The following is a 71,270-nucleotide window of genomic DNA, read 5'->3' as shown; positions in this document are numbered from 1 at the left end:
CCCCCACAAAGACCCTATCCTCTCCCCAGGAAATGCAGCCTCTAGAGCAAATCCCGACCCACCCTTCATCCTCAAGCTGACAAACAACAGCAACCTCTAGCTTGTGGGCCTGGAGCCCCAAAGTTGGCTCAGAGCCAAAGTATTGCCCCAGAGCTGGGGGAAAGGCAAACAGGCTTTTGTATGGGGCCTCCTCTTCTATTCCAGGCACTCTGGGGACAAAAGCTGGGGGCTGAGGAGCCTCACAGTCTTGACAACCTAGCCCCACCTGGAGGCAGGGGTGAGGGCACCTGGGCTGAGGCAGAAGCAGTCTGTGAAGGAGCGTGGGTGTTCCTGAGACTACTGGGTCCCTGGTTGAAGGCAGGGAGGGCAAGGATTCCAGCAAGTTCTGTGCAACCCCAGCCAGTGCTCTGAGCTTCTCTAGACCTCAGCAATCCTAAGAAGAACTGCCCAAAGGCTGGAGGAAGGACAGCTGAGGCCAAGCTCAGTTTTGTTGCCCATCTTCCTGAAGTGAGAGCCCCTGGGCCCTGATTGGACACCATGGTCAGTGCAGGGATGGATGGGCTGGGCTCTGGATAATGTTCTTGTCTTCTTCTCTGCCTCCTCTTCCTCCATCCCTGCTACTATCACCATGAAGTCACTGTGTGTGACTGCAAGTCCTCCGGTCTTAGGGGTTCATGTCCAAAAACTTCACCCATTGTTTTCCAGGCCCCTCTACCACCCCCTGGCATATTATATAAACACCTCTTCATTTATTCAGGCTTATGGTTCTTGCCCGGGGAATATAAAATGATGGAAAATGAGTGCTTCTCACGATGTTCTTGGGCAGATTTTCAGTTGTCACTGGTTCTGTCCTCTGCTGTGGTGCCTGAGATTCTCTGTCAGCAGGAGAGAGGCCCAGTGAGCCCACAGTGGACATACCAGGAAACCTGAGCACCCTTTGGTCCTTTAAACCACAGGCTTTGAGACCAAACTAAATGATGATTTATGGGGCCTGTCAGGTGACCTGAAGACCCTAGGGAGAGCTACAGAGGCTAAGGAGGCCATGTTGATACAAGCAACACACGCACACACACACACACACATGTGTGTGGCGGGACCCATGAAAAAGGTCCAGAGAGAAAAACACATTATAAAGTAGAGTAAGGCAGGTGGGGGCCATGGAGGGCTCCCTGTAAACAGGGAGGGAGAGGGTGGAGAGATGGTGGGAGGTCCCTTCAGGGCTGAGGAGTGGCTCACTAGAGATGGATGCATCTGCCACTCACAGGCACAGATTTAGACAGCATAGAAAGGACCCTATGTTAAAGACTGGGGCGTGGAGAGAGGGGACAGTATCAGAGGGGATCCAAACCAGTAGAAGGAAGTAGATGGAGTGTGAACACTTGACCAGTATAGTATCTGCTCTCCTGGTTGTTGTAGTAAAAAGGAAGGACTGTTTTTGGCTCATGTTTTCAGAGGGGTTCTGTTCTGTCTATGGTCACTTGGACTCTACACATCCTGATGGCAGAAGTGTGTTGTAGAGGAAGTTCTTGCTCTTGTGGCTGACAGGAAGCAGAGAGGGGAGGCGTCGCTTTCAAAGAGTGGGAGGTGAGGGTTTCATATTCAGACCAAGGCAGCTGCCTCCCCTGTAGGAGCTGCTCCAGTTTTCAGGGCGAGGACGAGAGCTCTAGCTGAGTGCCTAAAAACAGTGGGGCCAGCTGCTTACCATGTGCTTACCATATGAGTCTGCAGGGGGGCGGGGCACTGGGCAGTGTATGGCTTCTCATTCAAACTGTGGTGTTTCTATCCACAGTCTGCCAGTTCACGACAGGGAGAGCTCAAGATGAAGGCAGCAGCTGGCTAGACAGTGCAGACTGAGGCTCAGGCACAATGCTGCCAGACCCTGACCTAGGAATCTGGGGACACCACAGAAAGGAGCCGAGGAGCAAGTCTACAGAGTCTGGTCTATTCGTGCAACTTAAAAATCTCCCTTTCATCTACTGAAGTGCAAAGCCAGTTGAGATCCTAAATGTACCACAGTTTTTTTTATCCATTCTTCAGCTGAGGAACATCTAGGTTATTTCCAGATTCTGGCTGTTATGAATAAAGCTGCTATGAGCATAGTTGAGCAAATGTCCTTGTTGTGTGGTGGAACATCTTTTAAGTATATGCTGGGTCTTGAGGTAGAATTTTTCCCAATTTTCTGAGAAAGTACCAGATTGATTTCCAAAATGGTTGTACTAGTTTGCATTCCCACCAGCAATGGAGGAGAGTCCCCTTTCCCTACATCCTCACCAGCATGTGGTGTCACTTGAGTTTTTGATCTTAGCCATTCTGACAGGTGTAAGATGGAATCTCAGGGTCATTTTGATTTGCATTTCCCTGATGACTAGGGATGTTGAGCATTTCTTTGAGTGTTTCTCAGCCATTTGATATTCCTCTGTTGAAAATTCTTCGTTTAGTTCTATACCCCATTTTAATTGCCTTATTTGGTTTGGTGGTGTTTAATTTCTTTATATATTTTGGATATAAATCAATAAAGTAGAAACAAAGAGAACGATTCAAAGAATCAACGAAACCAAGAGCTGATTCTTTGAGAAAAATAACAAGATAGTCAAACTCTTAGCCAAACTAACTAAAAGGCAGAGTGAGAATACTCTAATCAACAAAATCAGAAATGAAAAGGGAGGCATAACCACAGACACCGAGGAAATCCAAACAATTGTTAGGTCTTACTTCAAAAGCCTATGTGCCACAAAATTTGAATATCTATATGAAATGGACACTTTTCTTGATAGCTACCAATTACTAAAATTGAGTGAAGGCAACTCTTATAAAGGAAAACATTTAACTGGTGCTGGCTTACAGCTCCAGAGACCTGGATCATTATCATCATGGTGGAAAGCATGGTAGTGAGCAGGCAGACATGGTACTGGAGAGGAGCTGAGAGTTCTACATTTGGATTTACTAGCAGCAGAAAAAGAATGTGAGCCACTAGGCCTGGCTTGAGCTTCTGATATTTCAAAGCCCACTCCCTAGTAATGTCTTCCTCTAATAGTGTCATTCCCTAAGGATCTATGTGGTGGTGGTGGTGGGGGGGCCATTTTTATTCAAACCACCACACTGGGAACATGCTGATGAAGGGGCTATTGAGATACTAGCCTTTCTCTTTTTCTTTTATTTGTTTCTCACGCTTGAGGCTAGAGGTTTTGGTTCACCACACACTGCTGTTGTGATGTGTGTGATGTGTGCAATGTGTGGCCTTGTCACAGGTCCATGCATGAGCCCAACAACCATGGTCTAGAACCTCCAAAACATGAGCCCCCAAGCCCCAAACCAACCCCATCACTGTCCACTCTTATCCTGAAATGACTAGCTCAGGTACTTGTGTTTGGCCATAGTAACCAAAGCTGACTCACAAAGCTGTGGGAATCCTGGAAGAACAGGCAGAAGGTATGGTAGAAAAAAGGTGCTGGAAAAAGGGTGTGTGTGTGAAAATCTCCTGAGTAGGGTTAGAAAGGTGGCCTAGCACTTTCTGCTCTTACAGAGGACCGGAGTTGGGTTTCCAAGGCCCATACTGAAGCTCCCAATGGTCTGTAACTTTAAATCCAGAGCATCTGACTCCCTCTTCTGGCCCCCACAGGTACCTGACCTTACACGTACAGACACAGATGGTCACACACACAACTGAAAATAAAAATAACTTAAAAAAAAAAGGTAAACTCTCCTGAGTTTGGCAAAAACACTAAAAGGCACAAGAATCCAAGTGAACCTCAAACGGAGTCAAGCCACATGGAGACATCAGCGCCAAAGGTCTGAAAACCCAAGAGAACAAGTTTTGAGAACAGTAGGAAGGAAATGCACTCTCTACAGGAAGCACTAACTCCGCTGACAGCAGATTCCTCATCAGAAACCATGAAGCTCAAAGGTGGCAGGGCATCCTCCAAGTGTGGGAAGAGCTGTTCCCCAGCCTAGAAGGATACTCCAGGGAGGGCAACCCTGAGAAACAAAGGGGTCAGGACCTTCTTAGAGGAAGAGACTAAAAGCTGAAAAGCTGATGTCCCGAAGCTGATAGGAACAAAAGGAGAAACACAAATTTACAGTTATAGTTAGAGACGCCGACACCCCTCTCTAAACAATTGTTAGAACAATGAGACCGAAGACCAACAAGGATGTAGCAGAGCTTAATGCTATCAGCTAACAGGACCTAGCCTTCATCTGAGGGCACCCCACCCTGGGGCACACACCCTCCTCTCAAATGCCCAGGGACCATTGTCAAGTTGCGGCTTCCTCCAGCTTATGTGAGCAGCATTGTCTGGAAGCAGGGCTACTGTAGTGACGTACAAAGAGCCTTTGCCTGCAGTTGTGACAATGACCCGAGCAGAAGAATAGAGCTGATACTGTGGTCTGGAGCAATGGGGCTGATAACGTGGAGGGAGAGTCACAGGTGCTGGGGTTCCGTTTGATGTTCTTTTCTGCCTCAGCTGAGCCTGTGAGGGGCCTTGGACCCAGCTCTATGTGGTCTTGAGGGGCACTGGAGTATACAAGAGGTGGAGGGTTGGTTGGGGTGGAGGATTTATGGTGATGCAGCTGCCTGAGAGTCACCCAGACACCTGCCAGTAACACCAATAAACTCACTGTTGGTTTACTGTTGGAGTTTGAAAGTGGGATGCAAACACAGGCAAGCTCCTGTGTTTGAATTTGGTCACCAGCCAGAGGTGTTATTTTTGGGGGGTTGTGGAGCATTTCAGAGGTGGGTTCTGGTAGGAGGAAGTGGGGCATTGGTGACGGTCCCTGAGATTTACAGTCTAGCTGTGCTTCCTGACACAGGTGGACATGAGCAAGCGCCCACTACCAGAGCCTTGAGCTGCTCCCCTGTCTCCCTGCTCCCCTGGACTGTACTCTCTTAAACTGCAAGCCAAACTAAACCCATCATCCCTTGAGGTGCTTCTTGTCATATATGAAAATCATAGCTCCTGTACTCACCAGGCTGGACTCGGGCAGGCTCTTCTTTGGTCTGCTGGTACCTTCCTTATGAGATGAATAAATGCTTCTTTATGTCTGCAGAAAAAGCCGTGCAAGGGGCACATGTGCTCCATGTCCTGGGATCTCAAACAAACCTGCACATACTGAGTCTGATGACAGTAGAACCAAATCAGAAATCAGGACAGAAAACAGCAAGAGACCCTCCAAACACTTGACAACCAGGAACAGTTGTCTGTGTAATCCATGGCCAGAGAAGAATGCACTTAGGAAGTTCAAACACCAGGGAAATAGGAACACAGAAAATCATCTCAAGGAAATGAAAAGCCTCTGTATAAACCCTGCTGTGGGAGTGAAGAGATGGCTCAGTTGCTATGGTCAGCCCCTGGTGGGGAAAACGTCTGGTGTGGTGATGTGTACTTGTCTTTTTTTGTTTTGTTTTTGAAACAGGGTCTCTCTGTGTAGCCTTGGCTGTCCTGGATTCGCTTTGTAGACCAGGCTGGCCTTGAACTCACAGCGATCTGCCTGCCTCTGCCTCCTGAGTGCTGGGATTAAAGGCGTGCGCCACGATGCCTGGCTATGACATGTACTTCTCATCACAGCACTGGGCAGACAAAGACAGGCAGATCCCTGGGGCTCCCTTGCCAGCCAGCCTGATCTACTTGGTAGGTTAGGCCAATGAGAGATATTTTCTCTCTCTCTCTCTCTCTCTCTCTCTCTCTCTCTCTCTCTCTCTCTCTTACACACACACACACACACACACACACACACACACACACACACACACACGCATACATGCACACACTTACATGAGCATACCTGTGCACACACATGGATACATATATGCACACATATGCACAAACACATGCAATGCACATATAATAACCTGTTAACTGTGCTTTAATGGTGAGAGGCCAAAGCTTTCTGCTTCCTCCCAAGAAGAAGCAGGGATGCCTATCACCACTAGCAAAACAGAAGGTTTCTGCTCTACCTCTCAGCGACTGTCTGATGACATCCTTAGCTTTGAAATTGGTAGAAGCTAGCCGTCTGCTAAGCCAGTACCTTCCAAGGGTTCTGCTTGACAGTTGAAAGGGCAGTAGATAGGTCTAGAGATGAGAAATGGCTGTTCCGGGACTAAAGACAGCTCAAGAGAACTTGGCTCTCTACCTGCAACTCTCCATCTCTCCACATCCACAAATGTCTTGCTGGTCAATGAATCTTCAACATAGAGAACTTGGCAACACTCACAGGCTTGGAGGCCCAAAGCAACACTGATGCACCACTACAGGCCAGGAGGCTGGAGGTCTACAGCGCCCCATTTCTCCCAGAGGCTCTTGGAAGGATCCATTTCTTTCATGTTCCATCATCCAGTGCCACTTGTGTCCCTTGGCTGTTGTCTCCTCCTTGTCCCTAGAGCCCTTCTTTACTTCTTCATCTGTCACTCTGTGAGAGTTACTAGGATCACCTTAGGGCCACCAGGAAACCCAGAACACTCACCCTAACCCAAGACCCTTTTTACAGTCGTCAGGGCAGGGACTGCACCCAAGCACGGGGAGTGGACACAGACATCCACGACAGTTAATAGTGACTGTCAACTTGGCAGGTCTAGAATCATGATGCCTGTGAGACAATTTCTGGATTGTGATCATTTAGGTGGGAAGATTCACCCTAAGTGTGGTCAGCACCGTCCCATGGATAGGGGTTCCAGACTGAATTAGAAAGAACAAAACCCGAGCCGAGCGCCAACACTCACCTCTGCTTCCCAGCTGAGGCTCCAGTGTGGCCAGATGCCTTGTGCTCCTGCCTCCAGGATGGCCTGTACTCTGAAGCTATGGACTAAAACGCTTCCTTCCTTTGATTGCTTTTACTGGGGATTTTTTGTCGTTACAGCAAAAATAGTAACTAATATAAACTCTGGGTTGGGGTGTTACTGAGACTAACACAGTTGGTGAACAACACTATGTTCACTAGCTCTTCACGTCTATAGACTGTCAGCAGCCTACATGGAAAGGCCAGTCCTCAGCTGACTCACAAAACCTAGGAGTAGATTTAACAAAATATGCCCAAGACCCCGCCCCCCCACGGAAACCTGGAGAAAGCAGAAGTTTAGAGATCACACAAGAGGAGAGGAGAAGATGACTCGTGACGGTTGAGATGTCACTTTCCTTGTGACCGATGAGCAGATTTCTTTCTAGACAGTGACGTGCTCAGTCATTCTGAAGGCTGTATGGGCCTGTGGTGCCTAGGACAGCCAGAGAAGTCTTGAGCTAAGCTAGAGGACACTGTTTTCAACACCTTTACTTAATCAAGGTGGAGTGCTCTTGATGTGACCACAGGTGCAACGAGTAAGGCGCCCAGACGCACACTATCATCCGGGCGGGCCCCTTGACTCGCTGTTGAGGCCGTTGTTGAAAAACAGCAGCACAGAGGCAAATTGCAAGCGGGAGGGAATAATAAGAAGTCTTGACTTAGATGTTATATTATTATCCCCCCCTCCCCCACCCCCTTCCCACACATACACACTCGAGAGGCTCATTGCCTTACAGCTGAAACCAGGCCAGTAATATCCTGGCATCCGTCCCCTTCGCTGAGAGGAAGAGGGGTGGGGGAGGGGCCGTGAGGGTGAGACTGGGAGGAGAGGAGGGCTGAGGCTGGGGTCAGGCTGTAAAGTGATTAAATAAACAAGTAAAGGAAAAATAAATTGCAGGATTAGAAAAAAATTAGACATAAGCAATAATATCCTGGGAGAAAACACGGCGGTGATTCTGCTTGACCTAAAATAGAGCAAGTCTTAGGCCAGGGCTTCTTGAATAGAATACTAAGACACTGGGTATAAGAGAGAGAACTGATAGGCTGGACTCCACCTAAATCAGGAATTTTATCAAAAGACAATTAAACGGTTCTCAGTGTATTTCCAAAGGGGATTTATATAATGCATACTTAAAGAACACTTATAAACCTATATGAAAAGGAGAAACACCTCAATTTTATTTCTTTTTTTTTTTACTTAAAGTTTAATCTAGTTCTTGCAGATAGGGCAATGGTAATGTTATCATTAATGGTCTCTATACTGCAGGTCATCAAAAAACAACAAACAAACAAGAACTCAAACAAAAAACAACCCAGTTTACTGGACTAAACTACTCAAAGTTCCAACTTTCAGAGCTGGGAGACTGTCTGGCCTGTAGACAGGTTTCCATTTAGCTGGTCACAAGTGCTCAGAGAAGACCTTGTGGCAAATATAATGACCTAAAAATCAATTAAGGCTAAGAATTATTACTTAAACAACATACCCTGAGAACTCACATGCAGGTAAGCAGTAGTGAAAAATATAATAACTTCATCAGTACTAAAGTGATCGATTTTATTTTATTTTTTCTTTCTTTCCATTTCTTTTTTCTTTTTCTTGGCTGTTTTGTAGACCAGGGATTAAAGATATGTACCACCACACCCGGCTTTATTTTATATTTTATTAAACTTTTTTATTTACTCACTTTACATCCTGATGCATCCCCCTGCTTTCCAGTCCCAGTCCCAGAATTCCAGCCCACGGTTCTACTCGACTCCATGAGGAAGCTACCAGGACACTAGGAACACATAGTTCCAGCCTCTGGCCTCCGGTCCTACCTGACTTACTAAGGAGGGCTGCTGGACCGGATCCCGGGGTCAACCAGGAGGGCTCCTGGGCCCCAGAATCATCCAGCCTCTGGCCCACAGCTCTGTAGCCTTATTTCATTTAAAAATTTTTATTATTTGTGTACGTGTGTGTGTGTATGTGTGTGTGTGTGTGTGTGTGTGTGTGTGTGCATGTGTGCATGTGTGACGGTGTGCATGTACAAGTGTGTGGAGGCCTGAAGTCAGTGTCAAATGTCTTTCTTCAATAATTTTCCACTTTATTATTTTAGACAGTCTTTCACTGAACCTGGCATTTGCCAGTTCAACCAGACTGGCTGATCAGGGAACCCCAAGGATCCTCCTGGCTCCACTTGCCAGCACTGGGGTAAAGCACTGGGCCAGCAGGGCTATGCTTTTTATGTGGGTGGTGGGGATCAAACTCAGGGCCTTACACTTGCCTGGTGAACACTTCCCTACTGAGATGTACATACCCTAATTTTTAAAAAAGACTTGACAAAAGGCTTGAATAAATACATCTTAGCTAGGTTTCCAGTGGCCATAAATAAACCGGACAGCTCTCCAACTCCTGAGTTCTAAGGGAATAGTTGCTGCTCGTACCTCAGGGAGGCCCCCATGTCTGTGCCTCTGGAGTATGCTGGGAAGGAGCTATAGCTTTCCTGAGGACCAGAGGCCCCTCCTGACCATGCTGCTGGAGGCTGATCCAGATGCACGGAGGTAGCCATGGTTCTGCCCAGCTGGTGTGGAGCTGTCTAGGCATCTGGCCACAGTCTGACCCTAGGGCTGAGCCTTGCTTTTCTTACTCATCTTCCTCTTTATAGTTCTATAATTTTGAGGACTGGGCTGGGCAGTGGTGGTGCACGCCTTTAATCCCAGCACTCAGGAGGCGGAGGCAGAGGCAGGCGGATCACTGTGAGTTTGAGGCCAGCCTGATGTACAAAGAGAGTCCAGGACTGTCAGGGCTACACAGAGAAACCCTGTCTCAGAAAAAAAATAATTCTGAAGGCTGTGTGTGAGAGTCTGCACTGCCCCTTACATGGTGCCATCTCCCAGGGCTACTGCCCGCTGCGGGGTCTGTCTTTTCTACTTTCCTGGTGCTTCTGGGTGGACTTAGCCACTCTTGTATGCACTAGGATGAGCACATCAGGCCTAGTTAAACAAGGCAGGTCAGGGGTGGTCTGTGTGGGTTCTAACTGAAGTGTTGACTGGCTGACAGGGAGGCAGAAGGGGTGGGAGGGCAAAGTCCAGCACCTGTGGGACAGTAGTGCTTGGCTGGCTTGCTGCGTCCCTGACCTGGCCTGGGGGCCATGATTCATAGCTGTGCACGCATGGGCACCTATGGATTGTTTACCTGCTTAGTATTCAGAGGCCAAAGTGTGGGAGTAAGCCTGTGTACTTTCAGAGCTGGGTGTTAGGGTGGCTCCCCTCACTCTAAAATATGAATATCCTTGACATGGCTACTCTTAAGCCAGGTTTTGGGGGTGATCTCAACCTTACTCTCAGTCTTTCCAGGGACAATAGCTGTAGTTCATATGAACTGGGAAAATTGACCCTGCAGTAGTGCCTCTGGGTGAGGAGGGATTGGGGCTCAGCTAAGCAGACAAAAAAGTGCAGCCTTGGACTAGAGAAATGGCTTAGAGGTTAAGACCACTGACTGCTCTTCCAAAGGCCCTGAGTTCAATTCTCAACAACCACATGATAGTTCACAACCATCTGTAATGAGATATGGTGCCCTCTTTTGGCATGCAGGCATGCATGCAGGCAGAACATTGTATACATAATAAATAAATAAACTTGAGAAAAAAAAAAGAGAGAGGACAGTCCTGTCAGGGTCAACAAGGCTTGGGAGAATACACACACAGTTCTCAACCCAGAGAAGCAAATGTGGCTGCCATGTTCCCTCTCATTAAAAAAAAAATTATAGTAAAATATACAGCACACAAGACCTGTCTTCTTCATCATCCTAAGTTCATTTCTGTTGCTGAAATAAAGCACCTTGACAAAAAGCGACTTAGGAGACAGAAGTGTTAGAATGTAGGGAAGAAAGGTTGCATTCTGTCACTGCAGAGAAGTCAAGGCGGCGGGAACCTGAATCTGCCAGTCATATTAGATGCACAGTCCAGATCAGAGAGAGCACGGCAGCACACATGCCCACACTCAGCTCACTATCTCTACTCTTACACACCAGGACCCAACTCGATGGAATGCTCCCACTCACTACCCACGGATGTGCTCATGTGTGCTGCAAACCAGTGCAGACATTTTTCACTAAGACTCTCTCTTCCAGGCAATTGCCTATCTGACAGAAAAACTAACTGTCCCAGTCATTTTAAGTGCTTCATTCTGTGTCATGGGGTTCAGCCGTCCCCATCATCCACTTCCAGAATATTCCACCTTCCTATACTGAAACTGCGTTAAACACTGACTGCACGCCCTTCCCACTTCTGGTCATCTCATTTTGCCTCCTCCCCCTCCCCCACCTCCTCCTCCTCTTCCTCCTCTTCCTCCTCCTTCCCCTCCCCCTCCCCCACCTCCTCCTCCTCTTCCCCCTCCTCCTCTTCCTCCTCCTTGCCCTCCTCCTCTTCCTCTTCCTCCTCCTGTTTTTCTCTCTTTCTTCCTCCTCCTTCTTTTTCTTTTCCTCTTTTGTTTTTTGTTTTTTGGAGACACGGTTTCTCTGTATAGCTCTGACTGTCCTGGAATTAGCTCTGTAGACCAGGCTGGCCTGGAACTCATAGAGACCAGCCTGCCTCTGCCTCCCTGAGTACCAGGATTGTAGGTGTGCACTGCCAGTGTCTGGCTTCATTTTGCTTTCTGTTTCTGTGGACCTGACAATTCTAGGGACCTTCTGTGAGTGGAATTCTGCAGAGCTTGTCTGTCTATTTGTTTGTTTTTTAATTTGAGAAAGGTTTTGCTGTGTAGCTCTGGCTGTCCTGGAATAAGCTATGTAGATCAGACTGATTTCGAACTCCCAGAGATCCACCTGCCTCCACTTCCTGAGTGCTAGGATTAAAGGTGTGCTGTGCCAAGCGAGGCCCTGAATTTTTCTTTTTACGTCTGATTTATCTCACATGCCACAATGCCCTGCCCTTGTCTTTTGAGACAGACTATCTTTCTATGTTGTTCTGGCTGGCCTCAAACTTGTGATCTTTCTGCTCCAGGCTCCGGGTGCTGGGATTACAGCACACCAGTTGAGTAATACTCTGGTGTGTGGACACAAGATGACTTACGCATGTACTAGTGTATTTTGATGCTGTGAATAGCACTGCCATGAGCTGGGTATACAGGCATCTCTTGGTGACCCCTCCCATTGATCTTAGAGGTGAATCCAGAAGCAGTAATTGAATACAAATTTCAACAGATACTCAGATACTCTCTTTCTCTCTCTCTCTCTCTCTCTCTCTCTCTCTCTCTCTCTCTCTCTCTCTCTGTGTATGTGTGTGTGTGTGTGTGTGTGTGTGTGTGTGTGCCACAGGTTGTTGTTAAGTGTCTTCTTCAATCACTCTGAAGCTTAGTTTTTGAGACAGGTTCTCTTACTGATTGGAAGGGCTACAGAGCAAGAGAGGAGGTTCGACCCCCAGAGACAGTAGGAGAAGGCCCTATAGGCTTCCAGACAAAGCAAGCAGGGTGTTGGGGAGCATCAGGCACGTGGGAGGCCGGTATTGACCCCTTTCAGTGGTCATCTTTGTGGTCCTTGCTGTGGATACTTCCAGGGCACTGGCCCTTTGGCTAGATCCAGGGCCAGAGGGGCTAGGACTTCCTTCATCTGCCACCCAGATCTTGGGAGGAATTCTGTTTGCCTAATGATTCAGAGAAACAAACAAACGCAGGAGTGCTCCGAATCACGGCAGCCCCGCCACAAAATCAAATTGACGCTAATTCTTTTACCTCTGATGCTGGGGTGCAGTCCCTGGCCTCAGGCATGCTAGGCCAGCTCTCAGTTCCTTCTGGGCAGGGCAAAACAGCACCCCCAAAGCCATTGCTTCACCATGTCTCTCCCTTGGGTCCCCTCATCCCCAAGTAAAGTTGGAGAAATTTTTAAAAATACATTTTATTAATTTATTCATATTACATCTCAATTGTTATCCTATCCCTTGTATCCTCCCATTCCTCCCTCCCTCCCATTTTCCCCTTACTCCCCTCCCCTATGACTGTGACTGAGGGTGACCTCCTCCCTCTGCATATGTTCATAGGGAATCAAGTCTCTTCTTGGTAACCTGCTGTCCTTCCTCTGAGTGCCCCCAGGCCTCCCCATCCAGGGGACGTGGTCAAATATGGGGCACCAGAGTGCGTGTGAAAGGCTAGAGAAATTTAAGATGCTTTTCCCCCTTCTCAAGGAAGTTCCTGGCTTGGTAAAGACCCACTGTGCAGCCTGCCCCTTCTGTCAACACCAGAGGTAATTCCTGAAAGTGACAGGACTGCCCAACCACACTAGGACCGTCCCCTTCCACCGTTGATACCACTTCCTTCCTGCCAGTTCTGAAGAATTGTCTTTTGCATGAAGCCCCCAGAAAGTTCAATCAAACTAGAAGATGTGGTCCCCCACCCCACCCCAAAATGCCAGCTTGTAATCAATCTCATGGCTTGGCAGGAGGCTCTCCCCAGTCCTAGGCTCTCAGGACACCCATGCGTCACATGTCCATGAGATGGAACTGGATGAGAAGCCATCGGAATCGTTAAGACCTGCTGAGTTTTTATGTGGCACAATACGCAAATGTTTCTGGAAATGAAAGGCTAGGAAGTGCCACACTGCTTTGTGGATGAGGCAGCAAGGACGCTTTCAAGCCACTTGATTAGCCTCAAGTCTCTGGGAAGTGGGGAGTGCCCCCTTCCTAGGGAGGACAGCGATGGACTGTCACAGGGTACTTTTCCAGAGACCGGAAGCAGCGCAGATTTCGGCTCAGTTCATCATTGGGCTGGTGGCTCATGGTGCATCAGCTCCTACAGATGAGGACCCTGAGCCGGGCGTGGTGGCACAATGCCTTTAACCCCAGCACTCGGGAGGCAGAGGCAGGTGGGTTGCTGTGAGTTCGAGGCCGGCCTGGTCTACAAAAAGCGAGTCCAAGACAGCCAGGGCTACAGAGAAACCTTGTCTTGAAAAACCAAAAAAACCAAAACAAACCAAAATAAAACAAAAATCAGATGAAGACCCTGGGGCACGGAGAGGATGCTGGGCTGGTCCAGGGCAACATAGCTGTCGGGTACCACATGCAGGATGCCATCTTCTGCCCAGGAAGCAAACCCTATGGCTACGTGCACCCCTGGACTCCCCGGAGAGCCATGTACCACTCACCCGTGGGAAGGAGCAAGAAGGCTGAGGAATCTCAGGCCTGCACACTGCTGTAGGGACATGGACTTCTGGGTAGAGCTAGGCTGACCTGAGGGCCTCAGGACTATGCCTGAGGGCAGCGGGAGAATGCCAGCCCTGGTGCTTCAGATGCTGAGATCTGAGACTAGATCATGTGGGCCAGTGACAGGATGGGCTGAGAGTCAAACTGTGCCTGGGCTGGGAGAGGCAGGAGGCCAGGAGAGTGGGTATCACACCTTAATGTCTGTCCCGTGCGGGCCTGGGGCTTTGCCTATGACAAGCAAAGCTCTAAGCAGTTCCTGTTACAGGTGGGAAGGGAGTTGGAATGAGTGTACTGCCTCACCAAACACAAAGCATCCTCCAAGGCAGGGCTAGACTTGCAGATGAGGGGGTCTCTCTGTGAGGGTCACGGAGCCTTGACATTCCCAGATATACCTCCAATTCTCCAGGCTGTCCAGACTGCCTATTTCTTACCCTACTGTGGGGCCAATCCCGAACACGATCCAGCTGGATGGGGCTTAATCTCCACTGAGTCACCAGGCTAGCTTGCCAGGATCCAGAGGATATCAGATACTGGCTTCCTGTCCCACACCTGGGAGCCAGAAGTGAGACTAATAGTCGAACAACAGCATGGCAGTGATGCTCTGGAATATAGCCATGGCCTCTGCCCTGTTCTGGTCCCTAACATTTCTCTAACTCCATGGCAACAGCTGGGGTATTACCCCAGCCCTTCCTTGAAGGACTGTAGTGAGTCTTTCACTTATCAGCTCTTGAAGGGAGGGCTCCAGCCCAGCCCAGAGCTGAGTGGCTTCAGGGGCCAAGCGGAAGGCTTCTGGGTCAGTGCCCTGACCCCATTCTCTTTGCCTTCATGCGCCCAGGGTCTTTCCTGTATGTCCTTTAGAACAGTGTCCTTCAGGCTCCAGCAACTGAGCCACAGGCCCCACCTGGGATCGATCAGGCAAATCAGGTTTCTAGGGGCTCCCACAACCTGTCCTGGATCAGAAGGTGGACAAGGCTCTGTCCCAGGGTGAAAGAAGGGGCCAGGAGCCAGCTGGACTGACTGGGGCCCACTAGAGGTGTCAGCGTGAGGCTGGAGGGGGCGGGGCTCAGGAGCCACTGGAGGGTGGGTTTGTGAATCTGGGAGTGCTGACACTGTTAATCCTCATGGAGAATACCGGGCCCTGCCAAGTGTCCATCTAGGGTAGATTTACATGAGAACGGCCATCACGGCTGGTAGCTGATGTCCAGTGGCTGAAGTGACCAGAATGGGGTCCTAAAGGAAGCTCAGCATCCACATGGTCATGACAGGACCAGGCAGTCACATGGGCCTGGTCCCCAGAGCAGTCCTGGAATCCTGCGTGCCATGGTCTAGGGATGGTCTGGCCTTTGAGCTGGTCAAGGGGTCAGCTTGCTGTGGTTCAACCCAGTATCAGACACGGTGTGTGATAATCACCAAAGCTAGGCTGATAACTCAGAGGCCCAGGGAGTGAAGATATGATTTGGGCCTGTTTCTTTGTGCTAGTGCCGTGGACCCTGGTGGCCAGGGAGCCTCCTGCCTTACCTAGGGTGTGAGGAAGGCATGACCATGGTCATGCACTCCCCAGCTGGTCACCACCACCAGTGGATTCATCAGAGGCACTGGCTCCAAATCACAGTCAAGACACCCAGCCATAGCTAGCTTTGTCCACTTAGCCTGCCCCACAGCAAGGCCTCACCACTGACTTTTCTCCTGGCTTCACTGCTCAGTGCTAAGGCCAGGCCTAGCTCTGTAGCAGTTAGTGGTTGGGGCAGGGGGATTGTCATGTATCTAAGCCCCAGCCTGCCTACCTCACACATCCCATCACCACCCACACCTTTTCCTGTGTGACTACTCATGCATTTATCCCTCAACACACTCACTCATTCATCTATTTATCCATCCATTCATTCACACTTGCTCAATTGTCTACTCACTTTTGAGTTCATTAATTCATTTGCTCACTCACTTGCTTTTGCTTATCGGCTGATTCACTTATTCTTCATCCATCCCTTCACTCACTCGTATACTTGTTCACTGACTTATTTGCTCACCAGTTCACTCACTCACTTATCCGTAGTTCTTCTGGGCCTCCCTACTCCTGCTTGGTGTGAAGTGCTCTCTTTCTCTCTCACACTGGGACCAAGGCATGGCAGGCACAAAGCACAGCACAGCGCAGAGAACCGTGTGACCAGGGTAGGCTTGAGATGGCCCCTAAGGGAAGCCAGAGACAACCAGAAAGTTCAAATGGAGGTCTTTCTCTGACCTTTGGCCTTTCTCCATCAAGGAGGGGCTCAGGTTTCTTTCTCCTACTGCCATCCCTCCCTTGGTAGGGTCTTTCATTCCGTCTACCTTGTGGGCAACAGCGCTGCTGACGTTGGCTGAGGGAGCCTGGCTACTGGGGAGCAGTGTCCAGTTCAATTCCTGGTGGTCCAGACAGAGCCTAGAATCATACATCTCTGGTCTGGGCAAGGGCCCATGTATGATGCTGTCTCCTCTGGGCATCAGGACGGTGAGTACAGGATCCTCTAGGCAGGGTCAGTAGCATCTCTTCAGCTTAGTGGGCAGTAGATATCTTGGCTTCTGGCATCTGGAGGCACCCAGTGGGCAGAACTGGGCCTCTGCTGCAACTGTTCTCTTGGGTCTGGGAATTTGGAGTGTAACCCAGGTTTTGGGGAGCATGAAGCTGAGATAGCTTAGAAGGTGGCCTGGAAAAGTCTGGGTGGGGGCTGCTTGGGGAAGGACTCCACAGGTTAGACCTTAGGGAGCCTCAGGGAAGCCGGGCACCACCTGCCGGCACACCCACCTCTGACTGTTGCCATTGACCAGTCTGAAGTGACTGAGTGCCCACTGTTTACCTGGGTGAGGGGAACCGCAGGCCTGCCCCGCCCATCCACGTGAAGCCACTGGGGCTGGAGCCAGATCTCAGACTACAAAAGGCAGCTGGTGACTAGAGTCTCTCCTCAGAGGCTGCCAGTGGGGACACTTCCCCCATGCTCCACAGCATGGGTGTCGGCCAGAGAAAGTTGGTCCCATTCTGGGTCCTAGCCCTGGCCCTGGCTTGCAGTCAATGCACAGGTAAGACTCTAATGTCCAGCATTTCCAGGCCATTGGGAGAGGCCGTTTCATTCCCCCGTGCCCTGGATTCAGGTAGGCAGTGAAGCTCAGAGTCTTATCTGGGTCTTGGCAAGCTTGCCTGTGAGAGCATCCTGCCATGCAATCCTCGCTTGCAGTTTGTCAGCTTCAAATGGTCTTTGATTTAAGAGGCAGGGAAGTAACTCTGGCAGGCAGGGGATTGAGGCTGGACATCCAGTGTGTCGGGGAGCAGAAGGCTATATCTCAAAGCCCCCCTCACCGGTTATGGTAGGTTCTTATTCCTCTAATGTGCACCATTGGTGCCAGTTTCCCTAGCAACACAACTCTCTGTGGGCCGTCAGATGTGCTTCAAAACTATGGGCTGCAGGTGTCTTAGACACAGCAGGGTGTCCTGGGAATGTGGTTTCTCTCAGCCACGCCCTAGTAACAGATACAGGCACCAGGAAACTAGATTTAGGGTGCAAGCCAGTGCCAGGTTACCTACATAGGCCAGTCGTACCTACTCAAACCCTCTTGTGTAGGTAGGGGGGTTGGGCCATCCTCCCAGCATCATGTTGACTCTGCACATCAGGCCATTAACCAGCCACACAGGCTGTCCCTCTCTCCATCAGCACACTGGTGACCAGCGGTCTGGGCTGCCCTGGGGGCATCTGTCCTGCTCTCAGCTCAGGCTCATCTCTTCTTCTGCAGGCCAGGCCCAGCAGGAAGCTCTGAAATCTGACCATGAGCACCACTCTGACTTTTTTCTCTTTCAAGGGCATGATGGTGAGTCTTAGCCTTTTGTCCCCAGTTTGCCTACCATGTCCCCCCAACTCTACCTGAATGTAACCTTGGCTCCCCAAGAGTTTCTTACCTTTATGGCTCCTCAGGTAGCACCCTGAGGAGACAGAACCTGGAACTGTAGTATAGCAGTAGACATGGCTGTGGTCAGCTATCTCCTGTTCCTAACTCATCCAGCCCATGGAGGTGCCACGGGCATCCATGCTCAGGCTCTGGAGGGATCTGAAGAGCCTGCCAGGCTGGCTGGGTTATGTTCTCTGTATCCCAAGCTCAGTGTTCCATTTATCTAGGTCTTACCTCCGTCTCTCTTGGGTTTGATTTATCTATTTCAACATCATGTTCACCTTCTGAGTCTTGACCCTAGGAGCTGGGGAATCAGACACACATGCCGAAGCCAGGGGTCTTGTGGGGCCTCAGGGTGGGGAGGCAGCCAGCACCTTGCAGTTTGCATTCATCCAAACTGGTTAAAAAAAAAAAGGAGGGCCTGAGAGCTTGAGCTGGTGGCTTATGTTCCAGCATTAGAGAGGACCAGGACCCAAGCCCCAAGGGCAAACAGAGGTTTCTGGGCTTTGTAGGCGCTAAGGGCTGATGGCCTCAGGGTCTCCAGAAGACAGCGAGAGAAGGGAGCACTGACTGTAGGCCTCAGGCTGGGTCATGCCCCACCATGGTCTCAACAGGCAGTAGCATCCCAGCTGGACTGGAGGCTTGGGAGTCTGCTTCTGCTGCCTCTGGGCCCTTAGCCTCCTCCTCTGGGCCGCAGTGACCCCTCCACAACCTCACTGTGCCCCCTACAACCCAATCTCCTGTCTCCATAGGGGCCTCACTCCATGGGGTGACAATCATCCCACCTCTGCAGACCATCCCTGTGGTACGAGGTGAGTGAACCCCAAAGCATATGTGGGAAAGTGGCCTAGCTTAGCTGGGGTACCCTCTCTTAGACCTGAAGAGGTAGTTAGAAAAGGGTCCCCGATTCCTGAATAATGCTTAATAAGCATAAGAAAGGTTAGGGAGACATTCAAAGCTGCTGTGAGCTGGTTCCAGGGTTCCTAAGTCAGATGGGACCTCAGGCACTCACTGTGGGGCGGCAGCCTGCCTGATCCCAGTGCCACATGGAAAACAGATACCCAGTGTGAAAGGCAGGACACGGAAGGGCATGTCAGGGATCTGGGACCAGAGTAGTGCCTTCAAAGCCTGCCATTTGGTCCACAGCCCTCAATCCAGCACACACCGGGCGGGTGTGCAGCACATGGGGCAACTTCCACTACAAGACCTTTGACGGCCAAGTCTTCCGCTTCCCTGGCCTCTGCAACTATGTGTTCTCCGCACACTGTGGGGCTGCCTACGAGGACTTCAACATCCAGCTACGTCGTGGCTGGGAGTCCAACTCTACCACGCTGAGCAGGGTCACCATGAAGCTTGATGGCCTAGTCGTTGAGCTGACCAAGAACTCCGTATTAGTCAATAACCACCAGTGAGTCTGGGCCAGGATTGTTGGGTCGGGGGTGAGGGAGGTGCTGGGTGGCGAGAGCAAAGTCGTGTATCGGCGGCGTTGCGGGAGACACTGGGGTTGTCAGCAAGACCCCCTCACCCCATGCTCAAGCTCCCCATTTCAGCTCTTCCCGGGTCTGCTATGCCGGGTCTCTCTTGTCTCCTTGGCCCTCAGCACCTTATCTCTTCTACAGGGTCCAGCTGCCCTTCAGTCAGTCTGGGGTCCTCATTGAGCTCAGCGGTGGCTACCTGAAGGTGGTAGCCAGGCTGGGGCTGGTCTTCATGTGGAACGACGATGACAGTCTTCTGGTGAGAAGGAGTAGAACCTTCTGGAAGTGGGGAATAGGGGTGTGGGTTGGCAGAGCCTTCTGGAAAAGTGGCGGGGGCGGGGGGCAAAGGTTGGAGCCTCCTAGTGAGATCAGGAGGTAGATCAGGAGAGGAGACAAAGCCCCACATAGCTGGAGAAGGTGGGCATCCAGACGTTAACAGAGCCTCGGGGGCTGCATCCCCAGATATGGCTCCAGCGGATACAGAATGTTTTCTTCTGCCTTGCTCCAAGTCAGGGCTTCATATGACTTACGGGGAGGGTCTTTGGGCTTGTGTCTCCTCTGGGAACCCTCCCCCCTCTCTTTTTGAGAGTCTATACTTCACATCCTGGGGCGTCTATAGAGGGAGCAAATATCTGAGGTTTTCTCTAATTTCAGCTGGAGTTGGACACCAAATACGCCAACAAAACTTGTGGCCTCTGTGGAGACTTCAACGGCAGTCCAGACTCTAGCGAGTTCCTCTCCCACAGTAAGACCCCAGGCAATGACCCAGGGCCCCAGGAGACTCAGTCTCCTGGTCTCTCAAACCGTATATCTCCATGTGTATGTAAACAAATGCTTTCTGTAACACACACACTGCCTGCTGCTCACACGGGTGCACATGAACACCTAGGCTTCCCTCCCACAATTCCAGCTCATACGTAAGTGCACAGACACACCTGCACATAGCCACACTCGCATACATGTACACTCTTGGCACGCTGATATGCCTCACACAGGTGCATGCAGGGAACAAGATGCCTGTCAGAGCTCTTGTTCTTGGTACCCCTATGCTGGGGACACAGACTCTCACATGGAATAATCCCTGCTTCCTTCAGGCCTGGGAGGGTCATGTTTCTTTACCACTGTGCATCACAAACGTGGCTGCATCAGCCCGATGCTCCAGCCTCCCTCTCTCTGCCACTCCAAGTCTCATATAAGCTGTGGATGACAGAGCCTGCCCATACATATGAATGGCCCTGTCAGGCCACACTGTGTGCAGGCCAGGTAGAATCTGAGGGCTGGTGGGATGTCAGAGGTTCACTCTGTAGTCCTCCTGGCTGCACCAAGGTGAGCGTCTCCCTCCTTCCCTGGGACACAGGGCCAGGGGGCGTGGGACCACAGGACCACAGGACCACAGGACCACATGGGCATTCTCAGTGGGTAGCCCTTTGGACTTGGCTGTGGGGATGATGGACTGGGGGCCTGGGACTGGCAGACAGAGATTCTCTGGGCTTCCTGCAGATGCTGAGCTGACACCCCTTGAGTTTGGCAATCTTCAAAAGATGGATGGCCCCACAGAACAATGCCAGGACCCCCTTCCTGTGCCCCAGAAGAACTGCTCCATCACATCTGTGAGCTTTCAGAGGAATGGATGGGCAGGGTGGGGAGAAGGGCTATGGGAGGATCCAGGTGCTTCTGGGAGACCCCAGGGTCTGAACTCAGCATGGGTCCCTGCCTTTATCCAGGGGATCTGTGAGGAGATTCTGAAAGGCCCACTGTTCTCTGACTGTGCGGCCCTGGTGGACGTCAGCAGCTACCTGGAGGCTTGCCGGCAGGACCTCTGTCTCTGTGAGAGCCCTGACCTGCCCAGCTGCATCTGCCATACCCTGGCTGAATACTCGCGTCAATGTGCCCATGCCGGAGGACAGCCCCAGGATTGGCGGAGTCCTGACCTCTGCTGTGAGTGCCCTCAGCCCCACCTCCTCACCGTCATCACGTCATCCATCAGGTAAGTGCGACCTGGATTGATATGGCCCTTGTCTTCTGGTCTCCCTGCAGTCCAGACATGCCCCCTCAACATGCAGCACCAAGAATGTGGCTCACCCTGTATGGACACCTGCTCCAACCCCCAGCGCTCCCAGGTCTGTGAGGACCACTGTGTTGCTGGCTGCTTCTGTCCTGAGGGTAAGATAGAGTCTCCACCTGATCAACCCCAACACAGGACCTCCAAAGCACACAGTTACATGGACAGTCACGCTGCCATTGTTCGGGCTGGGCGAAAGGTCCATATGACTCTGGCCCAAAGTGTCTCTGTGCTGCTGTTGTTTATCGGGGCTTCTAGATGGCATCTATCACGTGGACTTGCTTTCTACAGGGATGGTGCTTGATGACATCCACCAGACTGGCTGTGTCCCTGTATCTCAGTGTGCCTGCCTGTACAATGGGACATCTTATGCACCGGGTACCAATTACTCTACTGACTGCACCAAGTGGTAGGTCTTGGGTTCCCCATCCAAGACCCTGACATATGCCAGGGTTACTTACCCAGGATATGTGGACTGATTAGGTCCCAGACTGCTGGCCAACGTCCCATGGACAAGAGCCTTCAGTCTAGGTGGCAAAAATAACAAGACTGCTGATCCTGGGGCTAGTACACAAAATGTCCTTCTTTCTCCCTGTAGCACATGCTCTGGAGGTCGGTGGAGCTGCCAGGACGTCCCATGCCCTGGTACCTGCTCAGTGCTGGGAGGTTCCCACTTCTCCACATTTGATGAAAGGCAGTACACAGTGCACGGGGACTGCAGCTACGTGTTGAGCAAGGTAAGGCCTATGCTGTACTGGGGTCTTCAATTTTGAGGGCTGCACCAAGCTATGGGCCTCCCTAGCTATCACTAGCCTAGGCTTCCTTTCACTACTGCAACAGGGGGGAGCGAGACCTTGGGGGAACTTCATGGTTAGACTGTGAGGAAATTGTTCCACCTGTTGGTCCCGGGCTCTGTGGAGTCACTCAGCTGTTGACTGAGCCTCTAGTATAGAACGGTCCCTGCTCATTGCTCTGGTCCTTCTGACCTTGTCTTTTAATGAGACTTGTTTTATTTATATATGTTTTATGTATGCATGTGTCTCTGTGTGTACATGTGCGTGGTGCCCATGGAGGACAGAAGAGGCAACAGATTCCCCAGAGTTAAGAGTTACAGATGGTTGTGAGGCACCCGATGTGGGCGCTAAGAACTGAGCTTGGGCCCTTTGCAAGAGCAGTACGATGTTCCATCTCTCTAGCCCCTGTCTTACTTTATTTTTGGAAGAGTTTTATGTCTACAAATAAATTAAATAGAGAGCCCAGGGAATTCCCAAGCCTGGCTGACTCCAGCAGTCGTTCATGTACTAACATTTTGCTTTAGTATGATGCATTGGTTACAACCGATGCTGAAGAGCAGTCAGTGTCCATCAGGCCCCGGCAGTGTCCATCATCAGGGTCACTCACAAGCACGCCCCAGGATCTGACAAATGTGGACTGTCCTGTATCAGTTCCTCTAGTATTATCCAGTAGCTTACCGTACTGACCATCCTAGACTGCACCTGACCATCTCTCTCCCCACCTTGCAAACATTTGATCTTTAAGACAAACAAACATACGTACAAAACCAAACCAAACCAAACCATTTTCCTTTAAAATATTTTTATTTACTTTTTGAAAATTTTATACATATGCACAACGTATTTTGATCATCCACCTTCTCTTCCCTTCCCGACTCTCCTCAGTCTCCCCCAACACATCTCCCCTCTCAACTTTTAGAATTCTTGCACTCAGTCGGTGCACTGAGCCTCCTTGTTGGGCACTAAGGAGACTCATGGCATGGAGTCTTGGGAGCCCCTTCCTCCTGGGATCAAATGGCTGCTTCTTAGAGTCTATAAAAGTGGTGGAGCAGCAACTTCCAGCAAGGGGCGGGAGCATGGGTTGGAGGAGAGGGAGGGTGAGGTGGGCAGCGTGTAAAGACCGGTGTTGCCCCTGCAGCCCTGTGACAGCAATGTCTTCACTGTGCTGGCTGAACTGCGAAAGTGTGGGCTGACTGACAGCGAGACTTGCCTGAAGAGCGTGACATTGAGCCTGGCTGGGGCGCAGACGGTGGGTATCACAAGGAGAAACGAGGGGACTCTGGAAGGGGCAGCTCCTGGGATGTGGGAAGAACACATTCACATCGCCAGTTCCCTCTGCCCAGTCTCTGCCAGTCCCTGCACTGACACCCTGAGCACTGAGTGCCGCAACTATTTGTGGGTTCTTTCCGGGGACTACCCTTAAGTGGAACGTTGCAGGTGTTTGGCTCTGGGGACCCTGTGATTATACCAGCCGGCCCCAGGAAAGAGGACCCAAGTGTATCTATCTAGTACAAATTCTCCATTGAAGTCATTTTTATATATTAGTTTCTGTTTTTATATTATACAACATATGATTCATTGAAAGTTTAGGAACTCAAGGTAAGTATGGGGGACAGATCTTGTTTACAGATAAGTTTACCTCATGGGGACTACAGCTTTGTAGACCAAGTTCTCCCAGACCTAGTGGCACAGTTCACAGTCTGTACGGGCTATGAGATAACATTGGGGTAGACACCTCAGTCCCATACTGACCCTATTTGCTCTGGAATTGCTTCTAGGTGGTCACGGTGAAAGCCACTGGGGAGGTCTTTGTGAACCAGATCTATACCCAGCTGCCAGTGTCTACAGGTGAGGATTGTTTGTGAGTCTGAACTGTGTGGCTTCATCCCATGGGACATGCCCCACCCTGAAGCCCTCATCTTCTGCCCACAGCTAATGTTACCCTTTTCCGGCCTTCAACCTTCTTCATCATTGCCCAGACCAACGTGGGTGTGCAGCTTGAGGTCCAGCTGGTGCCCATCATGCAGGTGTTTGTGCGGCTGGCACCTGCGCTCAGGGGTCTAACCTGTGGTAAGAGGCACTGACTCTGGGCCCGAGCCCATTCCATCCTAAAGGCCACATGGGGCCTCAACCTGCTCTCCTGTCTCCAGGACTCTGTGGGAACTTCAACAGTATCCAGGCAGATGACTTCCAGACCATCAGTGGGGTTGTGGAGGGCACAGCAGCTGCCTTCTTTAACACCTTCAAGACCCAGGCAGCTTGTCCCAATGTCAAGAATATCTTTGAGGACCCCTGCTCACTCAGCGTGGAGAATGGTGAGCGTAGCTGTCAGTCTATGCCCTTTGAATGCTTAGGGGCTGCTTTTCTTGCTTTCATTTCTGAGCTGGGTACTTTCCCAAGAAGCATTGTCTCAGCAAACTCTGACCTGGTCTCGTGTTCAGCTGTCCAAGCTGAAGTGGTGAATAGGCAAACTAGTGTGTAGTGTAGTGTGCTGATCACACATTAAAGAAACCTCGGGGGGGGGGGGAGGGGGGCTGGAGAGATGGATCAGAGGTTAAGAGCATCTCTGCTCTTCCAGAGGTCCTGAGTTCAATTCCCAGTAACCACATGTTGGCTCACAACCATCGGTGTACATGCAGACAGAACACTGTATACGTAATAATAAATAAATCTAAAAAGAAAAAGAAAAAGAAAGAAACCCCAGAGAGGGCTCCAAAATGTGTGGATGCCATATTGAGGAAAGAAAAAAGGAAGCTTCCTCTTGGAATAGTTTGACTAAAAGTGAGAGCAGATTTGGATTCTCCATTTCTTGCCTGGTGTTTTCCATTTATCTAGTTTGTAGTCAGTGGCCTGTTATTGTATTGATATGTCCTTGTTGCTGTTCTGTAACAAAAGGTTTTAACTCATATTTGCTAGGCAGCATGGAAAATATGGGATGAAGAAGGAAGGAAAGAGGGATTTTTTTCCATAGAAGTTTTAAAAATGGTTTTTACAAAGGAAAAAGTTAGTTTACTGACTCCAGCTGACCCAGAATAGCACTTGAAACTACACCCAGACTATCAACCTGTATCTGCATATTGTGCCCAACATTTATAGGATATTTGTTTTGTATAATGTTGCTTTCACCCTGTTGGATGCTTTCAGCAGATGATTATCGTAACACACTTTCATTATTCCGAGTCAGGGACATGGAAAAGTACACAATTTAAGATTAAAACTATACATTTAGGTTGTAAAAGAAAATTACAGAGGAAGTCCAAGGCATAGTAAGATCAGTTATATTATTCTCTTAAAGTTAGGCTAAACTTTAACAGGCTGAACACACAGTAGGACAGCAGATTGAGTACACTGTCTTAAACGATAGCTGCCAGAGCCAGGCTTTTGTTCAGTCTTATTGAAAGCAAAAGGTATTTTCAGAAAAACACATTGCTGCCATTTAGACAATGAAACAAGTGTACATATTCCAGGGAAGAGTGGTGACCAGTATCCATGCCTACCAGATGGCAGGGAGGACATGAGGGGTCCCCATGACAGATTCACAGATGGTCAGGGACCTTATCTGCTGTACCTCGTACATAGGGCATTGGATTTTAGGGGCCCTGACTCAGGGTAAAAGAAAGAGTATAAAACTCTGATATTCTTATGACACTGTCCGGTCCCCTGAGTAGGGTTGAGGAGGTGGGGTTCAGTATCCACTGGTACTGTTCTCTTTTCCTCTGTATTTTAGTCCAGAAGTCTTGACTATTTGTCCATAGAGATGGCCATTCCTATTCCTAGGAGGTGAGGGCTCTGGGGCCATAGGGAAAAAAAGAGAAACAGTCACTATAGCTTTTCCATGCCTCATGAGCCCAGGTGAAAAAGTGGCTGATGGGTTTCCTTATGTCCACAGAGAAGTATGCTCAGCATTGGTGTTCTCAGCTGACTGATGCCAACGGCCCATTTTCTCTGTGCCACGCCATCGTGAACCCCAGCACCTACTTCTCGGTAACTCACTGCTTCTTCAGCTAGTTAGGACTCCAACAGTGCATTGTGTGCCCCCCTCTTTGGACTAACAGAGGAAACTGTAGGGAGCCAATTGATGAGCAGAAGGTGGCAGGAACATTCTCCAAGTCTGCATCTCCGATTTCGTTCCTGGCATTCATGTTCCTTGAGTTATTCACTCGCTGCATGTTCACTGAGTTTAGATCAAGCCTCTGGTCTACACTAGGAACAAGTCTAAACACGAAACTTTTGAGAAACATGAGTAATAGAACAGTGAGGAAGATGAGGCATTCCAGGGCTGGACCTGGTGGGTCACAGGGATAAAGGGCCACATCTTTCCAGAATCCATGTCCTAGAGGAAAGGCTGGCTACAGGTGAGATCTCAACATTAAAGTGAACTCCAGAGGAATGGGTGATGGGGAAGTGTCCCGAGGAAGGCAAGGAGGGTGGGGACATGCTGGGATGTAGGACAGTCAGATGCCAGGCTCCTGGATGTGAGGCTGGGTCCTTGATACTCTGATGTCCCCACCCCCAGAACTGCATGTTTGACACGTGCAACTGTGAGAAGAGTGAGAACTGCATGTGTGCGGCCCTGTCCTCCTATGTGCGTGCCTGTGCTGCCAAAGGCGTGCTGCTCAGCGGCTGGAGAGATGGCGTCTGCAGTGAGTGTTCTGTGGGGGCAAACTGGACTCTCTTTTTCTACAGGCCAGGGAAGCCACCCTCTGCCCAGCAGTTGATTGGATACCTCAAGGGACTTGTCCCTACATCAATATCTGAAATTAAGGGAGACCCAAACCATTGTTACCAAGGGAACCAATCAGCACACAAAGTCTGGGGGAGGAGGAAAGGCCTTGAACTGCTAGACTCTCTGTTGTTGATTGCTGGGCTACGTGTCCACCGGTGTCCTCAGCATCCTCTCCTTCTGCCCCTACACAGCAAAGCCTACAACTGCCTGCCCAAAGTCAATGACCTACCAATACCACATCAGCACCTGCCAGCCCACCTGCCGTGCTCTGAATGAGGAAGATGTCACCTGCCATGTCAACTTCATCCCTGTAGATGGCTGCACCTGCCCCAAAGGCACCTTCTTGGATGATACGGGCACGTGTGTGCAGGCCACCAGCTGCCCCTGCTACCACAGAGGATCCGCAGTTCCCAATGGAGAGTCTGTGCATGACAGTGGGGCCATTTGGTAAGACCCTTAGGCCAGGTGGAATGTGTTCCCAGAGGACCCCCTTGTCACCCTGCTCCTATGCACCTGCAGTTGTGCAGACAAGGAGGATGTGGCAGGGACTCACGGGGCCCAGAGTGGATGATGTTCTAACACGCCTCTACTCACAGCACCTGCACCCAAGGAACACTAACCTGCATTGGAGGTCCTGCACCGACTCCAGGTGAGCCTGTCAACTCTGGGAGAATACTTCTAAAGAGGTGTCAGGGTTGACGTCCGTGCCAAGTGATCAGTTTTACTGTTGTGGTGTAGTCTGTGCCCATATCCTTGGGCTCAAGAACAGAGATGAGGGTGTGGATAGTGTGCACACACTATCATGAAAACACTCAGTGCTGTTATAGTTATTTTTTTAAAACTGTGTTTGCTTCTTAGTTCCTCTCTTAACCTACCTATCACACAAATAATTGAGAGTTCATTATATTAACAAGCATCACAGCATAAGAGCTGAGCAGTTATTACACCATTCTTAACCCTATAAGCTAATTTGGTTTCCTCCCAGTGTAAATTCCATAGATACTTGCACTTTGTAGCTTTCCTGCTCTGGCACCTCTCTCCTGATGTTGTCTCCTGGACCTCTGCTCCTGGCTTAATCCCCTACTTTCTCCCCTAATGCCTCCTCCCATGGCTTGCAGGAAATACAGCCTCATTCTCTCCCATGCTCAGGGATTAGCTACAATCTGCTTTTTTTGGCATATCAGGTGACAATTGGGGGAGCAGTGTTTACGCAACACTGAGACAGGAGAGTCTCAGAACAAGGATTGCAAACAGATATATCAGGGTACAGAAATGAGCATTTGAATTACGCAATAACCTTGTGCCGACACAGTGCATTCTCAACGCACACAACACACACACACACACTCACATACACTTGTGCACCTAGAACACATATGTGCACTCTGCCCTGCACCACAGGTCAGTCACATGCTTAGCTGTCTGGAAACAAAAGGCTCAGACATTACAGCATCCACCTCCCTCAGAGAAAGCTTGGCAGGGGTGGATGGCGTCACCTCACTGGTTCCCTTCCTTCTCTAGTGTGTGATGCACCCATGATCTATTTTGACTGTCGCAATGCCACACCTGGGGACACTGGAGCTGGATGTCAGAAAAGCTGTCACACCCTGGACATGACCTGTGTAAGTGACCTGCTCACTCCCTAATCACCCTCCCTAGGAACTTCTTAAAGACCCCCTTACTTCCTTGATCTCTCTTGCTATGGTGTCTGTGGAGACCATCAGGCTTCCTCATGGCCACAGAACAGCAGGGCTCTCCAATGCTGAGGGCCTGTAGGGGCAGCTTGGCTAGATTGTGTTCCCAAAGTACCTCTGGCCACCCTCTTTTTGGGTTTCCTGCTCCTATGTCACCTGAAGTCCTGCAGACAAAGAGGACGTGTCAGCCCCAGACATCCGTCCATCTCCAATTCCACTCACTTTGTCCGTTTGTCCTACAGTACATCTCTGAGTGCGTGCCTGGCTGCGTGTGCCCAGATGGGCTGGTGGCAGATGGCAATGGAGGCTGCGTTGCTGCTGAGGACTGCCCTTGTGTGCACAATGAGGCCACCTACAGGCCCGGGGAGACCATCAGAGTGGGATGTAACAACTGGTATGTGTGGGGGGGGTCATAGTGGGAGAAGCTGGGTATACAAGCGGTCATCAAGTACAGAGGTTCTTGTTAGGAACGGACTAAGCCCAAGCTCTCAAGGTGTCTGGGCTCTGTGCTTCAGCTTCCCATAAGGGGGTCCCCCTCAGAGCCACGAGGAGAGTTCTCATGCTTGTGGGAGCCCTGGCTGACCTCCACATTTTTTTTTGTAGCACCTGTGAGAATAGGATGTGGCAGTGCACAGACAAGCCCTGCCTGGCCACCTGCGCTGTGTACGGGGATGGCCACTACCTCACTTTTGATGGGCAGCGCTACAGCTTCAGCGGGGACTGCGAGTACACACTACTGCAGGTACGCTTGGCTGGCAGCCTCACCTGCTGACACACAAAGCCCCGTGTACTCATTACCCTTCCCCGTCCCCTAATGATCTTCTGCTCCTCCAGAACCACTGTGGTGGGAACGGCAGCTCCCAGAACGCCTTTCGTGTTGTCACCGAGAATGTCCCCTGTGGTACCACCGGAACCACCTGCTCCAAGGACATCAAGATCTTTCTAGGGGTGAGTGAAATGGAGCTGGCAGAACACCCTGGGGGTTCCACAGCTGTTCAGGACACCGGGGGGATGGGGTGTACGGTCCTGAGCAGGCCCTGAGGACCTCTTGTCACGCAGAACTATGAGCTGAAGCTGAGTGATGGCAAGATGGAGGTGATCCAGAAGGGGGTCGGGCAGGAGCCCCCCTACTATGTCCACCAGATGGGCATCTACCTGGTGGTGGAGACTGACTTTGGCCTGGTGCTTCTGTGGGACAGGAAGACAAGCATCTTTCTCAGACTCAGCCCTGATTTCAAGGTGAGGATGAGCTATGAAGCATGGCTGTTACCCCTCTCAAGGGCTTGGGACAATCATGGGGGTGTGGAGGTGAAGAGAGAGAGAGAGAGAGAGAGAGAGAGAGAGAGAGAGAGAGAGAGAGACAGACAGACAGACAGACAGACAGACAGACAGACAGACTGACAGAGACAGACAGACAGAGACAGACAGAGACAGAGAGACAGAGAGACAGAGACAGAGAGAGACAGAGACAGAGAGACAGAGAGACAGACAGAGAGACAGAGAGACAAAGAGAGACAGAGACATAGAGAGACAGAGAGAGACAGAGAGTGGGCACAGTGAGGCAGAAAGATTGAGAGAGAGACAGAGACAGAAGGGCCAGGGAGATGGCTCAGTGGGTAAAGGCACTTGCCGACAAGCCTGATGATCTCAGGCTTAAGGTTCAATCCCCAGGACCCACATGGTAGAAGAAGAGCTGAATTCTGGTTGTCTTCTGTCCCCCACAAGAGCATTGTGGCACGTGCATCCGCCACATATACACACAATAAAATTAGTGTAGTAAATGTTTGAGGGGGGGATGGACGGGAAGAACTTTTAGAATAGCAGCGAGGAGATGCCGTGCTGTGTGCGTCTTGTAGTTTTGTAACAAATGACCACAAACTGGGTGGCCAGTTCTCCTTTGTTTCTGGAATCTAGAAGCCCAAGTGATGTCAGTAGGGCTGCAGTCCCTTTGGGGGTTCAGGAGGTTCCTTTTTGCCTCTTTTGCTTCTGGGGCTCCAGGTATTTTTGGATTGTAGCTTAATTTATCCTGTTCTGTACGTCTGCTGTCGCCTGGTTTCCTGTGTGTGGTTGTGTCTGTATTTTTCTCTTTAATAAGGATACTAGACAAGGGACCCAGCCTACCTTAGTGGGGCCTCATCCCACTTGAATACATTTCCGAAGATTCTGCTCCTAAGAAGACCTCACTCACAGCGCCCAGGGTTAGAACAGGGGAAGAAAACTCGGGGCCACTGCTCAGCTCACTGCAGTGTTTTGCACTGCTAGCCAAGACAGACTTTAAGCTGACTGCCATGGCTCTGTACTCACCCTACAAAGTGACTGAGAACTGGCACTAAGGTCAATAGAGAGGGAAGAAAGACAAACAGCCTCCAGGGAAAAATGGAGAAAGGAGTTTCTTGGGTTGCCAAGCTGAGGGACTCATAGGCCCCCTGGGATGTCATGGGCAGGGGTTATGGTCTGAGGGCAGACACAGATGGGCACAAGTGCCATTCACCACCAATGTACACTATGGGGTGTGCCTTCCTGCTCTTCCTGGGCTCATCCTTCAGGAAATTGGGTGGTAACAGAGCTGATCAGATATCAGTGTAAAGAAAGAGGGCTCTGTCCCACACCTTTTATTTCTCTATAGGGCAGGGTCTGTGGCCTGTGCGGGAACTTTGATGACAATGCCATCAACGACTTCACTACACGCAGCCAGTCTGTGGTGGGAGATGTGCTGGAGTTTGGAAATAGCTGGAAGTTCTCTCCATCATGCCCGGATGCTGTGGTGCCCAAGGACCCCTGCACTGCCAACCCTTACCGCAAGTCCTGGGCCCAAAAACAATGTAGCATCATCAACAGTGCAACCTTCGCCGCCTGCCATGCCCATGTAAGACAGTGGGGCTGGGCAGTCTCTGGACCTTAGGATGGAGAAGCCATCAGCCAAGGGTGCGGGTGTCTGGGACTCTGGGACTCACGTGCATACCTCAGAATGGGCTGCTGCTTGGAGGTTGTTAATTCTGAAAATGCACTGAGGAACTTCAGGCAGCCCCATGATCAGGACAAGCCTGCGGACACTATGGTGGCTATATACATTTATCACCGTGAATGTTGGTAGACACTGGTCCAAATTATTAGGGTAGTGTATGTACTAAGAGCGGAGGGAGGCAAGAGTCTCTGGAGCTTGAAGCCTTTTGTCTCTTTTAGGTGGAGCCTGCCAAGTACTATGAGGCCTGTGTGAGTGACGCGTGTGCCTGCGACTCAGGGGGCGACTGCGAGTGCTTCTGCACTGCTGTCGCTGCCTATGCCCAGGCCTGCCATGAAGTGGGAGTGTGTGTGTCTTGGAGGACACCAGATATCTGCCGTGAGTGGGGCTGTATTGCTGCAGGGTGGGGGTGGGGATGAGGTGGGCCAGAACACACACACACACACACACACACACACACACACACACACACACACACACATACACACACACACACACACACACACACACACACACACACACAGATACACACATGCACCTCCAATGTCTGTATCTCTCTCTGTGTGTATACACAGTTGTAGGTGCTTTGCACATCCAAATGCATAAACACCGTGGCCACTCAACAGGTCCAAGGGCTAGGAACTGCCAGGGCTAGGCTAGGCTATCTGCTGTGGACTAGAGTTCCAGGCAGGAGAGGCCAGCTTTGTGTGCTCACCAGGCTGCTTTGAAGGACCAATAGTTTCCCGAGAAAAGTGAAACAGAAGTGAGGGTGAGCAGCAGGGAGGAGGAAACCGGTCTACAATGGAGGTGTCAGCACACGTTCTTATGCACAGTCCGTGTGAAGTGGAGCGGGAGGAGTGTGGCTAGGGTAGTGGCTGTCGCTGGAGAGCCCCATTTGAAGGCTGTTCCTCTGACACTCCTACTAGCCAGAAACCCTTACCTGACCTACCCTTTCTCAGGGTGGGGTCGGAAAAGGCTCAGCAGACCAGTAAATCATCCCAGTAAATCTCTCCATTTTCCAGCGCTGTTCTGTGACTACTACAACCCAGAGGGTCAGTGTGAGTGGCACTACCAGCCTTGTGGGGCCCCGTGCATGCGCACCTGCCAGAACCCTAGTGGAGAGTGCCTACAAGATCTTCGTGGTCTTGAAGGTAGGTTGAAGGCTGGCTGGGAGGGGCAAGATCTGTTGGGTTCCTAGGATCAGGACTGGGGTCTATCCTGGGATTTAAGGCCTGGGAGTTGTCTTCTTAGAGGACCCTTGGTTGGGATGAACTCTTGCTGATCCCGCTAGGAGCCTTTATGGCTCCAACCTCAAACACTAGTGTTGTAGATGAGGCTGGACCCTGGGGTGAGAGGGCTCTCGGGGCAGACTCTTTCTGGGACTCAGGTCTCTTGGTCCACAGGCTGCTACCCCAAGTGCCCACCAACGGCCCCCATCTTTGATGAGAGCACGATGCAGTGTGTACCCAACTGTACGGTCACCCCGTCGCCTACACCACCACCTCCCTGCCGCATCAAAGGAAAGTTGTACCGACCAGGTGCCAGAGTACCTTCAGACAAGAACTGTTTCTCTTGGTAAGTCACTCAGCCAGAGTGAGGCAGAACCCTAAAACACTGGGGAATTCAAGCCAACGTTATTCATAGTGCCAGCCTGGAGTCTAGAAGTACCCTCAGCCTGAGGTGAAGCTGAGGAGAAAGGGCGATGCTACCAGGCCTTTGGGGGCTCCCTGCATGCACACCTGCCAGACCCCAGTGGGGGTGAGCTTCAGCTAGGAGGAAGAACTCTTGCTGTAGGCTCAGTTGAGAGGAAAGGTGCCTCTGGCTTGAGGCTGCGCTGGGAGGGAGGGCGATCTTAGCTTGGGGTTCAGATGAAGGGAGGGGCAACCTCAGCCTGGGACTCAGCTGAGAAGAAAAAAAAATGCCTTGGCCTAAGGCTCATCTGGGAAGGGAGGACACCCTTGGCCTAATATATGTGAAGGCGATGTGTCTTTAGCCAAGATGTCCCCCCAGGGACCAGGGGATGATGTTCATCCAAGTCCACGTTGTCCCCACTGGTTATTGGCAGGGGTGATGTTTGAGAGAGTGAGGCCTTAGTGGAGCAGATCCTGAAAGGCTGAAGGTTAGGACCTGGGAGGGACCTCAGCCTCCAGCTTGGGCTGGGACAGGGGTGTTTTGTCACCAGCACTGAGCACAGCAGGTGCTCTTGCAGACAGCTCCAGTTCCCATGCACTCAGCCCCGCTTCCTCCTTCTCTTGACAGCATTTGCAAGACCGGTAACGATGTGCACTGCTTTCCTGATGCTGCTGGTGAGTACCCGCAGCCTCTTCCCTGGGCTGGAGATGGGGTTGCAGGGTCATCCATCGCCAGTGCCTTAGCAGGCCCCTGACAGGCTAAACATCTCTTCCCCACAGCCTGTGTCTGTACCTACAATGGGCAACACTTCCGTCCGGGGGATGTCATCTACCACACGACGGACGGCATGGGAGGCTGCATCTCTGCACACTGCAGGGCCAATGGTACCATCGAGAGGACTGTTGACATCTGCAGCCCCACCACTCCCACACCCCCGACCACTTTCTCCTTCTCCACACTGCTTGGTAAGGCAGATGTGACTGGTGGCTTCTGCAGGGGGGGGGGCGGTGTCCTTCACCCAGTTGATTGGTACTGCTTCTCTTGCCGAACGTTAGGTAAATGGCTAGCTCTGGATATTGGTGGCAGGCCCTGAGGCTCAAGGAGAGGCCCAGCAGCTGGGCACCAGGGACAGGAGTACCTTGCTTTTATCCCACAGCAGGAAGTGATCACTATCCCTGACTCATGCTGACAGGCCTGGTATCCATAGTATTGCTTTCTGTAGCTACCGGGCTACCCTGATCGCCAGGAAGTGTGGGAGCTTAGAGGCTTCAAGTACAAGTGGTCCTAGGCCAGTCCTGGGATGAACATGAGATTTTCCCCCAGAATTCATAGCTGCCTGCTTGCCTTATAGTGCATGGATCACTAGGTATCCCTGTGGTCTCACCCTCTTTGGGGGTTCGTCAGAGTACCCCTCCCCCCAAACTGGTTTTGAGGGGCCTGTAGGTTCTGATCAGGGCATGGCCCAGAGTAGATTCTCTTTAGCAGAGATTCATGTGTCTGTTTATGGACCCATTATGCTCTGCTTCGGCTCACTGAAAGGCAGGCTCTGAGAGGGTAGAGTAATTGATATGGTTCTAGTGTTCAGATTTCAAAGTTATTATGACCAGGGTGGAGAGACCCACAAGGCTGCTGATGCACGAGGAAGGAGGGGGTGCCCATGGACCAGGTAGACAACCCCAAGGCCCCATCGCTCACGCCTGTTAACTTTGTCCACAGTCACGACCTCAATACAACCTTCCAGCACACATCCCAGCCCTACCCCGAGTGAGGTGGACTCAGGGCCCACAAGCAGAGCTGCCTCAACAACCAGCAGCATGTCATCTGTGACGACCCCTGCCCCAGCTTCCACCATGACCATGCCAAGTTGCCAGGAGGAGTGCCACTGGTCTCCTTGGCTAGATGTCAGCCGTCCTGGACGTGGTATTGACAGTGGTGACTTTGACACTCTGGAGAACCTCCGTGCCCACGGCTACCGGATCTGCCAAGTGCCGAGAGCAGTGGAGTGCCGTGCTGAGAAGACCCCCGAGGTGCCTCTTCAGGCAGCAGGGCAGCACGTGGAGTGCAGCACAACTGTAGGGCTGATGTGTCACAACCGTGATCAGGTGTCAGGGCTCTGTCTCAACTACCAGATCAGAGTTCAGTGCTGTATCCTCATCAACTGTACAACCTCCAGTGGGCCCACCCAGACCACCCAGACCACCCAGACCACCCAGACCACCCACCTGATAGCCTCCAGGACAACTGCAAAGGGACCCACAACCTCCTCAGCTCCTGTCACATCAACTGACCACACAAGTAGCACAGTTACCTCCACCCCAGGACCTTTGCCCTCTTCCTCTAGTCCTTTTTCATCAACTCCAGGCCCATCTACCTCTGCCCCAGTCAGCTCCACGACTGTTAAAACAACTGTGCCTACCACTAGCCCAGTGCCAGAGAAAACTTCAGCCACATCGCCTGTGTCCATCTCAACCCCGGGGACCACCGTGGTCTCCCTCGAGACTACCCATGCCTGTAAACAGGAGCTTTGCGGTTGGACTGACTGGATAGATGGCAGCTACCCTGGGTCTGACAGAAACAGTGGAGATTTTGACACTTTTGTAAACCTGAGATCCAAAGGGTACAAGTTCTGTGAGAAACCACGAAACGTCGAGTGCAGGGCTCAGTTCTTTCCCAACACGCCACTGAAGGAGCTGGGGCAGGATGTGACCTGCAACCGAGAGGAAGGATTGATCTGTTTGAATAAGAACCAGCTGCCACCCATGTGCTACAACTATGAGATACGGATAGAGTGCTGCACTGTAGTAGACCGGTGCGCCACACATCCCACCTCACCTGGGGTCACCATGACAACAAAGACCAACTGGACCACAAGTATGCATTCCTCTCCCACCAAGGATACCAATACTCACTCAGCAGTTGTACACACAAAAACCTGGACTACAGGCAGTCCACACACAACCACCCATCCGGGGACCACCCACTGCCAGCCACAGTGCAACTGGACCAAGTGGTTTGACACTGACTTCCCGGTGCCTGGTCCACATGGAGGGGACCTGGAAACCTACAGCAACATCCTGAGGAGGGGAGAGAAGATCTGTCACCGGCCAGAGGAGATCACACAGTTGGAATGCAGGGCTGAGAACCACCCTGAGATGACGGTGAAGGATCTGGGTCAGGTGGTACAGTGCGACCCCAGTGTGGGCCTCGTGTGCAGGAACCAGGACCAGCAAGGCACCTCTGGCATGTGCCTCAACTACGAGGTGCGAGTGCTGTGCTGCCGCATTCCTGAAGGCTGCCAGACCACCACACATGCCACTCTTTCCAGCACCCCAAGTGAGACTGTTACCAGCTCAGGGCCTGGCACCACGTCTGTGCATATAGCAAGCAGCTCTTCCATGCCTCAAACCAAACCAACCATCGTGCTGACAGACAGTACCATTTCTACCAGGGGCACCAGCACCACATCCTGGCAACCGGCCAGCACCATTTCTACCAGGGGCACCAGCACCACCTCCCATCAACCGGCCAGCACCATTTCTACCAGGGGCACCAGCACCACCTCCCATCAACCGGCCAGCACCATTTCTACCAGGGGCACCAGCACCACCTCCCATCAACCGGCCAGCACCATTTCTACCAGGGGCACCAGCACCACCTCCCATCAACCGGCCAGCACCATTTCTACCAGGGGCACCAGCATCACCTCCCACCAACCGGCCAGTACCATTTCTACCAGGGGCACCAGCACCACCTCCTGGCAACCGGCCAGCACCATTTCTACCAGGGGCACCAGCACCACCTTCCATCAACCAGGCAGCACCATTTCTACCAGGGGCACCAGCACCACCTCTGTGCAGACAGACCACACGACATCCAGGGGAAAATCCAGCACCATCTCTGCTCCTATCAGCACCAGCTTTGAGGTGACTTCTTCCACAATGACCACCCACTGCCAGCCACAGTGCAACTGGACCAAGTGGTTTGACACTGACTTCCCGATGCCTGGTCCAAATGGAGGGGACCTGGAAACCTACAGCAACATCCTGAGGAGGGGAGAGGAGATCTGTCACCGGCCAGAGGAGATCACACAGTTGGAATGCAGGGCTGAGAACCACCCTGAGATGACGGTGAAGGATCTGGGTCAGGTGGTACAGTGCGACCCCAGTGTGGGCCTTGTGTGCAGGAACCAGGACCAGCAAGGCACCTCTGGCATGTGCCTCAACTACGAGGTGCGAGTGCTGTGCTGCCGCATTCCCGAAGGCTGCCAGACCACCACACATGCCACTCTTTCCAGCACCCCAAGTGAGACTGTCACCAGCTCAGGGCCTGGCACCACGTCTGTGCATATAGCAAGCAGCTCTTCCATGCCTCACACCAAACCAACCATCGTGCTGACAGACAGTACCATTTCTACCAGGGGCACCAGCACCACCTCCTGGCAACCAGCCAGCACCATTTCTACCAGGGGCACCAGCATCACCTCCCATCAACCGGCCAGCACCATTTCTACCAGGGGCACCAGCACCACCTCCCATCAACCGGCCAGTACCATTTCTACCAGGGGCACCAGCACCACCTCCCATCAACCGGCCAGTACCATTTCTACCAGGGGCACCAGCACCACCTCCCATCAACCGGCCAGTACCATTTCTACCAGGGGCACCAGCACCACCTCCCATCAACCGGCCAGTACCATTTCTACCAGGGGCACCAGCACCACCTCCCATCAACCGGCCAGTACCATTTCTACCAGGGGCACCAGCACCACCTCCCACCAACCGGCCAGTACCATTTCTACCAGGGGCACCAGCATCACCTCCCACCAACTGGCCAGTACCATTTCTACCAGGGGCACCAGCACCACCTCCCATCAACCGGCCAGCACCATTTCTACCAGGGGCACCAGCACCACCTCCCATCAACCGGCCAGCACCATTTCTACCAGGGGCACCAGCACCACCTCCTGGCAACCGGCCAGTACCATTTCTACCAGGGGCACCAGCACCACCTCCTGGCAACCAGCCAGCACCATTTCTACCAGGGGCACCAGCACCACCTCTGTGCAGACAGACCACACGACATCCAGGGGAAAATCCAGCACCATCTCTGCTCCTATCAGCACCAGCTTTGAGGTGACTTCTTCCACAATGACCACCCACTGCCAGCCACAGTGCAGCTGGACCAAGTGGTTTGACACTGACTTCCCGGTGCCTGGTCCACATGGAGGGGACCTGGAAACCTACAGCAACATCCTGAGGAGGGGAGAGGAGATCTGTCACCGGCCAGAGGAGATCACACAGTTGGAATGCAGGGCTGAGAACCACCCTGAGATGACGGTGAAGGATCTGGGTCAGGTGGTACAGTGCGACCCCAGTGTGGGCCTTGTGTGCAGGAACCAGGACCAGCAAGGCACCTCTGGCATGTGCCTCAACTACGAGGTGCGAGTGCTGTGCTGCCGCATTCCCGAAGGCTGCCAGACCACCACACATGCCACTCTTTCCAGCACCCCAAGTGAGACTGTCACCAGCTCAGGGCCTGGCACCACGTCTGTGCATATAGCAAGCAGCTCTTCCATGCCTCAAACCAAACCAACCATCGTGCTGACAGACAGTACCATTTCTACCAGGGGCACCAGCACCACCTCCTGGCAACCAGCCAGCACCATTTCTACCAGGGGCACCAGCACCACCTTCCATCAACCGGCCAGCACCATTTCTACCAGGGGCACCAGCACCACCTCCCATCAACCGGCCAGTACCATTTCTACCAGGGGCACCAGCACCACCTCCTGGCAACCGGCCAGCACCATTTCTACCAGGGGCACCAGCATCACCTCCCATCAACCGGCCAGCACCATTTCTACCAGGGGCACCAGCACCACCTCCTGGCAACCAGCCAGCACCATTTCTACCAGGGGCACCAGCACCACCTCTGTGCAGACAGACCACACGACATCCAGGGGAAAATCCAGCACCATCTCTTCTCCTATCAGCACCAGCTTTGAGGTGACTTCTTCCACAATGACCACCCACTGCCAGCCACAGTGCAGCTGGACCAAGTGGTTTGACACTGACTTCCCGGTGCCTGGTCCACATGGAGGGGACCTGGAAACCTACAGCAACATCCTGAGGAGGGGAGAGGAGATCTGTCACCGGCCAGAGGAGATCACACAGTTGGAATGCAGGGCTGAGAACCACCCTGAGATGACGGTGAAAGATCTGGGTCAGGTGGTACAGTGCGACCCCAGCGTGGGCCTCGTGTGCAGGAACCAGGACCAGCAAGGCACCTCTGGCATGTGCCTCAACTACGAGGTGCGAGTGCTGTGCTGCCGCATTCCCGAAGGCTGCCCTGTGAACTATGGGAGTCCTCCTGTGACAACGCCACACAAGCCCTCATTTCCAGTTGTGACACCCTCATCTGTGTCCCCATTCTCATCGTCCAGCCCTACAGTACACTCTACCACTCCTTGTTTCTGCAGTGTGTCAGGCCAGTTGTATCCTTTGGGTAAGTCAGATATCTTTCTGCGGGTTTCTAAGGTACTGTGTTCCCTCATATTTTTTCTTTCTATGAACGTCCTTGGTTTTGGCAGATGGTGCCACAGCTGCCTTCAAACATTTCTTTCTTTCTTTCTTTCTTTCTTTTTTAAAGATTTATTTATTTATTGTATATGAGTGCTTTACCTGCAGAAGAGGACATCAAATCTCATTATAGATGGTTGTGAGCCACCATGTGGTTGCTAGGAATTGAACTCAGGACCTCAGAAGAGCAGGTGGAGCTCTTAACCACTGAGCCATCTCTCCAGCTTGCCTTCAAACATTTCTAGTCTTCTTCTTTCACTGAGTGGGCAGTCTTGAGGCTGACACCTCACTACCTAGGAAGCCGACTTTTCTCCCAGGGCCTCCCCAACTTTACACACCTCTCAATCTTGCAGGATCCATCATCTACAGACAGCCCGACCTTGATGGCCATTGTTACTATGCGTTGTGCAGTCAGGATTGCCAGGTGGTCCGATTGGTTAGTCAGAACTGCCCATCCACCATGCCATCCCCTACACCAGCCTTATCCACCACTACGTCTACGTTGCCCCCTGTCACAGAGCGGGATTGGTGCAATGTGTTTCCTCCAAGAATGGTAAGCCTATCCCTCCATCCCTCCTGCTCACTCATGGCCACTGTGAAGACCTTGGTGTATCTGCAATTAGATGCCAGCTTAAGTTCTCATGAAGATCACCAGTCCCAGTTGACACAGGAAGAACGTTGGGCAGGGTTCTTTTATGGCTTTCCAGGGCTGGTCCATGCTTTGCAGGCGTGGATGTTCTTGCCAGGTAGTTGTGTGTTGGAGCTGGAGGTTAAAACTGCCCCCAATGAGAGTGAAGGTGACAGAAGAAGATGGCACACCCCATGGATGTACTGGCACATGGAAAGGGGTGACATACAGGGGAGGGGCAGTTCCGTAGTTTTGCAGGGCTAGAGTGAGGCCAGGGGCTGGAATGAGAGTAGAGAACCCTGAGAACTGTAGGGTGGCCCCATGGCCCAAGGACTCAGACCCACAGCTGCCTTTTTTTCTGCAGAAAGGGGAGACCTGGCCCATGCCGAATTGTTCCCAAGCCACCTGTGAAGGCAACAATATCATCTCTCTGAGCCCACGCCAGTGCCCAGAGGTGAAGGCACCATCTTGCGCCAATGGCTACCCACCCCTGAGAGTGGATGACCAGGATGGTTGCTGCCAGCACTACCAGTGCCAATGTGAGTGGGAAGGAGGGTTCAGCAAGGGGATGTGTGACAGAGAAGAGAGTGGTGTGGACACCAGGAAAGACCTGGTATGCCAAGTGGACAGAACTGAGTCACAGAGCCATAGAGCCCAGTGGGAAGAGAGGAGGGGTCCTCACAGTCTTATGAAGGACCTGCCAGGCAGAGGCTGAAGGGACCATCCATGTGTGTCACAAGGGTACAGTAGTCTCAGGAGTTCCTGGCTTGCAGGCAATGGGGGAGAGGTTGAGCCAGCTGGGTGAGAGCTAGTTCATTAGGTGGTATGGAGGCCCTGCTCTAAGCGACCTGGCACCCACAGGTGTTTGCAGCGGCTGGGGCGACCCGCACTACATCACATTTGATGGCACCTACTACACTTTCCTGGATAACTGCACATATGTGCTGGTGCAACAGATTGTGCCCGTGTTTGGACCCTTCCGTGTGCTCATTGACAACTACTTTTGTGACCTGGGAGACAACGTTTCCTGCCCACAGTCCATCATTGTCGAGTACCACCAGGACCGTGTGGTGCTGACCCGCAGGCCAGTTGGCGGGGTCATGACTAACCAGGTGGATATGCCCTCATATGTGTATGTGTGTGTGTGTGTGGGGGGGTATGTTGTGTCAGGCTTGGTCTGGCATAGGGACCCTCATCCTAAACTTTCTCCTGCTCTCTGTATCCAGATCCTCTTCAACAACAAGGTAGTCAGTCCTGGCTTCCAGCAGAATGGCATTGTCACCTCCAGTGTGGGCATCAAGATGTATGTTACCATCCAAGAGATTGGCGTCCAGGTCATGTTTTCAGGCCTCATCTTCTCTGTGGAGGTGCCTTTCAACTTGTTTGCCAACAACACAGAGGGCCAATGCGGTATGCTCCACTCTGTATATTGTTTGGTTGTTAGAGGCAGCCACCCCAGGGTCTAGAGGGACTTCAGGATATGCACACATCTGATTGTTCCGGGGTGGCTGTGAGACAAGGTGCCAGTTCTGAACCTCAGCAAGAGTGCTCTGGGCACAGCTCTGCCACCCAGCTGCCTGACCCTTGTCTCATCTGTAGGCACTTGTACCAACGACAAGAAGGACGAGTGTCGCCTGCCTGGAGGTGCAATAGCCTCCTCTTGCTCTGAGATGTCCCTCCACTGGAAGGTGCCCAACCAGCCTTTCTGCCAAGGGCCTCACCCAACACCAGCTTCAGTGGTACCTAAGCAGCCACCTGTCCCGTGCCCACCATCGCCAATCTGTCAGCTCATCCTAAGCGAGTAAGACTCCAGGAAACTGAGTAGCTTTGCTGGCCCCATCTGCCAAAACTACTGGGTCTTTAAAAGGCTTCTGAGAAAAATGAGACCAGCCTTCTTGCAGCTCTGGGCAATGTCTCTGGGGATTTTGTCAGATAGTGGTTGTTGTTGCAATGCTCCTGCAGAGCTGGCTGTGGCCAGGTTGGCTAATTTCTGAAGTCCTCTGCCAGTTCCTCTCACTGATATGGCCATCAGTCACTCTGCCTGCACCTGGGCAATACCTAGGGTTTCAGAAGAGGGGAAGGCTGGGGGCAGAGGCACTGGAGGAAGCAATGCTCTGGTTGATACCTTCCCCGGCACACACAGAGGCAGATGTCCCTTGGCTTGGAAGACAGGCTCATATTGCTGAGTCATAGTCCAGGACCTCACCTCCAAGGGGTCATCACAGATCCGGAAGCCCCAGCCGTGAGTGGAATGGATCCACACACCACTGTGTCTGTCTCTGCCCAACCCACAGAGTCTTCCAGGCCTGCCACGATGTCATCTCTCCAATACCGTTTTATGACGGCTGCATTTTTGACTACTGCCACGTGTTGGACTTGGAGGTGGTCTGCTCAGGCCTAGAGCTCTACGCATCACTCTGTGCAGCCCGTGGCGTATGCATCCCCTGGAGAAGCAAGACAAACAACACCTGTCGTGAGTGCCCAGCCGGGTCACATTCCTGTCCTCTGCTGTGCGGATTGATTTAGAGGCATTAGGCAGATGGCCTGAGTGAGGAGAAAGACATCCAGGCGGGGTGAGGGGGGGGCAGTCTTCCCTGGAGGGAAAGGCTTTGGGCTTGTCTGTGAGAAAAGGGACTGTCAAGTTGAGGTATCTTTGGACTTGGGGCCTAGGGTGCTGGCTGTCTTGGACAAGCAACAGAGCTGAGAGCCTAATGTTCTCTGTAGGGCCAGTGGTTCTCAACCAGTAGGTGGAGGGGTCATATGTCAGATATCCTGCATATCAGATACTTACATTATGATTCATAACAGTAGCAAAATTGCAGTTATGAAGTAGCAATGAAATAATTGTGTGGCCATGGGGACCTGTATTAAAGGGTCGCAGCATTAGAAAGGTTGAGAGCCACTGACCTGGGCGGATGGGACGTTGTAGACAGATAGCTGCTGAAGGCTTTTGAGCTGGTGTCAGCACTCAACAATGGCTAGGCCTTGGAGGAACCCAGAAGTGGGGCCTTGAGATGGCATCTCAGGTGTGGCTCTCTCTCTCTCTCCATGCAGCATTCACCTGCCCCGATAACAAAGTATACCAGCCTTGTGGCCCATCTAACCCTTACTACTGTCACAGGGATGATGACATCAGCACTAGCCTGTAAGTGTCAGCTCCCAGGGCTGATGAACTCTGGGTACCCAAGTCTGGTGTTTGACTCTCCTAGGCTGGATTCTTTTTTACTTTCTGCTTCTCACAGGATCCTTCAAGAGGCTGGCTCATCTACAGAGGGCTGCTTCTGTCCAGACAACATGGTACTTCTAAGTACTAATGATTTGATCTGCGTGCCTTCCTGCCAGTGTATGTCCCCAAGAACATGGAGAGTGGGTTTGGAAGGGCAGGATGTGGCTTGACCCCAGATCCCACTACAGTGGCCAACATGGGTACTACTCCTGCCCCTGTCCCTGTGGCCACCCAAAATGACAGGACTTCTCTTTACAGGGTGTCTGGGGCCTCACGGGGAACCCGTGGAGGTAGGTATGAATGGTGGTGCTCTCTGGGGTGAAAGCTTGAGACAGAACGTTCTGGAAACAAAGGGTGTGGCTCTCTGAGTTTAAGAAAGGCCAGAGGAAGGCAGGGAGAGTGCCTACAATGATTGAATTCCCACTTGGGGCTCCCCACCAGCCCTTTGGAGTTCAGGTGGACAGCTGAGAAGCTGAGGAGCTCCTGAGCCTCTGTAGACCCTGGCACAGAGCTCCTGCCCAGATCAGCGACCTAAGCCTCTGCGGACACAGCTCAGAGCAGTGCAGTTAAACAGGATCCAGGAAGGCCTGCTCTGCCTGTGTTCTGAAGTTGCAGGGTGTCTCATGAGGCCTGGTCAGCCCTGTTCTTTCCTGGGACTCCTTTTATCCTGGAGAGACATGTGATGAGGTGTAGGGGGAAGGCTGCGCACCATCTCCCTCTCCCAACTCTGCTCCTGGCCTCTGTGCCTGGCCTTCAGTGCCTCAGGCTTTGCACTTCTGAAGCCCTCTTTCTTAGGCTTGCTGCACAGCCCCTCAGCACATTTGGGACCTGACTATGAGGCTTCCCTGCGGCTGCCCCTGGGCTGAGCAGCTCACTCGCTGGTTAGGTTCATTTATCATTCTCCCACAGCCGGGCCGTACCATCAGCGTCGACTGCCAGGACTGCATCTGCAAAAACGCCACCCTGACCTGCCAAAGGAAGTCCTGCCCAGAGCCCGTCTGTCCAGAGCCTGGTTTGGTGGCGGTGCCTATAGCCCTGGAGGCTGGCCAGTGTTGTCCCCGGTTCAGCTGTGGTGAGCCTTTGCTACTGTCTCCATGCCCATGGGTAGGACTGTCTCTTGGGGAGTCATGAGTGCACCACGTCAACATGGTCTCAGGAGGCTAGGAGGAGAAGCCGTGGTCTCCCAGGCTCTGCACACTGCTTGATTATAGGGACCTTGCTGTGTTCTGATCTGGCAACCTCTTAGCATGTGTTCTTCAGGTGTGTGTGGTGGGGACTCCTCTGCCTAGCCTGAAGAGGCTGGTTGTGGGATCCTGGGTGTTGTCATGACATCCTGTGGTGGGGTAGTCCCTTGGAGTAGAAAAGAAGCAGATCCAGAGTGATCCCGGCCCCTGACAGCTTTCTCTACCCACAGTCTGCAACTCTAGCTACTGTCCTCCTCCTCTGCGCTGCCCGGAGAATTCTAGCCTGATGGTCACGTATGAGGAGGGAGCCTGCTGCCCGAGACAAAACTGCAGCAGTGAGTATCCCTGGCCCTTGCAGTAAGACACACCAGGGCCTGAAATTTCCCAGGGGGACAAGCAGACGAAGGCACTGGTGGTCGGAGATGGGTGATTGCTTGCGGGGAAGCCCTTGGCGTGAAGGAAGCCTGATGTGCGCTAGTATCCAGCAGCAGGAATTACTGATGCAGTGGTCAGGCTGTGCCCTGCAAGGCCCAGGCTACAGCCAATGTATCTCTTGGACAGGTCGGAAGGGCTGCGAAATCAACGGAACTGTCTATCAGGTAGGAACGACTGGTGCTCAGGCCTTACAGCCTACAGGGATTGAATTCCCACTTTGGGCTCCTCACCAGCCCTTTGGAGCTCAGGTGGACAGCTCTCGAGCCTCTGTAGACCCTGGCACAGAGCTCCTGCCCAGATCAGTGACCCAAGCCTCTGTGGACATAGTTCAGAGCAGTGCAGTTAAAGTTGGCTCCCGTCTCCTTGAAGCTGCCAATACCTGAGGTCTGGGGCCATCAGGGTTCTAAAAGCTCTGATACCCTCTGAAATTATACTGGATACGCCTGCACCACACCTCCCCCATCTGTAATTTCCCCACGCCAGTGTGTGGTCTCTTGGGTCACCTGACATAGAGACAGTTATATGTCTGCTCTACCCTGTGACAGTGCCTCAATTACGGTCTCTTCATGATGAGGTGACACCGAGGATCATCTTCTAGGGAATGGGTCAGCTTGGTGGGCAGCTAGGGCAACCAGCAGGTCACCATATAGGGAAATCTTCTTCCCCCGAGCCCACTAATGCCCAACTCTGACTTTTCTAGCCCGGTGCCGTGGTCTCCTCCAGCCTATGTGAAACATGCTTGTGTGAGGCATCCAGCAATCCCCTTTTAGGTGTCTTTGTGGTCAACTGTGAGACTGAGCTCTGTAACACCCAGTGTGCTAAGGTGAGCACTGGTCCCATCTCTGCTCTCAGCACCCTGCGCCAATGGCCTGGACTCAGGCAGCACACCATTCTTCCTGCAGGGCTTTGAGTACCAGGCCAAGCCAGGGCAGTGCTGTGGCCAGTGTGTGCCGAAGACCTGCCCTTTTAAAACCAACAGCAACTCTACGTACTTCTACCTTGTGAGTAGCTGGGACTATGCTAGGTGAACCGCAGGAAGCGGGAGGAGAGATGCAGGGAACGGCAGACCACAGGCTCTGCAAAGGCTCCACACAGGGTGGGTCAAAGCCACAACATTCCCCCAAAGAGCTACAACGTCCCTGGCCCACGTACAGAAAGCATGAAAAGGAAAGCATCTGTGAACTGAGCAAACAGGGTGCTGGGGGTACTGGACCCTGATTGGCCTAAATCCTGGAGACTCGGGGACGACCAGGCAGGGTCTCGGGGATTCCAGAACAAAAAGGTCCTAGTACCCTGGGGGCACTCCGGAAGCTAAATCTGGTAGACATATACCTGGCCTATGCCAGTGTCACTCTGGAGGCTAATAGGCTGTGGGGAGACAGAGGATGGGCACTCACTATTGAGGCTGGGCCTCCTTTCAGCCTGGTGAGTCCTGGCCAGAACCTGGAAACCCATGTGTGACTCATAAGTGCGAGATCTTCCAAGATATGTTCGTGGTTGTGACGACGAAGAGAGAGTGCCCCAAGTTGAACTGCCCGAAGGTAAGTTGAGGCTTCCCCGCTCCAGCTAAGGAGGCAGCTCACCTGGAGATGAGGGGGAGGTTTATCCCCTCGAGTGGAGAGGCTCCCTAGTCTTCGTGCGTGCATTTGGGCTTGTGTCTCGTTCCTCCGTTTCTCAATGCCTCGTTGCCACTGGCACCCACAATGGCCCGTTTGTTGGCACAGGACCAGGCTCGGCTGAGAGAAGACGGTTGCTGCTATGACTGTGTCATGCCCCAGCAGAGTGAGTAGGGATCTGACAAGGAAGGGGTCAACCCCAGCCTAAGCACCCAGGAAGTTACTGAACAGACACTGACTTCTGTCTCACTTCCTGTCCTCTCAGAATGCGCAGTGCATGAAAGACAGCAGATCATCCGTCAACAAAACTGCAGCTCTGAGGGTCCAGTGAGCCTCTCCTACTGCCAGGGCAACTGCGGTGACAGCACCTCTATGTACGAGCCTCAGGGAGCCCCAGGGGAGAGTGTTCAGAGATGCAGTTGGTGGGGTGGGGTGGAGTGGGGTATACGGTGCACTCAGACCCAGGAGCAGGACAGGGCAGAGGCAGAGGATGAGAAAGAGGGTGTGTGGTTCCTAGAGGAGACCCTTATGATAACTCGGGAATCTCAGGGTGGTGTCAGCAGGGTTCCAAGACACTTGGGGGTATACTGACTACTTTTAAAGCACTATTTCTGTTTGTGGAAGTATCTCAGAGACACAGCCCTGATTACTCATTAATGACTTGCTGGGCATCCGGCTACAGACTTAAGACAACCTGGTAGCCAAAGGCAGCTGTGGCAGAAAGACAGTAGCCAAAGGCAGCTGTGGCAGAAACATTTGCCCCCCGGGGCAATTGGCAAGTGAGCCAGTAGGGTCTTGAACACAGGGTGACAAGGACCTCAGGAACTTAGCACTGTGCCTGCTGGACTCAGGGCCTGTGGCAGGTGCAGGCAGCTTCCTGCAAGGCCTGGTGCTGAGCAGCTCTCTCCACAGGTACTCCCTGGAGGCCAACACGGTGGAACACAAGTGCGAGTGCTGCCAGGAGCTGCAAACCTCGCGGAGGAACGTGACTCTGCACTGTGATGACGGCTCCAGTCGTACCTTCAGCTATACCCAGGTTGAGAAGTGTGGTTGCCTGGGCCAGCTGTGCCATGCTCCAGGTGACACAAGCCACTCAGAGTCCACAGAACCAGAGTTCAAGTCCAGAGAAAGTAAGGAACATGACCAGTGGTCAGCACTCAGGGCCAGCGAGGAGGCTCATGAGCCTTCCCAGTAAACTGAGCTGCACTGCTGTCCCAACACACCACCGAGAAGTCCTCCCGAGGCCAGCAGGGCATGCGCTTTTGTCCACGTGACTTGAATTCCAGACCTTCTACCTACCCACCACTCCCTTTTCAAGATGGCATCAACCTCCACTGTTCTCGGAGGTGGGAGAGGCCTCTACTCACCCACCGCTTAGGAGCATGAGGGTCCCGGGCTCCGTTGGAAAGAACTTCCTTATCGCCAAAGGGTTCCATGAATGCCAGTCCCTTGGACGAAGGCATCAGATGCTTGGCCTCACTCTCACCTCAGCCCTGCACCTGTGCCCCTCACCCTCTGCGCCCTCAGGAAATGACCGATATGTTTTATAAATATACTCAGAGCATTTGTGGATGGTGTGTGTGTTTCTTTAAACAAAACAAAACATGTCCATAGACACAGGAACTGACAAGCCTGAACTCCAGAGGGCTTATATTCAGGCTGTTCACAAGAGCCCTGGCAGCCCAGTGAGTGCCACTGGGGAGTCAGTCCTCTACCTCTATTTGCTGAGAGGATTTGTCCCAAAGGGTGACAGTCACTACACAGAACCTAACAGGAGCCTGGCTGATGCTCAGAGTCAGAGGCATCCTGGGAGAGGACAATGGCGGGGGGGGGGGGGGGGGGAGGGGGGGAGGGGAGTGAGTGATTGGTGAATGGGGAAGTGATTGAATGAGTTGGAAAATGAGTGGGTAAATGAGGAAGGGAGGAAGTGAGTTAGCGGGCGAATGAGTGTGCAAGTGAGCAAATGAGCTAGAGACTGAGGAGATTGACGAACGAGTGGGTAAGGGAGTGACCGATGGAGTTGGTGAATTAGTGCACTAGTAACAAAGCACTTGAGTGAGGGAGGGAGCGATCGAATGCACGAGTGACTGCGTGGACGGGTAAGTGGACTAGGAAGTAGGTGGATGAATGACTGAATAAATGAGTGAACGGATTAGTGAGTGAGAAAGTGAGTAAATGAGTGAGCGGCCAGTGAATGAATGAATGAGTGAGTGAATGAATGAATGAGTGAGTGGATGAATGAGTAAGTGCATGAATTTATGAATGGGAGGGGCCTGGTGGCACCCAGGCTGAGCTGAGCAAGTTTGGATGTCCCCGTGCCCACAAAGACCTGAAGGGGAGGCTGAGTAGCCCATGGGCCGCCCATACACGTACCACCCCTCAGCGCTCAGGACTTCCAGACCTCATCAAGAGCAGACCCATGGAGGGCAGGAGGACAGGTGTTTCTAGAGCCAGACACTAGAGGGTGGGGGGTGGCGGGCGAAATGTCAACCTTTTGGACCCAGACATTTGCTAGGAGGCTGGAACTGCAACCTGACAGGACAGGAGATAACCAGCTAGACCTTTTTGGGTCCCTGGAGGCATCCTGGAGCTCAGGGTGGGGGCCTTAGACCCGCCCGTGGCCGCTGACCACGTGAGGAGCGAATAGAGTCGGGTGCAGTCAGATTCTGTCTAAATGTCTCTGCTGTGGCACTAGGGAGGAACACGGCTCCCATGTAGGTCTTTGTCTCACCCAGCAAGGAAGCGTGCTAATGGCCGGCATAGTGTGTACATGGGAACACAGCCTCATGTATCCGAGCCCAGCCTCTGGGAATTCAATGGCCACTGCTTCTATTTCATGCTGCCTCGGATAGCAGAACCGGGCTTGGTTGGCTCTGGTCTGGGGCCCAGGGGCCTGCCAGCCTTCACTTGGGAGATCGGGTTTTGGAAGTCCAGTTGTGTTCCTCAAAGCTACCACAAGGTGGTGCAAGCCCAGTTCTGCACCTTTGTAATGCTCTGCTTCTGGGCTTTGTTCTTGGGTTGGACTGTCCCTTGAGGACAGCAGGAAGAGCCTCAGGGCTGCAGGGTCTAAGGAAGAGTGTGAGGACAGCTCTCTGGCTCTTCCCGAACATGCCCCCTAGACAGGCAAGCTCTGGGTTCAGCTGGGGAGCTATAGTCCTTCCACCTGCCTGCCTGCCCTGCCAGTCAAGGCCTGGGCTGGTTGCCAAGGCACCTTCAGGTACACCCTGCCTGAATGTAGTCTTCAAGAGTAGGAAATCAGAGACAGATCCCATCCCTATCAGGCCCCTAGGCCACAAAGGGTTTTGTTCTAACGGCAGGCCTTACAATATGCCTGGCGTTGAGTTTCAGGCAGAAAAGTCCTGTCATCAAGATATTAAGGGTTACAGATTCCCCTAGGCAAGTCCCACAGCTTCCCTGCTTGCTTGGGCTATTTACCTCCAGCAGTATGGCCTGCACTGGGGCTTGACACCTATCCATGACCAGTGCTGATGGGGGCTACTCCCTGGCTAAGACCCTGTGACCTTTCGTGCAAGCAGGAAGTATATCCTGTGACCCCTGAGGCTGGCTGGCTCGGCAGGCTCTGCTGCCTGCTTACCCCACTGACCTCTTAGTGGCTGCCAGTCTCTAATCAGTGTCATTGCCCCTGGAGAGGATCAGGTATCCCAGGGAGCCGCCTCTTCCTCTTAGAGTGGGGTAGCGTGGTGGTCACTAATCCCCTAGCTCTTGGAGTACCCGTAGGCTGAGGTCCTCCCTCTGCGTCACTTCTGCCGCCTAGAACCATGGCAGGTGTGCTGGCAGGAAGCAGCCGGAGTGGAAGTGGTTACCCGCCTTACCTGGACACCCTGCCCACAGCTTCTTCAGCCAGATTGTGCAATGCATTGTTTCTGGAAACAGCCAAGGAGCTGGACAGATGCCCCACACACCTTCGTGGTAGTCTCCACCCTGACCACAGGGGTAGCCCCTTGACCCCACACCTGGGCTTTACACGGAAGGGGACAAGGAAACCTTTTACTGCCCATATAGCAGAACAAGGCCGCATAGGTCTTGAGAAGGCCTAATTTTAGGAGCCCTGTAGGAGGCACAAAGTTGAGTTCCACCCTCTATATTTTGGGAGAGAAAAGTTGAGAAGTTGAGATGCAGATGGACAGAGGGTAGGGTAGGCTCCCCCTGACCCCTCACCTGGCATCCCCAGCACCTTGTTTTCACCCATAGTGGGGTGCCTACTTGGTCTGAGGCCAGAGCCAAGTACAGTTCCCTGTGATAGTCCTAGGAAGGCAAGGTGGGGAGGGAACACTTGTCTAGGGGTCTACTGGCGAGAGGGAGCAGCACAAAGCTAGAATGGGCACGTAGTCCATTAAGGGTCAGAGGTCAGAGGCCTCTTCAAGTCTCATGGCCTAATTCTAGTTGACCTGTGGTCTTCCAAAGGTTAAGATAATGGTGAGTTGGTGTTTGAGGCTATGTCTATGTCCAGAAGTGGGGGAGGGACCCCTCATTGTTTCTACAGCCAAGCAAAAAGTGTTGCAATCCACAAGTCCCAAGATAAGATGACCAGAAGTGGACCCTCAAGTAGACATGTGCAGACCTGCTCAATCACCATCTGCCATAGTTGCCCTACCCCCACCCCAAAGCGGTTGTTCAGATCCCTAAACCCACTTATAGGCCAGGCTTAGGTCTACCCCTGAGGTCCCCATTCCTGAGTGATGGATTTCTGTGGCTTGATGGGGATGCCACGTAGAGTATAAGCATGCAAATGTCCCTAAGACGGGTCACAGCTGACACAGCCAAGCGTAAACCCATCTTCCTTCAAGGCAAACAGCTCGGGCACTCCATGACACTGCAGGTCAGCTGCCAGCAAGCAGTGAGCAAGCCCACTTTACCATCAACAGGTCCCTAGGCCTGTGCCCAGCTCAGGCCTAGCTGACAATAGCCTTCAGCCCATTTCCCCTGTTAAGAGTGCAAAGGGCTCCAGCCTTAGTGGTGCAAACTCCGTCAATCACAGTCTAGGCAGGGGATGCTGAGGAGGACAGTTGTGTCTAGGGGCACCTGCTAGGACAACCACAGTCTATTCACATTCTGCTTCCATCCTCTTCCTTCCATCCAGAGGGGCCCCACCTGGCCCAGAGAGCATCACCTCAGTGGTGCTTCAGGGAGCGACGTAGCCCCCAAGGGTCCCGTGCCTCTGACATTTCCCAGGTAAGAGGGACACCTTACCTCACATACTGAAACACAGCTCAGGGGGTCAGGTGTTTCTGCCATCTCTGGACTTGGATTTCTTCCTGTACCCCAGCCATTTCCATCAAGATGGGCGAGGGCAGCTTCCTCTCCACAGAGCCTTGCTCAACATGAAGCCGGCTGGGTCTGGGCTTTCCTCTGTGAGTAGGGCAGTTTCCTACTGGCCCACTGCCAGAAAAGCTTCTGCAGTCTGAGGTTGTGCCCATCTTCAACAGGCAACTCCTGAGCCTCTAGGCTCCACGAAAGATGAGCATCCCTGAGACTCCCTTTCTTGCTGTGAGCCCTGGGGACCCTGGGGAGAAGCACCCCCCCCCCCAGTATAGAAACCATGTACTCAGAATCTGCTCTGGGTCCTTGTTCCCAGTACCCTGCTAAGGTGGCCCTGCTGGGACCAGAGCCTGTGTTGGCTTAGGAAGTCCTTGGCAGCTGTCTTGAGAACTGGGATGTTAAACAGCTGTCCTGAGATTGTATCCACACCCCCAAAATGGTCTCTGCACTGATGATTGGCTTGGTTTTGTAAATTCGGCTTTTAGAGAGCTCAGTGTCATTGCTCACTTGTTTGCGTGTGGGGGCGTGCCTAGTCATACCTGCAGGTCCCAGGCTGCTGTATGGACATATGCATGCATATTCAGGCTCGCCTGGACAGGCTTGACCCTGCAGGAAGGAACTCCCTCTACCCCTGCTCCTCTTAGACAGTGACACACTTACCCCTCTTTTTAAAGAGGGATGTGGCAGTAGCTCTGGCCCATCTGTGGGCTGCAGCTGGCAGCCCCTCTCCAAACATAGGAGTCTGAGCTAAATGGGCAAGAGACCTTGTGACTAAGTTACCCCTTCAGGTCTCCGCTGTGTCCTTTGGGCTTTCTCACGACACCCCTGGTGACAATTCAGAACACACTGGCCTCAGGAAGCTCTGTCCTTGTGCCCCCAGGAGCATGGACTAACAGTGAATGTGCTTCCTCCTTGCTCCTTTCCAAGCATTGACTGTATCCCTGCTATGGGGTGACATGAGGGACCCTGGGTCAGAAAGCATCTGGACAATAAGATAGTGGAGGGGTTTTCTGGGCCTATGTCTCCTACGAGAGACCAGTTGTACCGGTCAGGCTATGCCTCTCCTTTCCCAGTGCCCAAACCTGCATGGGGTGTGCCCTTTGGCTAGGTTGGGGCTCCATAGCTCAGTCACCACAGGGGCCCTGTGGCTAGGTGGTACGAGCCTGCTGGGGAGAGGCCAAAGCAGCCTGGGTGTGGGTATCCAGCTGGCTTTGCTACCAGGCATCTCTCTCAGCACAGGGCTGCGAGGAAGGAGGCCACAGGCCTCTCAGCAAACCTCGCGGGTAACGAGTCAACAACAGGGTTCCTGGAGGGGAGGGAAGGGCCTGTTTGTCCACTTGGCATCTCTGTTCAGAGACAGGACACCGAGGCCCCATTTTGTTTGCTCTCCCTCAATCTGTCTAATCCTGAGCAAACCTGGTGGCAGGGGGCTGCTTCTCACCTTTCTCTCTGTACCAACCCCACGCACGTCCCAACTTTCCCATCTGTGCCAGCACAGGGCTACCTAACTACTGAGAGACAACACAAGGCCTTGGCCCAGTGTAGGCATGCTGGTAATGGGAGGGGACACCTGCAACACCTGCCCTATCCACCTGTACCACCTGCCCCATCCACCTGCAACACCTGCCCCATCCATTGGCTGTCAGACTCCTGTGCCACCCTCTCCTGGAGTTCACCCTGGAGATGATTGATTTCCTCTTCTGAGCCCCTGCTTTCTCCCTGGCCCTGGTCTACACCTCACTTGGGCATCCATGTCAAGCTGAGGCTTGTGGCTGCTCCTCTCGACCCTCCCATCTACCTATTCTTCAACTCACAGCTAGCACAGGACACTCTGAGGGACACTTTTAATCTTGATAGGGTTTGAATTTCCAGGTATGTTGCAAAAATAGAACCAAGAGCTCCCATGTGACCCCTCCCTGGATTCACCAATATGTGCTTTCCTGTCTGTGTCACCTTTTGCTTACGCACAGTGTATGTACATATTCCTTTCTTTTTGAACCACCAGGGTTTACGAAGTGTGCCTTTCACCTGGTAGATATGGGTGTATCCCCCTGGAAACAGGGCGGAGGTCACACCAGAGGAGTTCACCTGGCCACAAGGCCACCATTCAGACCCGTGGGACTTCTACCACGTGGCTGCATTTGTCATCACAGCTGTTCACTCCTATCCATATTGAGCCCCTCATCTTGTCCTCTGCACCCCCACATCCCAACCTGCTCATCTATACTAGGGCTAGGCTACCTTACTGTTGAGAGCCACTAACAAAGCTTTGCCCCCCCCCTCAGCCATTGTGGGTGCATTCGTCATAGCTGTTGACTCATGGCTAGAGTCATAGAAGTGCATGTATGTAGTTCCTTTGATCCAGGAAATGTCTTCAGTGCTTCTTTGTTTCTTCTTTCTTCTTGTTCAAGGCCAGAGGCATCGGATCCCCCACAACTTGGGTACAGGTGGTTGCGAGCTGCTCTACGAGGGTTCAGCAGGTGTGATACATGATCTTAGCCACCGAGCCATTTCTCCAGCCCTGCTTCTGTCTTTCTTGCCCTTGTCCTTTTGAGAGGTGTAGGTTGCTGCATAGAACCCCACATCTGGCCTTCATGTTAGGTTGGATGTGCTCCAGACAGGGACATGGGTTTGGCCTGGTCCACTTCCACTCATGTCCAGGGATGTCCCCCACCCCCACCCCAACTGGACTGTCACTAGGACAATTGTCTTCGTCCCTTGGCTCAAAGCTTCCCTAGTGAGAAGTTGCTCCCTCTATGTCTTTTCTGGCTCTGCCTGAGTGGCACCCACCAAAATTTTCTGACCCTTCCCCCTTTTCTTCTTGGCTTTCTTCTGTAGGAAAGATTTCCCCTTTCATCCTATTTATTTTGAATATTTTATTTATTTTTAAGAATTTCACACACATAAACAACAAAATATAATAATCATATCTATTCTCTCTCTCTCTCTCTCTCTCTCTCTCTCTCTCTTTCTCTCTCTCCCTCTCCCTCACTTGCTCTTTGATAACTCACTAAGCCCAGTTAATGCTGTTCATGCCTGCATAGGTGTGGAGCATCCGCTGCAGTATAGGAAGCCTACCAGAGGCCACATCCTTAAGGAAGAACGGTTCTTCCTCCCCTCAGGTGCTATCAATTGCCAGTATCTCTTCAGTATGGGGTAAGACCCCCCCATCTATGTCAGAATTTTGCCTGGCTTGATCTGGTGCAGAGAACCATTAGCACTGGGAGTTCTTGACTGTGGTAGCCATGTTGTGCCCAGAAGATAGCATCTCACAGCATCCCTTCCATTCCTTTGGTCCTAACATTTTCCCGTCTTCTTCCACGGTGTTCCCTGAACCTCGGCAGTGGGTGGTGTTAAGGATGTCCTGTTTAGGGATGAGTGTTCAATCTGGTCCACAGCACTATGACTAGCAATGCATCTTTCCGCTGACTGCTTCTCTCTCACCACACTTCTGAGGAGCCCAGGTCTGTCAGCACTGGGAGCTGGGTGGACACCGATTTTTTTATTTTCATAATTTTTAAAGGAATTAATCAGTCAGCAAGACTCCTTACTTGATAGAAATGCCAGGATCAGGCAAAAGCAAGAAGACTCTGCTTAAACTGACTCGGCCAGACCTCTAGAAGAAAGTAAGTTTTCCAGAAATGAAGCAAAGACTCAGGAAGACTCCATCTCCAAAACAGCATCATAGGCCCGTGCTTGTGTGCTGGCGGATCTAGCACCGAACACCAGGGTTCTGCCTTTTCCATCTCCCCACATGTGGGAAGAGCAAGAAAAGGATACCTGAAGGGTACTGCGTGCACGTGTTCTGACCCACTAGCATGTACGGGGTGGCTCAGTTGCTGCCCCTGTTCTGCTTGACTGGGAACTGGAGCAGGAAGAGCAGCTGGCGCAGCTTATACATGCTTCTAGAGACCACAGGCCCACTGCCTCCTGGGGGAAAGAGCACAGCTGGAAACCGTCTAAGGCCTGGGCAAACTGGAGGAGGCGTCTTTGAGAAATGACGGCATCTACAAACAACTATGTGCTAAGGATCCACCACAAGAAATCCGCCCAGCTTTGGGCTTGGCTGAAGTGTTGTAGGAGGCCTCAGCACAGAGCCAACGTGCAAAATCTGGGAGGAGGCCTTGGAATTCAGAGAAGTATCTGTCAAAACACTCCTGGAGACACAAGTTAACGAAACCAGAGTTTAACAAAAATTGATTTCAAGATATGACTCTTAGCCGGGCATGATGGCGCACACCTTTAATCCCAGCACTCAGGAGACAGAGGCAGGTGGATCTCTGTGAGTTTGAGGCCAGCCTAGCCTACAAAGTGAGTCCAGGACAGCTAAGGTTACACAGAGAAACCCTGTCTCGAAAAACCAAAAACCAAAACCAACCAACCAAAACAAAAGCCAGACGTGGTGGCGCATGCTTTTAATCCCAGCACTAGGGAAGCAGAAGTAGGCAGATCATTGTGAGTTCAAGGCCAGCCTGGTCTACAAAGCAAGCCCAGGACAGCCAAAATAACATAGAGAAATCCTGCCTCAAAAAAAAAAAAAAAAAAAAAACAGAAACAGAAAACAAACAAAACAAAACAAAACAAAAAGATGTGACTCTTGGTAGGTCAAACCCGTCCAAGTGAATGACACTATATCCAGGAGTATATGAGAAGCACAAATTAGACTCCATAGGTCAAAAGAAAGAAAAATAAAGGACACAAAGTTGGGAGTGGGGGGAGCAACGGGGCATGAATCTGAGAGGGGTTAGGGGGAGGGGAGGGAAGTGAATATTATCAAAATAAATTGTATACATGCACAAAATTCTCAACTATTAACAAACTATTATGTAAAAATCATAAGGCTTACAAAGAAACAAGGAAATATGGCCTGTTTCCAGGAACAATGTAAGTTGACCTTGGTTGGGTCCAGACACTGGGCTACCAGACCAGACTCTAGCAAATTAGGGAGAAGTCAGGAATATTCAGATTAACAGAAGCTGAAGGGTCTACTGTCATCACCCCTGCCCTGCAAGAAATCCTCCAGAGGTCCCAGGTGGAAATAAAAGGTCATGAGACACCAGCTCAAAGCTGGACCAAGAAATGAATATCTTCTGTGAAACTAAATATGTGGACAAATACAAAAGCCAGTATTGTCATAATTTGGGTTTGTAACTCCAGCACTACATTTATATTTTCAGCAGGCTTTGGAAGACAAATACATACAGGTAATTTAGAAAGTATTGAGTACACAGGTTATAAAGATAAAATTATGACACCAGCAGCAGAGGAGATAATGGGTAGAGTTTCATGCAATTAAAGTTAGATTGCCATTGATTTGGCATGATTACGTCTTTCGTGTGTTATATATGACCAGGGATGCAAGCACACATCTACAGAAAACCCACCAGAGGAGATGAGAAAGGCACCTCCCTCTCTCTCTCTCTCTCTTTCTCCCTCTCTCTCTCTCTCTCTCTCTCTCTCTCTCTCTGTCTCTCTCTGTCTCTTTCTGTTTATACCATGTGAAGGTGCTCACAGAAGCCAGCAAAGGGCATCAGGGCCCTCAGAGCTGGAGTTACACAGTTGTTACGTCACCATGTGCTCTGCAGAAGAGCAGCGACAGCTCTTAACTGCTGAGCCATCTCTCCAGGAGAGAGAGAGAGAGAGAGAGAGAGAGAGAGAGAGAGAGAGAGAGAGAGGGAGAGAATCTTGGAAACAGCACGAGAGGAATGACTTATCATGTCCAAGGGATTCCTAGGAAAATCATCATCATAATCCCAGAAGCCAGAAAGATATCCTCATTAGATGTGGATGAAGTTAAACTCCTAGACAGGCAGAGACGGGCCGAATTGAGGGGAAAAAAACACCACCTAACCAGACGTGAAGGAAATATATAGGACCTTCCTTTTTGTACTAAAGAGACAAACATGCTGCAAGTGGCAGGATGGAAGAGATAGTTCCTGCAAACCACGACCAAAGGAGAGCTGGGGTGGTCGAACAGTCATTCCAAACGATTTACATAAGATGTCCTAGTGTCCTTTCCGTTTCTGTGATAAAACATTCTGACCAAATGCAGCTTGGGGAAGGAAAGGTTTATTTGGCTTACACTTCCAGGTCACAGTCCATCACTGAGGGAAGTCAGAGGAGCACCTCAAGCAGCCTTCTCAGCGAATGGTGCCACCCAGAGTGGGCTGGGTCCTCCTGCATCAGTTAACAATCAAGGCAGCCCCCCCACCATCAGACACGCTCACGGGACAGTCCCCAACTGATAGCTCACAGGACAATCTGATTTGGGCAATTCTTCTCAAATGACTAGGTTGTGTCAAGTTGACAATTAAAGCTAATTAGGACCAAACGTTTGTATGAGACAAATAAAAACATCATTGTTGACAAAATCAATGATTCAACAGAAGATAAAACAGCTATGAGCATATATGTACCAAACAACAGAATCCAAAAATACATGAAACAAACTGGCAGAATTTAAGGGTAGCTTGGAATGATGTCAGGAGATGCCATCACACTTAGAAGGCAAATCAAAGACAGAGAAGATTCAGGAAGACTCAAACAAGCCTGGACCCAATGTGCACACACAGACCACTGCGGGAACCACCTTTTTTTTTTTTTTACCATGGAACATTCTCCATAGACTATCTTGGATGCATTCATCACCTTTCTCATTGCTGGGGTCAAATACCTGACAAGAAACAGCTTATGTAAGAAAAGGTTTGTTTTGGCTTACAGTTAGAGTGTCATGGCAGCAGGAAGTGGCTGGTCACATGGTATCCACAGTCAAGAAGCAGAGAGCTGAATGCTGGGTACTCAGTTTTGTCATGTCCTTCTTACTCAGCCCAGGATCCCAGCCCATGGAATGATGCTGCCCCAGGCGGGTCTTCCCATCTCAATGAAATCTCATCTAAAAACTGCCGTGAGTCTACCCATGCCCCTATTTTCATGGCACTCTAAAGCCAATCAGGTTGACAAGACTGCATACCACACCGGAGAAGCCCCGATTTGGATATTACTTTGGATGTTAGGGGGAAAAAGTTAACACATATTGAGAAATTGATATTGGGGGCTGGAGAGATTGCTTAGTGGCTAAGGGTATAAGCTGTGCCTGCCAAATGACTGGCGTTTGGTTCCCAGCACCTATGCTCGGCACTCAGAACTGCCTGTGACCAGCGCTGGAGAATCTGATGCCCTCTTTTGACCTCCACAATCGCCTGCACTCATGTATACACACTCACATATACATAATTTTTAAATAATATAAAAAATAAATCTTTAAAATAGATTGAAATCATACCAATTATGTTTTCCAATCGTAAAGGAATAAAGTTAGAAACCAGTAACTGAAGAAAAACCCAAATTCACAAATATGAGGAAATTAAATACCACCCTCTTACATATCTAGTAAGTCAAAGATCAGTCACGAGGGAAACTAGACAACACTGAAAGCTAAACAAAAAACAGAGCACACCCAGCCTTAACATTAGACAGAGGCAGGAGTAGGGAGGCGAGTCAGTGGGTAAACGTGCTTGCCCCCAGCCACCAAGCTGGTTCAATCCCAGGAACCCACATGGTGGAAAAGGAGAGCAAATTCCTGTAAGTCATCCTCTAAACTCCTTGTGCACACTGTTGCTGCTCTCTCTCCCTCCCTCCCTCCCTTCTTTCCTCCCTCCCTGCCTCCCTCTGTTTTTCCTCTCAAATAAATGTAATTTAAAAATAATTTTAAAAAGAAAGAAAGAAACTTAGAGCACTGAGTGCCTGCATTAGAAGAACAGTCTCACCTCATAACCTAACTGTGGCTCTTATTTATTTATTTATTTATTTATTTATTTATTTACTTACTTACTTATTTTTAAGACAGTGTTTCTCTGTGTAGGCCTGGCTGTCCTGGAACTCACTCTGTAGACCAGGCTGGCCTTGAACTCACAGTGATCCACCTGCCTCTGCCTCCCGAGTGCTGGGATTAAAGGAGTGCTCTACCACACCTGGCTCTAACTGTGGATCTTAAGGAGCCGAAGAAAGGAGAGACTCACCTGAAAGCTAGCAAAAGGGAGGCGGCCTTGGAAGTCAGAGCAGTGAGCCCTAAAGCTCACCTCAAACTGTCACAGTGAAAACCCAAAGAGGCCAAGGGGTCGCTTTGAAAAGAACACCAAATTGTGGGTTGGATTGTCTAGGGAGACGGGAGAGTGGTCAAGATACCACAATTAGAAAAAAAAGGTTTTGCTATCAACTTTACAGAAATTAGTATGATGAAGAAAACACTGTGAGCAACGGATGCCACTCATCTGATAATCTAGAAGAAAAGGACAAATGCCTAGAAATAAGCAAGAGCCTGTGAAGGAGTCGGCAGGTGAACAGACGTACCTGCTACGGATCTTGTGAGGAACCCGAGCCTTCCTGAAGGAAGCGAACGTCCCTTGGACCTGATGGCTTTCCTGGTGAATTTGACAGTCCTACTTTGTTTTCTATTACTGTGATTAGAAACACCTTAACCGACAGCAATGCGTGGGAGCAGAGGACGTATTTTACCTACACTTTGCACCGCACTCTCACATCGAAGGCAGTCAGGGCAGGAACCTGGAGGCAGACACTGAAGCAGAGACTGCGGGGGCGTGCTGCTCACTGGCTGGTTCAGTCTTGCCTCTGTATCCCATCCAGGACCACCTGCCTAGGGGCGACACCGCCCACAGTGGTCTGGACCTTTTCCACATCGATCATTAATAAAGAAAATGCTCCACAGACTTTTGCTGCGGGCCAATCTGGTGGAGGTATTTTCTTAATTGAGGCTGCCGTCTCTCAAATGACTCTAGTGTACATCAAATTGACACAAAGATAGGCATCACATCTACTGTATGTTTGAGGAAGGATTAAAATCAGTTCTCCTCAAACTCTTTTAAGATACTAAAGAGGAAGGAACACTTCTTGGATCATGCTATGAAGCCAGGACTACCCTAACATCTAAGCCAGAGGAAGGTAGCAAAGGAGAGGAAATCTAATTATGAATTATTTTTTAGAGACTTAAAATTTTTGTATGTCTGTGAGTGTGTTCCTGCATATATTCATGTGTACCACATGCTTGAAGTGCCTTCAGAGGACAGAGGAGGGATCAGATCCTCTGGAACTGACATTACAAATGGTTGTGAGCTGTCATGTGGGTCCTCTGTAAGAGCATCAAGTACTCTTAACCCTGAGCCATCTCTCCAGCCCACCCTACTGAAGAATTCTTTTAAAAAGATTTATTATTTGTGTGGGGTGGGGGGTGGGGGGAGAGACGGGCCGTGGGTATGTGCAGGAACTCTAGAGGCCAGAAGAGCACACTCCTGGGTCAGGAGTTATAGGTAGCTGTGAACTGACTTTGTGGTTGCTGGGAACTGACCTGTAATTCTCTGCAAGAGCCATATTTGCTCTTAACTGCTGAGACCCTGAGTATCCCACTATAAATTCTGATGTAGCCGGGAGTGGTGGCACACACCTTTAATCCCAGCACTCGGGAGGCAGAGGCAGTGAGTTTGAGGCTAGCCTGGTCTACAAAGGGAGTCCAGGACAGCCAAGGTTACACAGTGAAATGCTGTTTCAAAAAACCAAACCAAACAAACAAACAAACAAAACAAAAACACCTTGAGAAAGGCAGAGTTTATTTTGGCTCAGGGTTTGAAGATACAGTCCATCTCAATAGGGAAGACATGACAACGCTGGAAGGAGGAGGTGGGAGGTTCCCTCGAGCAGCTGGAGGGGGAGACAAGATGTGGATGTGATTGCATTACACTGTATACATGTGCAGGGTTCTCAAACAAACAAAAAAACTTAAAAGAAAAGGACTATACAGCATGAAAATCTATCAGAGAGGTACACCACATCCACAGAATGAAAAACAGTAACTATGCTCTCTTCAACTGAAACAGAAAGAAAAAAAAAACCACTTGCCAAAGTTCAAAGCTGCCTTATAATTTTAGTAGCATACTCAACAGGGCAGGACCTGGAGGAAACCGCTTGGACGTAACAGGAGTCATGTGTGAATTCCCCATAGTTAACGTCATCACTCAAAGCAATGAAAACCTCTCTTTCCAGGTCAGGAGTGAATGCAGTTGCATTTGCTTTTGTTTAGTGTTGTGTCTGAATTTCTGGGCATAGAAAGGCAAGAAAAGGAATTAGAAGTCACCAAATTGGGAAAGAAGAAGTGAACATCGTCTCTTGACAGAGGCATCAAGGTGCAGACAGAACCCTCGGAATCCCACCACAGAACTGCCAGAACTAGGGAAGCAGAAGTTGAACGCCATCGCGGAATGAGTAGAGAAGGAAACAGAGGATGGTTTTGAGGTTGGAGGGATTGCTTGGTGCGTAAGAACACAGGTTGCTATTCCCAGCAGAAACACAGTTGTCTGTAATTCCAGATTCAGGCGCTAACACACCAGCTCTGGCCTCCATGGGCACTTCATGCAGACAAACACCCATACACATAAAATCCATCTTGTTTAAAAAGAAAACAGTTTCCATTCATGATAGCCACAAGCAATATAAAATATCTGGGAGTAACTCTAACCAAGCAAGTGAAGGACTTGTTTGAAAAACAAAAACAAAAACAAAAACCTTTAAATCTCTGAAGAAAGAGATTGAAGATGACATCAGAAGATGGAAGGATCTCCCTTGTTCATGGATCGGGAGAATTAACATAGTAAATGGCCGTCTTACCAAAAGGAATTTACAGATTCAATGCAATCCCTATCAAAATACTACACAATATTTTAAAGACATTGAAAGATCAATTCTCAACTTCATATGGAAAAACAAAAAACCCAGAATAGCTACAATTCTATACAATAAAAGATCCTCCAGAGGAATCTCCATACCCGATCTCACGCTGTACTATAGAGCAACAGTAATTAAAACTGCATGCTACTGGCACAGCAATAGGCTGGTTGATCAATGGAATTGAATCAAAGATCCAGAAATGAATCCACATACATATGGTCACTTGATTTTTGACAAAGAAGCCAAATCTATTAAATAGAAAAAGAATAGCAAATTCAACAAATGGTGCTGGTCTAACTGGATGTCTATGCATAGAAAAATGCAAATGAACCCATATTTGTCACCATGCACAAAACTCAAGTCCAAGTGGAGTAAAGACCTCAACATAAAACCAGAGACACTAAATCGGTTAGAAGAAAAAGTGGGGAAGAGTCTGGAACACATTGGTACAGGAGACAACTTCCTAAACAGAACACCAACTGCCCAGGCGCTAAGGTCAACAATGAATAAATGGGACTTCATGAGGCTGAGAAGCTTCTGTAAGGCAGGAGACACTGTCAACATAACAAAGCAACAGCCTACAGACTGGGAAAATATCTTCATCAACTCTATAGCTGACAAAGGCCCAATATCCAAAATATATAAAGAACTCAAGAAATTAGACACAACAAAAACAAAGCCAAATAACCCAATTGAGAAATGGGGCTCAGAATTAAACAGAGGATTCTCAGCAGAGCAATATTGAATGGCTGAGAAACAACTAAAGAAACGCTCAACATATTTAGTCATCAGAGAAATGCAAATCAAAATGACTCTGAGATTCCATCTTACACCCATCAGAATGGCTGAGATAAAAAATTCAAGTGACACCACATGCTGGCAAGGATGCGGAGAGAGAGGAACACTCCTTCATTGCTGATGGGAATGCAAACTTGTACAACCACTTTGGAAATCTATCTGGTGCTATCTCAGAAAACTGGGACTAGGGCTATCTCAAGACCAAGCTATTCCACTCCATGGAAAATACCCAGAAGATGCTCCAGCACACAACAAGGACATATGCTCAACCGTGTTCATAGCAGCCTTATTCATAATAGCCAGAACCTGGAAACAGCCTAAGTGTCCCTCAGTAGAAGAATGGATAAAGAAACTGTAGTACATTTAGAGTATGGAATACTATTCAGCCATTAAAAACAAGGAAATCCCGAAATTTGTGGACAAATGGATTGAACTAGGAATGATCATAATGAATGAGTTAACCCAGAAACAGAAAGTCTCAAATGGTATATACTCACTTATATCTGGACACTAGCCCAAGGGGCATGTCCCATGAACGTCTTCACTTACCAGGAAAGCAGGATAGAGGTGAGGATATCCTATTGGGACTCTAGGTGAGAGAAGTAAGAGAGAATGGGGAAATAGAAGGATCCAGAGGGTCCTAGAAACCTACAAGAATAACACTATGACTGGCAGATCTGGGCCCAGGGGTTCTGCTCAAGCTACGGCACCAACCAAGGGCAATATGTGCAGTAAGCATCAAATCCCTACCCAGATCCAGCCAATGGACAGGATATTCTTCACAGTTAGGTGGAAAGTGGGGACTGACTTTCACATGAACTCTGGTGCCCCATATTTGACCATGTCCCCTTGATGGGGAGGCCTGGTGGCACTCAGAGGAAGGGTGGCAGGCTACCAAGAAGAGACTCGATACCCTAGGATCATATACAGGGGGAGGAGGTCCCCTCGGTCATAATCATAGGGGAGGGAAATACGGTGAAAGCAGGAGGGAGGGAGGAACGGGAGGATACAAGAGATGGGATAACAATTGAGATTTAATGCGAATACTATCAATAAAAAAAGATAAAAAGAAAACAGTTTCATTTGCACGGCATCAAGAATAATAAAATATTTAGGAATAAATTTAATCAAGGGGGTAATGCTGAGAATTACAAAGCACAGCTGACGTTACTTTAACGCCTCAAAGGGGAGAACATTCACATTTGCAGATTTCAAAGTAATATTGATATAATATCATGTGATTCCATATGGCCCCTGTTGCTGGTCTTGGCTACTTCGTGGGCTTTTCTTTTGCCACCCTTTGGTCCTCTGCTGTCACCCACTATCACGAGATAGAAAGAAGGACAGAGGGGAAGGAGATAGATATCCCTGCACCTAAGCTCTTTCTTCTTATTTCTTCTTTGAGCATGGCTACTAACAAACCTCACCCCTCCCCCACCCCGAAACAACCAACAACCACTAATCCCGCTTCTCAGGGCTCCAGCATTTATAGACCCCTCTGAAAAGTTCCCAGAATTCCAAGCGTAACACAACCACAGAATCTATCTGCAACCGGCAAAACCAAGCGGCCCCACGTCCCCACACCTGGGATTAAAATGAAAACTTACTCTTACAATATTCCTGTATTTTCAAAAGAACCCCAAATTCCAGAATTGTCACTACAGAACCCTATTAATTTTGCCATGGGGGGGGGGGACTGGAGACATATAGTTCAAGGGTTAAAACACTTGTTCTGCAAGGTGGGCTCAAGAGAGGCCCTCCCTGAATCTCACTCAGAGAGTGAAAGGTGAGCTGGTTGGGAGAGGGGGTGGGGAGGGAAATGAGGCGGATGGAGATGAGAAGTGAAGAGTGTAGGGAGGGGAGGTTAGAGGGCTTGGAAAGAAAAGGGAAACCAAGGGTGGGGACATCACCGAGACAAGGCTGGAGACCTGCAACAGGGCAGGCTACAGGAAGGATACAGGGACGACTCTAGCTGAACCTACTAGCAGCAGGGGACGCGAGACTGAGGAGGCCACCTTCTAGCCAGGCAGGACCTATAGTGGTGGTAGGGGAGCACCAATCCACCTACAAAACCTTCAGATCAAAAATGTACCCTGCCTACAGATGTGCAGAGATCTTTGGTCCAATGCCTGGACCAAACTGAGACCCACGCCATGGGAGACAGCCAACCCCTGACATCATTACAGACAGATGCCTAACTTCACTGTCCTCTGAGAGGCCCCACCTAGAAGCGGGTTGAATCAGATGCTGAGGCTCACAGCCAAGGATTAGGCAGTTGGGGAGTCCTGTGGAGGAGCTGGGGGGGGGGGGAAGGAATGAAGGACCTGGAGGGGACAAGAATGCCACAAGAAGACCAGCAGAGTCAACTAGCCTAGACCCATGAGGGCTGACAGAGATGGAAGCACCAACCAAAGAGCATGCATGGACTGGACCTAGGCCCCCTACACATATGTACCTGATGGGTAGTTTGATCTTTGTGTTGGTCTCCTACTAAGTAAACAGGTGCTATCTATGACATGCAATCTGTTGCCAGCTTTGTTTTTTTTTATTTTTTATTTAACTGATTTATTCAGATCACATCTCAATTGTTATCCCCTCATTTGTATCCTCCCATTCCTTCCTCCCTCCTTCTTTTGCCCTATTCCCCTCCCCTAGGTTGGTGACAGAAGGGGACCTCCTCCCTCACTGTATTGTCACAGCCTATCAAGTCGCTTTGCCCTAATGGGGCTGCCTTGTTGGGCCTCAGTGGATGAGGAGGAGCTCCGTTCTAATGAGACTTGACGTGCTGGAGTGGGTTGGAGGTTGTGGTGCTCCCCTTTTCTGAGGACAAGGAGATGGGGGTAGGGGGGAAAGGCAGAAGGGGGGGGGACTGGGAGGAGAGGAGAGAGGGGGCTTCAATCGGGATGAAAAGTGAATATATAAATTAAAACTAAAATAAAAAAAACTAATCTCACCTATGGGTTTAAAAACACCAACAAACAAATACACAAGGCAAAGCACAAGAACAAGTTTGAACCCCCAGTACCTATATAAATGCAGAGTGGGGGTGATCTCTAGAGCGAGCTGGCCAGCTAGACTAGCTGTGGAAAGTTCTGGGTTCAGTAAGAGACTACGGCTCAAGATAGAAGGTAGAGAGTGACCAAGAGATGTACTTGGCACCGACCTCTGACCTCCATATGCACGTGCACACATGTGCACACAGTTCATGCATGCAAATACACATACACATGAATACATACCACACAATGCTATCGTTTTTTTTTAAAGACAGGGTTTCTCTGTGTAGCCCTGGCTGTCCTGGAACTTGACTTGTAGACCAGGATGGCCTTGAACTCACAGCGATCCACCTGCCTCTGCCTTCTGAGTTCTAGGATTGAAGATGAGTGCCACCACACCCAGATAATGGTATCTTTTTTTGGTAGGTTCAAAAGCCACCCTAAATTTATATGGAATATCAGGAGACCCCAATATAGTTCTAGATATGTGAAAATAGTATGCATAGTATATACATATTCAATAGAGAATGAATAATATGCACAACCAAGGCAGTGTCCTGCCACTGCGGGGAAAGACACATAGCCAGGGGCTAGCACTAAGCGCCCACAGGCAGCCTCTTGTTTCTTACTGATGGTTGAGGTGTGTGTCAAAAACACTGGGTCCTTTTGACAGATGGTGCTAGGGAAACTCGGTAGATAGAAATAGACAGAAGCAGAGGCATGAAGTTGGACCCTTACCTCTCATGGCTGACCTGGAATGCTCTTTGTAGACCATGCTAGCCCCACAGAGATCCACTTGTCACTGACTGGTGCGGGATGAAAAGAATGCACCACCATGCCCAGTTTGAGCAACACATATATGTAAAACAATGTTCTAAGCTTTTACTATTATAAAATCAAAGCATCAGCTGGCTCTAAAAACAATCAAAGATGTTGTATGTCTTGCAGTATCAAATATTCATCCAAGATGCAATTCTTTATATAAAATAAATAAGCACACCTGTGGCTAGAGGGACACGTCAGTGGTTAGGGATGCTTACTGCTCTTCTAGAGGACCAGAGCTCAGTTCCTACATCAAGAGGCGCATAACCACCTGTAACTTCAGCTCCAGAGGACTAGACACCCTATTCTGGTCTTTGGGGCCATTTGAACACTACACTCAGCAACACATAAGTAAAATAAAATTAAATATTGCTGGGTGTAGTGGTGCACACCTGTAATCCCAGCACTCAAGGAGGCAGAGGCAGAGGCAGAGGCGGAGGCGGAGGCAGAGGCAGAGGCAGAGGCAGGCAGATCTCTGTGAGTTCAAGGCCAGCCTGGTCTACAAAGTGAGTCCAGGACATCCAAGGCTACATAGAGAAACCCTGTTTCAAAAAAACCAAACCAAAACTAAACTAAATTAAATATTTAGTAAAAACCCGAGCAATCCATCTCATTAGCATATAAATTCGCTTTTTTTCTTTAATACATGGTAAAATTATGTTTACATCCAAGAATTGCTTTTAAATAAACTTCCTTATGATTTATCACCAGTAATTATTTTATGGGTACTGATTTTATATGGCCAGTGTCATATGTCACACAGGTGCAAAGATTTCAGGAGTGGAAGGAGTCCATGGAGCCAAGGCTCTGAGAAGGAAAGAAAACAAAAATGTAAAATATCATCAAAATTAAAACCTTTTACTTTTTTTTTCTGAGATAGTGTCTCATGTAGCTGGCCTCAAACTTCTCATGTCTCTGAGGTTGGCCTTGAACTTCTGATCTTCCTGTCTCCAATTCCCAAGTGCTGGAGTTACAGGTGTGCATTTACCGTACCTAACTTTACACAGTGCTGAGGACTGAACCCAGGGCCTTCTGATGCTAGGCAGGCACTCTACCAGCTGAACCGGAGCCCCAGTTCAAAGGCAGTGGCTAAGAGCCCTGTCTGCTCTTGTACAGGACCCAGGTTTGCTTCCCAGCACACACACAGCAGCTCACAACTATATGCAACTCCAGATCCAGGGATCTGCTGCCCTTTTCTGGCTTACTGAATGGTACTGCGTGCTCATGGTACACAGACAAATATGTAGGTAAATATTAATACACATAAAATTAAAATAAATCAATTTTCTTCAAGTATAAAAAAAGATAAATACAGAATGGAAAATAGTCAGTCACATTCTGGATAAAGAATTAATGTCTAGGAGATATAAAATATCGAACAACAAAACCAACAACAAAACAGTTGGAAGAAACAAAACCAAGAAATCCACGTTAGTAATAGACAAACAAACAGACTTTTTTCCCCCAAAGGAAGTATATGATGGTCCAATGAGCACATTAAAAGGTTCTGACACTGACAGACAGGGAAATGTAAGCCAAATCCATGAATAAAAACTACCTCCCGGGTGGAGAGATGGCTCAGCAGCAGTTAAGAGCACTGACTACTCTTCCAGAGGTCCCGAGTTCAACCCCCAGCAACCACATGGTGGCTCACAGCCATCTATAATGTGATCTGATGCTTTCCTCTGGCCTGCAGATGTACATGCAGGCAGAACACTGTATACGTAATAATAAATAAATAAATCTTTTTGGGGAAAAAAAAACCTACCTCCCACAGACAAGGTGGCTGTTACCGGGGAGGGAGACTAGGAGTACAGGATTGGAAAAGTCACAAATAATCAGGAGCCTCACACACGCCTGGTGGGAATCTAGGATGGGACAACTGCTGAGAGAAAGTCAGGAGGTGTCCCAGTCAGGGTTCCTGTTACTGTGAGGAAACAACAGGACCAAGAAGCGAGTTAGCGAGGGAAGAGATTATTCGGTTTACACTTCTGCAGCCTGGTTCATCACTGAAGGAAGTCAGCACATGAGAACTCTGGACGCAGGAGCTGATGCAGAGGCCATGGAAGGATGCTCAGCTTACTTGGTTCCTCTGGCTTGCTCACACTGCTTTCTTATAGGACTCAGGACCAACATCCCAGGGCTGGCACCACCCGCAATGGGCTGGGCCCTCCCCCATCAATCACTAATTAAGAAAATGCCTTGCAGATGGATCTTACAGAGGCATCTTCCCCCACTGATGTTCCCTCCTTTCAGACAACTCTAGTTTACGTGTCAAGTCGACACAAGACTAGCCAGCATAACAGGGGCCTCAAAAGGTTCACAGACACCACGCAAAAGTTCCACACAGCTCAGCAACTTCCCCTCCTCGTCTTTACCCAAAGGACTAGTAAGCACTAATTCAGATGTTTGGACATCAGCATCCGTGGTACTGTTATAGCAGCCAAAGGCTAGATCAAGCCAAGTATGTCCATCCACAGATAAATGGACAGGCAAGTGTGGACCAACCACAGCCTTAAAGAGGCGATACATTCTAGCACATGACACTGGATGGATGAACCCAAAACACATCATATTCAGAGAACTGAGCTAGTCACATGAGGACACCTGCTGCCTCTTATGAGGCCTCTAGAGCCTTCAGAAGATCAAGGATGGGCTGTCAAGGCTGAGGGAAGTGAGACGGAGAGTCTGTGGTCAATGGGGCCATGCTTTTGTTTGGGAACTTCTGGAGGTAGAGGGTAGGGATGCCTTCACAACACCGTGAGAGTGTTTTGTGCTGCTGAGCTGTGTGGGGCTCGGGCAGTTTTGTGTTATATCCATTTACCACACTCAAATGTTAGGTAGTCCTGTTTATATTCCAGTTAATACCCTCAGCTCCTCCAACTTGAGAAGAAGCCTGAAATCCGCCCTTACCTGACCTGCCCAGTTGTCTTGCTTCCCCACTCTAGGCCCAAGTCCTAGGCATGCTCCTAGGCTGCCAAACAATCTAATCCCTGCCTCATCTTCAGGTGGATGTCTGTCACCTACCTGCCCCCGTACAACAAGACAGCCTTCTTGGCTCCTGGAATACTATGCTGCTATCCCACAGGGCCCAGTCCTGCTGTAGGATTTGAAGCAACCCGTGGATCTTGTCATACCCCTTGCCTGAGGTGGCACCAGCTCACAGCTAGGTTCATCAGTTAGGAAACGGGTACCGAAGGACAGACAAATAGACCAGGGAGCGTCTATGTGAAGACCATGGTGGAAGCTGAGGAGATGAAGGTCCTTGTAGGAGGCAGGGATGGCCTGGGTACAGGGTTGGGGTGCATACTTAGCCTTTCTCATGGGATGGTGGCTCTGCGGGTCAGGATGTTAGAGTCATGGTGAACTTCCCAGCCCCAGTGCCACTAAGAAGGATTTGTGGTGACAAGCTAGAGTTTGGAGGCCAGGACAGCCATGTGTTCTCCATTTGTTTTGTCTGTAAGACTAGTCTTGCTAGGAACATCCAAATGTGCTGGGGGCCCATGCCTGACCGTGTCCAAACCAAGAAGCACTGTTTCTAGGATGAGTCGACAGGGCCTCTCTGTGCCCCCCCCCCCCAGGGAACCTTTTTCCATAGGGACCACATTCGCCCCCTGAGCTCTGTGTGGCCCAGTGTAGTTCCCTTTGTCCTGGCTGGCCCTTGACTCAGAGGCCAGGATGAAGGACAGGGTCCCGCCCCAGGCTCTGTGGTCAAAACCACAGGGCTGGTTCCTGGCATAGCCTAGGCGCCCCCACACACACTCTGCACTCCAGGA

General features: G+C 50.7%; 1 protein-coding gene across 1 annotated transcript; it reads left to right on the top strand.

Moving 5' to 3' along the window:
* Positions 1 to 16,918: 16,918 nt before the first annotated feature.
* MUC5AC (mucin 5AC, oligomeric mucus/gel-forming) lies at positions 16,919 to 48,181 on the top strand (the record flags this gene model as incomplete). Its single annotated transcript, XM_084802827.1, has 49 exons — positions 16,919 to 16,991; positions 17,700 to 17,774; positions 18,605 to 18,664; positions 18,999 to 19,260; positions 19,472 to 19,586; positions 19,982 to 20,072; positions 20,828 to 20,937; positions 21,052 to 21,265; positions 21,365 to 21,490; positions 21,681 to 21,795; positions 21,988 to 22,126; positions 23,322 to 23,432; positions 23,962 to 24,031; positions 24,116 to 24,253; positions 24,334 to 24,498; positions 26,073 to 26,167; positions 26,700 to 26,826; positions 27,101 to 27,356; positions 27,506 to 27,558; positions 28,431 to 28,531; positions 28,846 to 28,997; positions 29,207 to 29,345; positions 29,438 to 29,551; positions 29,663 to 29,842; positions 31,230 to 31,469; positions 31,787 to 31,943; positions 32,588 to 32,716; positions 32,969 to 33,140; positions 33,825 to 33,871; positions 33,977 to 34,162; positions 34,914 to 39,701; positions 40,129 to 40,328; positions 40,768 to 40,942; positions 41,265 to 41,515; positions 41,630 to 41,813; positions 42,003 to 42,204; positions 42,698 to 42,876; positions 43,458 to 43,548; positions 43,646 to 43,746; positions 43,888 to 43,919; positions 44,539 to 44,701; positions 45,044 to 45,148; positions 45,375 to 45,412; positions 45,949 to 46,071; positions 46,151 to 46,249; positions 46,670 to 46,789; positions 46,973 to 47,030; positions 47,130 to 47,238; positions 47,777 to 48,181. 49 exons carry the CDS (start codon positions 16,919 to 16,921, stop codon positions 48,057 to 48,059), a joined length of 11,313 nt encoding a protein of 3,770 aa, XP_084658953.1. The 3' UTR covers positions 48,060 to 48,181.
* Positions 48,182 to 71,270: the final 23,089 nt, after the last annotated feature.

This window comes from Acomys minous (assembly GCF_964271855.1).
Source record: "Acomys minous genome assembly, chromosome: 2".
NCBI lineage: Eukaryota > Metazoa > Chordata > Mammalia > Rodentia > Muridae > Acomys > Acomys minous.
Note: the sequence above shows the minus strand (reverse complement) of the source record. Positions and strands in the feature narration are given on the sequence as shown.